Source organism: Salvelinus fontinalis, chromosome 36 (assembly GCF_029448725.1).
Source record: "Salvelinus fontinalis isolate EN_2023a chromosome 36, ASM2944872v1, whole genome shotgun sequence".
Classification (NCBI taxonomy): domain Eukaryota; kingdom Metazoa; phylum Chordata; class Actinopteri; order Salmoniformes; family Salmonidae; genus Salvelinus; species Salvelinus fontinalis.
The window spans coordinates 3,654,882-3,726,970 of record NC_074700.1 but is presented as its reverse complement, the minus strand read 5'-3'; positions in this window follow the sequence as shown (position 1 = coordinate 3,726,970).

Sequence of the window (72,089 nt, the reverse complement as noted above, 5' to 3'; positions counted from 1 at the left end):
TTCGAAAAATTTGCATATTTCAGGTATAAATCATAGTTTACATTTCAGCTACAATCAGAAATTGCACCGAAAGCAGCCATAATATTTACAGACACCAACGTCAAATACCTAATTACTCATCATAAAACATTTCTGAAAAATACATTGTGTATTGCAATTGAAAGACAGGCATTTTGTGATTCCAGACAATATTTACGATTTATTAAATGTTTTACCCCGAAAACAAAATGTAGCGTTATATTAGCGTAGCCACAATAGCCAGAAACACTTGGGCGCCGACGACCAGTTCACATGCGCGACAGATATTAGAAATAGCATCATAAAATGTTTCTTACTTTTGGTGATCTTCCGTCAGAATGTTGGACAAGGTGTCCTTTGTCCAGAACAGTCGTTGTTTGGATCTGGAACAGCAAATTTCCATCTTCATTTAGCATGGGCACTTGCCAAGTGGCACGGATCTCTCCAACGTCAACAAAGTCAGAGAACGGAACACGGCAAAACTCCCGAAAAAAAATTAATAATCTGATTAAACTATATTGAAAAACATACTTTACGATGATATGGTCACATGTATCAAATAAAATCCGAACCGTAGATAGTAGTCGTCCATAACGGCAGCTAAACAGAAGGCAATCCCACTGTCCAACTGGCGCTGCCAAGAGTACCGGAAATGAGGGACACGTCATACAAAGAGCTTGTATTCCAATTCAGAACAAGATGAACACAACATTTATTCTCTCACAGCCTCTTGACAACCAGGGGAAGGTCTATGAAGTGTACGCAGACTCTTACGTTTTATGCCCATGTATAGGCAGGAAGTTGAACAGAGCATCGATTTCAGACATTCCACTTCCTGGTCAGGAGATGTGCTGCAGAATGAGTTCTGTTTCACTCAGAGAAATAATTCAAACGGTTTTAGAAACTAGAGAGTGTTTTCTATCCAATAGTAATAATAATATGCATATTGTACGAGCAAGAATTGAGTACGAGGCCGTTCTGAAATGGGCATATTTTATCTGGCTACTCAATACTGCCCCTTGCAGCCATTAGAAGTTAAGAGTTTATTCGGAAGATAACAGCTCTATAAATATTATTTTGTGGTGCCCAGACTTTCTAGTTAATTACATTTACATGATTATGTCAATCAGGTAATATTAATTACAGAGAAGGGATTTTATAGAATAGCATGTCATATCACTTAATCCGGCATAGCCAAAGACACAACACAAGTAACCATTTCAGGTGCGTTTGTAAATTCATTCTGGCCATCTACTTCGATTTCAGAGCACTCTCGTCTGAATGTGCTGGAGCGCAGAATAACTGATGAATTTACGAACGCTCAACACCCGTTGAATATTGCCTTTGTCAGTAAACTTTGGCAAAAATGCGCAATTAAATTGTTGATATCAGCAGAAATATAGTCACCAACGCTCTGGATAACATGAAAACAGTCTAACCAGCTCTGCTAGCATGAGTAAAATGGTCAGAGTGGAGTGTTCTCTCATTTGTGTCTGGAAGTAGCTAGCAAGCTAGCCAGTTTGCTTGGGTGCTTGACTGCCATTGTGAGGTCAGAACGCTCGGATCAACCTTACTCAGCGGCCAGAGCGTCCAGTGTGCGCTCTGAACGCTCTGAGAACGAAACACACTGAACGCTCTGTGATCAACCATTAACCTCTCTTGGGCACGTGAGACGTTAACGTCCCACCTCTTCAACAGTCAGTGAAACTGCTGGGTGCCAAATTCAAATACAGAAATACTCATTATAAAAATTCAGAAAACAAAAAACATATTTTACATAGGTTTAAAGACTAACTGCTTGTGAATCCAACCACAGTGTCAGATTTTAAAAATGCTTTACGGCGAAAGCATACCTTACGATTATTTGAGAACATAGCCCACTAGACAAATCATTACAAACAGTAACCAGCCAAGTAGAAGAGTTACACAATTTAGAAATAGAGATAATGATTGATGATCTTCATATGGTTGCAAACAGCAGACATTCATTTACTCAATAAATGTTTTTTTTGTTCGATAAAGTCTCTTTATACCCCAAAACCTCAGTTTTGTTTGCGTGTTTTCTTCAGTAATCCACAGGCTCAAACGCACCCAAAACAGGAAGCCAAAAAAAATCCAAATTGTATCCCTAAAGTTTATAGAAACATGTCAAACGATGTTTATATTCAAACCTCAGGTTGTTTTTACCCTAAATAATCGATAATATTTCAACCGGACAATAACGTTGTCAATTTAAAAGGTAAACAAGAAACGCACTCTCTCGGTCTTGCGCAGGAAAAAGCTCTGTGACACGGTAGAGTCCACTCATTCAGACTGCTCTTACTTCTTAATTTTTCAGAATATAAGCCTGAAACAATTTCTGAAGACTGTTGACATCTAGTGGAAGGCATAGAAACTGCATTTTGAGTCCTAAGTCAATGGATACTTTATTGGCATTGAAAGGAAAACTACAAAACCAAAAATAAAAATATTTCCTGAATTGATTTTTCTCAGGTTTTGGCCTGCCAAATCAGTTCTGTTATACTCACAAACACTATTTTAACAGTTTTGGAAACTTTAGAGTGTTCTCCATCCAAATCTACAAGTTATATGCATATCATATATTCTGGGCCCGAGATGCAGGCAGTTTAATTTGGGCATGCATTTCATCCAAAATTCCGAATGCTGCCCCCTACCCCTAGAGAAGTTAAAGAGATGAGTGGGGCTAAAGCTTAAGAGCATGTGAACAATGCCGAATGGGTGTAGACAAAGAGGGTTCTCCAGTAGTAGTACTAAAACATCCAAAGGCAATTTTCACAATAGTTAGTTTACAAGTTGATCAACTTTCAAAGCAGAATTACTTTCCCATTGTTCATCAAATGTAATATATGATATACCATTATGTAGGTCTGAGTCTATACTTTTATCCAAGGTAAAAAACACAATTTTGCTACATACAGTAAGACCGATTTGAGTCAGTCGGTCACAAATATGGTAGATACTCTATTGCACGCAGACATGATCATCAGTGGAGGAGAGAGTGTAGTGTGACACACACAGTGTTTGATTCGATTTCTTCTGCCGGTGATGGGCAGTACTTGCAGGAGGAATGTTAGTAGCTTATTGATTCCTTCTTGATTAATAAATGAAACAAAAATGTTTTGTTTTTCTCTTTAATACTAGCCACCTAGCATATTTATGAAGTTGGCTTTAGCTAGCCAGCTACAGTAGATAGGTTCCCAAACTCACAACAAGCTGTACCAAGCCATTTTAGGCTATCAATCAAGTTAGAGTAGCTCGTAGAATTATCTTAGCTGGAATGCCTGCTGGCAAGTTTGCTAGACTTTAGAAAAGCAAGTAATTCCTAAATGTACTGAATAAGACTCACATTTCTTTCAATCTTTTACACATATTTTATCAGAGGGGCAGAGAAGCACACTTAGTTTCTTAATTAACAAGAAAGAAACATCAGTCAGACAGATACAGACAGCTCAAGTTAAATGCTTAGACATACAGGAAAATACTTATGATAATATCTTGGTATTTGTGTAATATTTATGATGGCATGATATGTGCCTGTATTGATGATGGATGTAATATCCTAGGCATGTTAGTGCAGTATATTGAGATGATTTACAACAGAATGACCATGTCATTAAAATGACAATTGAACAGGTGAAGAGGTAATCTTAGATAACCTAACCATAATATATCTTAGATAACCTAACCATGGCTCTAGATTACAGGAGAAAGGCTGTTTCAGGTATTTGTAAAAGGCATCATTTTCCAACTTCTGGAGGTCCCCTCCAGACCACTTCCCTTCATCCTCATGTACTCCATACCCGCTCTAAAATAATGGGTGCATGACGCCCCTGTCTGTGTGTGTGCTCTGTGCACAGAGGCTAAATTATGTTTGTAACGGCGGGGGAAGTGTGTGTGTGCGAGTGTGTGTGTGTGCTGGTGACAGATTTTTCTGCTGACTGTGAGCACGGTGAGCACCACTGGTTTTCGCGCCAAGCTATTACTTAATTCATTGACATTTTGTGTAATTGCCCTGGGGCAGTTTGCAGAGGATGTATGGGGCTCTAACAGGATTGGATTAGAAAAATACAATTACCATTTCAGAGTTAAGGGTAATCATTTTGGAGAAGCCTCAACAGAGAGAAAACAGAACGGAGGAGAGGGGACGGGGAGAGGTGGTTCGAGGTGGTTCGTATCGGTAGAAGGTTGAATTTCACAGGAAATTCAAATGTGCTAAGGTTTACCAGGAGAGAGTGTGACGAAGGTGTGTGTGGTGGGGAAAGGGAGGAGGGGGTTTATATTTTCTTGCTGGGGGTTTATCATGGTGGCTGGCCACGGCTGCCTCAGAAATGGCCCGTCAGGCTTTTTGGATAGGGAGATCATGACATGTTGAAATACTCTGAACCACCGCCTTGTCACCCAATTGGTAATTGCCTCTTCTTCCAGTTTATTGTCTCCAGCTGCTCTTCTCATCACTGATATTCTCTACTTTTATAATCTGGAGGTGTGTGGGGGGTAGTGTGTGTTTGTGAGTGAGAGAGTGAGAGTGCGAGAGAGAGAGAGTGAGAGAAATAACTGTTACCCAATATTATAATTAGCAAGACATTAGAAAAATCCTTACAGCCAAGTCAGTTAGACATTTTTAAGTAATAACAGTATGACAGACCATATTGGTCCAGTTCATTTGCAATCTAAGGTGTGATATTACTGAGTGTGTCATTAGTTTCCCATCCTGATGAGATTTAGGCCAGTAGTGCAACTCACAGAGTTGAGAACTAGCGACCACTGCTGTATGGATCCATCTTCAAACCTCCTAATGAGTTGTGGCTGAACACAGTCACTGTTCAGTCCGATGTCTAGCCTATGTTCAGTATAGACAACATTAAGGGTGTCCATTACTATACCAGTCTTAACGGAAGGTCAATATGATTGTCTGCCCTTGGTTCATGAAGGAGTGTTTACAGTATATTGATTGCTATGAATGAAACATTTGACAAACACACCCTTTCATAGACAGTCCATTATCGATGAGCGATTAGTGCTTACCAACTTTTTGTAGCTAACTCGATGTGGGAGAGCACTTTTCTTTCTTTCCTCAAGGTTTGCACACATGAAAGGATGTTTTATTGATTGTGAAAGATGTGTGTGGGGAATATTTTTGCTGAAAGTTCGAAGACAATACAGATGTGCTATTCAGCCCGGCAACAGGTGTTGGTAAAGATTAAATATCATAATTGAGTGAGACACACACACACATACACACACACACCATCAGCATCTTCTTTTCTCAGTGCTTAAGTTTCTATCATTCAGAGTGACCTTGTAGTCAACATTTGTCTTTATTTGAGGACAAGTCCTTGTTGGCACTTCCATGGTTTTGTCAGAGGATAGTCTCACAGATGATTTATCAGGCATAATATTAATAATATTCATGAATAATGCTGGACTTTGGCCACCCCTCTCTGACCTTTGGCTAACCTTTGCATACATTTTGAATGGATAATTTGCTCGCACAGGAAAGCTAGGCTTTGTCCACAAGCTTGGTCATGCCTCTCTATTTTTGGACGTCCTTGCCGTTTTGAGGATAACATTCTAAGGAACAAAATTCATTTTAAATTAACTGAATGAATATAGGATAACAAATATGAATTCATAAAAAAGCCCAGGCATGGTGAACTACGTTTTGTCGAAAACCAATGTAATGTTGAACCCAGTGAACTCTTCATAACACTCTTCCTAACATTTTGTCCCGTTCCTTGGCAGTAAATATTTCCCAATGACGCTGATGATTGGATTCTCAACCAGCTCTTGACCTTTCAGTGGTTCTGTACGGTTCTTGTTTAACAAGCGTCATAATGTCCATTGCTTGCATAAAAAAAGAAAAAAAGAAAAAGGAGGGCGAAGACCTTCTCAAAATGTCAGTTTCCCGAAGACTAACTAACGATGGAATGCATAAAGGTTATGACGGGGGTAGCCGGTCGTATTTCACAACATTTCAGTATTTAATCCATCCTGTAAGGATGCGAATGTGGCAATGGCTGCTGCTGGCAGAATCGGACTTTTAACTGGCTTCCATTACAGTTTCCTGATTTATCTCTTCATTTTCACCATTGGAACAAAAATGACTTATTTCCCTCTCTTGAGGGGTCCTGGAGTCGTGAAGTTCCTGTGGTGACCAAGGTGTTACAAAACACGTGCTGTTCTTCAGTAATCACATTCTGTACACACATCCCTGTACTTTAAATCTCCTACCTACATCATAAAATTCTATGGATTTGGGCTCTAAAGTGTAGGCTCTCTGTACCAGTTGCGGTTTCTTATTACCAGCCCATATCATCCGGATGTGATAAGTTCTGTAACCTTTAAAGCACGAGAGGTTGGTGGCACCTTAATTGTGGAAGATAAGCCTGTGGTAATGGCTGGAGAAGAATGAGTGGAATGGTATCAAATACAGCAAACACATGGTTTCCATGCAGCCTCCACTGCTTTAAAGAGCTTTCTCCAAAATGTATATTCATGTATTTACATACCAAGTCCTTTGGAAAGGTTGCTTCTTTACATCTTACCCCTTTTATCTGCCTTTCCTGAGGCTTTTGTGTTATTAGCTGTGGACTTCCAAAGGAAAAAGCAGGCTCATTATTTTGCTCTTATTCTCCCCTTCCTGTTTGGTATAATCTCTCTCCCATCCCACTGGGCACAGATGTCTATTGAATGTCTATTCCACGTTAGTTCGATGTAATTTCATTGAAATAACTTGGAAACAAGGTTGGTTCAAACAGTGTGTGCCCAGTGGACGGTAACCACATCATGTCTGGTAGATTTTCAATTACTCAAGCGCTCCTGTCCTCCACTTCACTGTCTCAGCAAAACTTCATCCCCCATGTCCCACTTTACCACTCATGGAGACCATCTGAGTTCCCTCTTTTTCCCTTTCTCTGGTTCTCCCTTTCACCATTAGCAAAACTGTCAGGAGACAAAACTCCGCTGCTCTGCTCCTCAAAAGTCGCATCATTTCAAATCATTTCAAAAGATTTGTTGTTGACTCTTTTTTTTGACGAGTCGGGATAATGTACCAGATGACTTCATATCAAGGTTAGGCCTATTCATATGAATAATGTGAGTTCTGCTGGGTCATGATGGGGATAAAACATACTTTTTACATAACACACACGCATATAAACTTCACATTCAGTCAACAATATTTCCCATCCCCTCCAACCTTGGTTATTTCCTCCCTCCTTTTAGGCCTCGCTATTTTGCTTCGAATTCATTGACTCTGCGGCAGTAGCAGATGCATTATCTGCCCAACAGTGAAATTCCTTGTACATTTAACAAAATGTACTGTATGTATTTGTGAATGTGCGAGCGGCGGGGTGCACTGATATCTGCCACTCTCAGCAGAACCGGCTGGCTTTGTTTGGCCTCTCCAAAAGGTGTCGTCTCCGAGCCTCGACACCTCTGCAAGCGAGACGTTCACAGTCAGTCTCCCTCCTGATAAGCTCATGTGAAATCCCCTTAGAGAGGGGATTCGATTAAAATAATGAACAGGGAGTGAAATATATCCATATTGCTGTGTATACTGTAGCTAGCTACCCGTGTCGCCGAGACGTACTATACGGTACTGACACATAGACACTCATTCAGTTTTGTTATCATGTGAGGTTGTGAAGAGAATCACTGCCATCTCTTTTCTGTGTACTAACATCTTCATCAGTGTTGGGGGTTAAAGCGTTACAGTAATACTAGTAATACGAGTAATATAACAGAGTTACTGTTCTTTTCATATTTGAGTAAAAGTAAAGATACCTCAATAGAAAATGACTAAAGTAAAAGGTCACCCAGTAAAATACTACTTGAGTATCAAAAGGAAATGTAATTGCTAAAATAACCTTCAGTATAAAAAGTACAAGTATAAATAATTTCAAATTCCTTATACACTGCTCAAAAAAATAAAGGGAACACTTAAACAACACAATGTAACTCCAAGTCAATCACACTTCTGTGAAATCAAACTGTCCACTTAGGAAGCAACACTGATTGACAATAAATATCACATGCTGTTGTGCAAATGGAATAGACAAAAGGTGGAAATTATAGGCAATTAGCAAGACACCCCCCAAAACAGGATTGATTCTGCAGGTGGTGACCACAGACCACTTCTCAGTTCCTATGCTTCCTGGCTGATGTTTTGGTCACTTTTGAATGCTGGCGGTGCTCTCACTCTAGTGGTAGCATGAGACGGAGTCTACAACCCACACAAGTGGCTCAGGTAGTGCAGTTCATCCAGGATGGCAAATCAATGCGAACTGTGGCAAAAAGGTTTGCTGTGTCTGTCAGCGTAGTGTCCAGAGCATGCAGGCGCTACCAGGAGACAGGCCAGTACATCAGGAGACGTGGAGGAGGCCGTAGGAGGGCAACAACCCAGCAGCAGGACCGCTACCTCTGCCTTTGTGCAAGGAGGAGCACTGCCAGAGCCCTGTAAAATGACCTCCAGCAGGCCACAAATGTGCATGTGTCTGCTGTAAAACACTTAAAAAAATCGGAAATATTGGCTGGATTCACAAGATGTTTATCTTTCATTTGCTGTACACCATGTATTTTTCATAAATGTTTTATGATGAGTATTTAGGTATTTCAGGTTGCTCTCTGTAATTATTCTGGCTGCTTTGGTGATACTTTTGATGGTGGCTGCAATGTAAAAATATAATTTATACCTCAAATAAGCACATTTTCGAAGAAAACAAAGATTTATTGTATAACATGTTATAAGACTGTCATCTGATGAAGCTGTTTCTTGGTTAGTGACTAATTATATCTCTATTTGGTCGGTTTTGTGATAGCTACCTATGCGGTAGAAAAATGGTGAATATATGCGTTTGAGTTTTTTGCTATTGTGGTTACCTAACCTAATAGAGTGTTTTCGCTGTAAAACATTTAAAAAATCGGAAATGATGGCTGGATTCACAAGATGTTTATCTTTCATTTGCTGTATTGGACTTGTGATTTTCATGAAACTTATGTTATATGATATCCCTGGGCGCTAGGCTATGCTAGTCAGCTTTTTTGATGGGGGGGATCCCGGATCCGGGTTTGTGACTCGTTGGAGGTTAATCCTAGTAAAAATTCCCTGTCTTAGGTCAGTTAGGATCACCACTTTATTTTAAGAATGTGAAATGTCAGAATAATAGTAATAATAATAATAGTAGAGAATGTTTTATTTCTTTCATCACATTCCCAGTGGGTCAGAAGTTTACATACGCTCAATTAGTATTTGGTAGCATTGCCTTTAAATCTGTAACTTGGATCAAACATTTCGGGTAGCCTCCCACAAGCTTCCCACAATAAGTTGGGTGAATTTTGGACCATTCCTCCTGACAGAGCTGGTGTAACTGATTGAGGTTTGTAGGCCTCTTTGCTCGCACACGCTATAGGATTGAGGTCAAGGCTTTGTGATGGCCACTCCAATAACTTGACTTTGTTGTCCAAAAGCCATTTTGCCACAACTTTGGAAGTATGCTTGCAGTCATTGTCCATTTGGAAGACCCATTTGCGAAAAAGCTTTAACTTCCTGACTGATGTCTTGAGATGTTGCTTCAATATGTCCACATAATTTCCTCCCTCATGATGCCATCTATTTTGTGAGGTGCACCAGTCCCTTCTGCTTCACGGTTGAGATGGTGTTCTTTGGCTTGCAAGCCTCCCCCTTTTTCCTCCAAACATAACAATGGTCATTATGGCCAAACCGTTCTATTTATGTTCCATCAGACCAGAGGATATTTCTCCAGAAAGTATGATCTTTGTCCCCATATGCAGTTGCAAACCATAGTCTGGCTTTTTTTATGGTGGTTTTGGAGCAGTGGCTTCTTCCTTGCTGAGCGGCCTTTCAGGTTATTTCTATATAGGGCTCGTTTTACTGTGGATGTAGATACTTTTGTACCTGTTTCCTCCAGCATCTTCACAAGGTCCTTTGCTGTTGTTCTGGGATTGATTTGCACTTGTCGCACCAAAGTACGTTCATCTCAAGGAGACAGAACGCCTCTCCTTCCTGAGCGGTATGACGGTCCCATGGTGTTTATACTTGCGCACTATTGTTTGCAGAGATGAAAGTGGTACCTTCAGGCGTTTGTAAATTGCCCCCAATGATGAACCTGACTTGTGGAGGTCTACAAATTGTTTTCTGAGGTCTTAGCTGATTTCTTTTGATTTTCCCATGATGTCAAGCAAAGATGCACTGATTCTGAAGATAGGCCTTGAAATACATCCACAGATACATCTCCAATTAACTCAAATGATGTCAATTAGCCTATCAGAAGCTTCTAAAGCCATGACATCATCTTCTGGAATTTTCCAAGATGTTTAAAGGCACAGTCAATTTAGTGTATGTAATCTTCTGACCCACTTGAATTGTGATACAGTGAAATAAAATGTCTGCAAACAATTGTTGGAAAAATGACTTGTGTCATGCACAAAGTAGATGTCCTAACTGACTTGCCAAAACTATAGTTTGTTAACAAGACATTTGTGGAGTGGTTGAAAAACAAGTTTTAATGATTCCAACCTAAGTGTGTGTAAACGTCCGATAACTGTAAATGTAAACTGTGCCCAGGCGGGAACACCTCTCCACACGACTTCCCGATCTCTTGAAGCACTTGCAAAGGCAACACAAAATTCATAGCAAAAGACCCCCGAGACCTGACCACTGCTGCTGAAGATGAGTGTAGGCCTACCTCATCTATCCAACCAAAGCTAGATTGTAATTGTTCAGGAGGACAGGCTATAACCCAGGGAGGGCTGAATAAGCTTTTATTTCGGTATGTAGTAAAGGAAAGACATTGAGTGAGGATGTGCAACATTTTGGGGTGTAACGCAAAAGTAATATAATGAGTAGTGTAGCAAATTACTTTTCGCAGGGAGTAAGAAGTAACTGTATTTCTTATTGTTGAAAGAAAGATTAACGAGTAATAGGTAATATATTACTTTTTTTGGACCCTAACACTGGAGTTACCACCACCCGTCGTCCAAACACCCCACAAAGTGACAAAAAGTGGCTGATCTCTTCTTGCACAAGTCACAAAGAAAAGGCATACACTGGCAAAACCGTCCATCTTATCACATTTAGCGTCAGTTTTATTAACAGCTCTAATTCCCCTAGATGTATTCCCTCCAAAGGCTGCCACATAAAGGGTAAACAGATCCAAACTCAGCTAAAGTTACACTGTAAGCACACTCGTCATACAGCCTTCTCTCTTTATAAAAGGCTCTGGCACAAGATATATGGGCTAACATACAGTTGCGGCCAAATATGTTGGCACTTTGTTAAATAATTCCCTATTTCTTCAAAAATAAGTTGAAATGTAAAAAATATTTTCATCTCCACACCTTGTTAATGTTATTTTTTTGTAAACTTAAAATAAAAAAATAAAGACAAAAGGCATGGACAAACTTATTGGAACCCCAGGGCTAATACTTCGTTGCACATCCTTTGGCCAAGATAACTGCTGACAAATACTTATTGTAGCGATCAATGGGCTTGCTGCACCTTTCTACTAGCAAATTTCTGCAAACCCACCGTTTCATCAGCTGCCCAGGTGGCTGGCCTCAGACGATCCTGCAGGTGAAGAAGCCGGATGTGTAGGACCTGGGCTGGCATGGTTTCACATGGTCTGCGGTTTTGAGGCCGAGTGGATGTACTGCCAAATTCTCTCTGCTTATGGTAGAGAAATTAACATTCAAATCTCTGGCAACAGCGTTGCTGGACATTCCTGCAATCAGCATGCCAATTGCACGCTCCCTCAAAACTTTACATTTTAGTGGTCTTCTATTGTCCCCAGCACAAGGTCAACCTGTGTAAAGATCATGCTGTTTAACCTGTTTGGGCTGCAGGGGCAGTATTGAGTAGCCAGATAAAATGTGCCCATTTCAAACGGCCTCGTACTCAATTCTTGCTCGTACAATATGCATATTATTATTACTATTGGATAGAAATTACTCTCTAGTTTCTAAAACCGTTTGAATTATATCTGTGAGTAAAACAGAACTCATTTGGCACAAACTTCCTGACCAGGAAGTGGAAAGTCTGAAAACTATGCTCTCTTCTAGGTCCTGCATATAAATGGGCATGATACGTATAAGTATACATGCACGTCATACACCTTCCCCTGGATGTCAAGAGGCGGTGAGAGAAGAAATGGGGTGTTTATCTTGGTCTGAAGTGGAATAACAGCTCTTGTTATTTCCTGTTTTCAGGAAGGCGCGAGGAGGGACCTGGATTTGCCTTATGAAAAGCTTTCGTTATAACCGACTACTATCTCCGGCTTTGATTTTATTTGATACATGTGACCATATCATCGTAAAGTATGTTTTTTCAATATAGTTTAATCAGATTATTAAATTTTTTGGGGGAGTTTTGCCGTGTTCTGTTCTCTTCCGTTTGTTGACATGGAGAGTGTCGTGCCACCCGGCTAGCGCGCTTGCTAAATGAAGAGAGAAAGTGTCCGTTCTGAATCCAAACAAGGACTGTTCTGGACAAAGTTGTTACATCCTATGCTTGTTTGCCTGAGACTTATGTCACGCAAGTGTTCGCAAGCACACACACACACGCACTCTCATTCAACTGCACACATACGCAAACACACACATGTGTGAATAGTGCAACACCTGCATGCAAACACACAACGTTGACCTTGCTGTTTAAATGTGATTGTGTTTGATGTCTTTTTTATTTTACATTGTTATTTTCCTTTATTTTTGTCTTTTTTTCTCTGTCATTTTTTTATGATATTGGTCATTGGCACATTGGGTTGGTACAGTGCCTTGCGAAAGTATTTATCCCCTTGGCGTTTTCATATTTTGTTACTTAACAACCTGTAATTGAAATTGATTTTTATATGGATTTCATGCAATAGACATACACAAAATAGTCCAAATTGGTGAAGTGAAATGAAAAAATAACTTGTTTCAAAAACTTAGCTCAGGTACCTTAGCTTTTCCCCATAACTTGAAATACTCTGACTTAGACATTAGTGTTATACTACAGGCAGTATCAATCTCAAAGTATTAACTTCACCTCCGTTTATTGTTACGACTTGTCTGAGGAGTGGCACCTTAGTAATGGTAATGCTGTATGAAAACCTCATCATCAAACCTTTTCCTCCTCCTGTAAGAAATGCGCAACTCTTTCCCTCCATGAGAGCTCCTTTTGCCATTGGTTTTACTCTGTAGGCATTTTATATGTGTCCCATTTTTCTGCAGTTGTGGCAACTGCACTCATTTAAAAAATGGCTGCTCTGAAACATTTCCCGGGCTGCTGCTGCTGTATTGTACGGCTGTCCTCCATCTTGCTATCCAACCCCACAGCAGGCATACCCCATTTTTACCATTAACGTTGCCCATGTACAAGTCCTTATGTCTTTATTTGCGGCTTTCAGTCTCTTTTTAGCGCTGTTTCAAAAGTTAACTCATCCTCTGACAGTAACCTGTGCTGTATCCTATCATAATTGATTCCACACACCAATCTGTCTCTTAGCCCGAAATTGCAGTCCTATGCAAACCTCCTTAAATATTTAAAAAAAATAGATTTTGAATTTCGCGCCCTGCACTTTGAGTTGGATGTTGTCATAAGTGTACCGGTGTCGGGCTGCCCCCGTAAAATGTTAAAGCAAATCCAGATGTGGACATCGAAAGATCCAGTGCTGTCGAGGATGCGTGAGTATGCCATGAGGGGATGGCCAGAACACAGTGAATTAACACTGTTGGCTCCTTACCGACAGGAACAGCACAAGCTAAGAATCCACGACGGAATTGTGCTGCGGGGAGCTCACGTCATTATTCCAGAGAGAGGGCGCACATCAATGATGGAACAACAGCACCAGTCACACCCCAGAATGATTCAGGTGAATGGACTGGCCTGGAGCTACTTATTGTGGCCTAACATGGACCCAGACATCAAAAGGAAGGTAAAGTCATGCACCACATGCCAAGAGCACAGGAAAGAATCTGCAAGTGCACCCCCCTGGGAGAGGCCAGACAAGCCATGGAGAAGGCTACACATGGACTATGCAGGGACTTTGAAGGACACCATGTTTCTGGTTGTAGTAGACACACACTCAAAGTGGATGGACATTTATCCAGTAAACACTGATAAACAGCTGCAGTCACCGTTGAGTGCCTGAGGAAGAGCTTCAGTACACTAGGTCTTCCGGAAATGTGTGTGTCTGACAACGCAACATGTCTCGCAAGTGACAGTTTCAGATATGTCATGTCTAGGAATGGAATCACTCATGTGACATCTGCCCAATTCCATCCGTTGTCGAATGGATTAGCCAAAAGGGGGGTGAACACGTTCATAGCACTGATAAGAAAAAATAGTCTGTTGTCCAGTGGGTCTCCTGAACTAAGTCGAGCCTTGTTCAGTTAAAGGGTCACTCCATAGGCCAACTACAGGACTGTCACCAGCAGATGCTGCAGGGTAGGATATTGAGGTCAACTTTAGATTTGATTCACCCAGATTTAAAAAGCAAACTAAAAGCAGGGAGCTCACAAGATACTACAAATGGCTTTATACATATAATATGACATTTAGCAGACGCTTTTCTCTAAAGCGATTTACAGTCATGCGTGCATACATTTTACAGTACAGTAGAGTACAGAAAATACAATTGAGTATAGTTCAGTACAGTCCTGTACAGTAGAGTAGAATAGAGAGCAATACAGTTCAGTACACAGTAGAGCACACTAGAGTTGAGTACACAATAATGTACTGTACTATACTACACTGTACTGTACTCTACCGTACTGTGCTCTAATGTGCTGTACTTCGATGTCCAAACTTGTGAAACATACTGTAGTTGTGTTTGATTGGTTCAGATTTGGTCTGGTCCGGACCAACCAAATTTGGTATTGTTTGATGGCGTAGCTCCTAAAAAAAAAATGCCAGTGCGTAGAATAATACCCAAATATGCAAAGGAGAATATTCCATATTTCTACCTTTTTGTGTACCTATTTAGGATACATCACCATGAAGAGAATGGCATTCATATGCATATTTATGCATTTCTGTAAAGTGCAGATCAAGGACCCATGATGAAATACCACACTTCTGTTAAGAGCTCTAAATCCACTTCCCTTACTTTAGTTCAATAACAAATATTTAAAAAAAATCAAACTCAAGGTGTCGTGTCATAGCTGACACCCCATTCTTTCTACAGACATCTTTGAGTCTTCATTTGGATCAGATATTGAACATTGTTTTGAAAAAAAAACCGTGGTCACAAACTGAGTGAGATTTGACAAAAAAAGATGTTACCAAAGTTTGCATCTGCACAGTTCTTCCAGTAAATGTGTGTTTTGTTAAATGTTTAGTGTAAAATGGTTAAATGTAGTCATATTGTTGTATGGTTTGTTAAACTTTGAAGTTATTTTTTTTTTTTTCCATTAATGTGGAATTGCCCATGGGTAAAGCTGAAAACAGCAGTTGGTGGAAGGCCCCTCAAACATTGAAGAATTTGAGGAGTTTGTTGCTGTAGCGTGGGCCAAATTGCCAACTAGAAAGGTGCAGCAAGCTCATTGATATCTACAAGGACTGTTAGTATGCAATTATTTTGGCCAAACATTGTGCAACGAAGTACTAGCTCCAGGGTGCCAATAATTTAGTGCATGCCATTTGTCTTTATTTTCTAAATTAAAACTGTAAACTTAATTAAGTAAAAATACAATTCATTCTGCAATGTTGAAAATCGAATAACAAGCTTATTTAGTAGAAATAGGGACTTTTTCAAGAAAACTGCAAAGTGTCAATTTATTTGGGCGCAACTGTACATCTGTTCCCCGAAAAATATTATTCTCTCCTCTGCAAACACTATAAATCAGAGGGTTTCGGCAAGCATTTAAACAGCCATAAATTCACTGCAGTACATTTTACAGCTTGAAATGAGAACAGTAAAATCGCAGGAAGGTGACAGACCTTGTACATCATTTAGCAGACACTCTTACCCAGAGGGACTTAAAGGAAGTAGTGAAGGAATAGATTTTCATCCTGGTCCCCCATGGGAATCAAACCCACAACCTTGGCATTGCAAGCACCATGCTCTACCAATTTAGCCACACAGGCCAAACAGAAACTCTCAATATAGCTTCAGAAAGAATTCACACCCCTTTATTCTTTTCCACATTTTGCTATGTTACAGACTGAATTTAAAATAGATTAAATTGAGATGTTGTGTCACTGGCCTACAAACAACACCGCATAATGTCAAACTATTATCCTAACTGGCAGAGTGAAAACCAGGAAGCCTGTACAGAATACATATATTCCAAAACATGCATCCTGTTTGCAACAAGGCACTGAAGTAAAACTGCAAAACAAGTGGCAAAGAAATTAACTGTATGTCCTGAATACAAAGCGATACGTTTGGGGAAAATCCAAAACAACACATCACTGAGTACCACTTCTCATATTTTCAAGCATAGTGGTGGCTGCATCATGTTATGGGTGTGCTTGTCATTGGCAAGAACTAGGGAGTTTATTTAGGATAAAAATGAATGGAAAGAGCTAAGTACAGGCATAATCCTAGAGGAAAACCTGGTTCAGTCTGCTTTCCAACAGACACTGGGACACAAATTCACCTTTCAGCAGGACAATAACTTAAAAGATAAGGCCAAATATACACTAGAATTGCTTACTAACATGACATTGAATGTTCCTGAGTGGCATAGTTACAGTTTTGACTTAAATCATCTTGAAAATGTATGGCAAGACTTGAAATGGCTATGTACCAATGATCAACAACCAATTTGATAGCGCTTGAAGTATTAAAAAAATTATAATTTGCAAATATTGTGCATTCCAGGAGTGCAAAGCTCCTACAGACTCACACAGAAAGACTCACCGCTGTAATCGCTTCCAACTGTGATCCTAATGTATTGACTCATTCAAGGTCGTCTTGGTTATGTACATGAGATATTTCTGTATTTCATTTTCAATAAATGTGCAAAAAATTCTAAAAACATGTTTTCACTTTGAAGTGATGTGGTACTGTGTGTAGATGGGTGAGCATGTTTTATTTATTTCACCCATGTCAAATTCAGGCTTTAGCACAACAACATGTGGAATAAGTCAAGGTGTATGAATACTTTATGAAGGCACTGTACACTCCAGCGTGAGGCATTTGTTGAAAAGATCAGGATGAAGGTAACAGTATCATGCTGTATAAAACTTCACAGTGGAAATGCTGTTGACATGAGAGAAGATACAAAGGTGTAAATGCAGGCTGCTGTAGTGTTATATAAAAAACTGCAGCTGAAGCTTCCTCCTATCTGTATCAAGGTGTAAATTACTGTGAAACATCCTTGCACTAAATATTGCACAACTGTGTGACATACCTGTAGAGAGAGCGATACGGAGATGTGTGTGGTGTGTTTGTGTGCATGTGGCTGTGTCTGTGTGTGCGTGTGTGTGCATGTGCCTGTCTCTTGTCTGTGTGTGTGTGTGTGTGTGTGTGGGGGGGGGGGGGGGGGGGGTGAATTGGGTGTGTCTGAGCCACTTCATGCAGAAAACACATCACCTGCAATTGTGTGTGTGTGTGTGTTGCTCTGGCCCCAGAGCCAGAAGTCGTGGGAGGGAGTCTGCAGGGAAGAATGGGATTTTGAAGGGCAATTCTTTAGAACAAACAGCTTCATATTAGCTTCATAACCAAGTCAACTCTCACAGCCAAATCAACACACAGTTAGCTTTCCAGTTTCCACTGTGCCCAGGCTTCTAACGTTGAAAATATTTGTAAGGACTGTTTGTCGCGTGAGACTAGCAATCCAGTTAGGAGTATTTGGAATGACAAATTCTGCATAGGGACAATTAATCAGTGAATCAATCAAAAAGGATTGTATAAAAGCCCTTCTTACATTACCAGTTGTGGGTAATTTGAAGTGGAAATCTATTTGCTCTCTGTGATGCCTTGTCTAAGAACTCAGAGTTTGTTCTGTGTATGTCTGCAATACTGTGTGTCCACTGGGGGGCTTAGTCCAGTCTGGATCAGGGCCACACTGTCCTTGGCATCAGGAGAGAGACAATAGAAAGGAGACACAAAGAGAACCACGCCACCTTGTGTTTGGCTGATTTGACCCCCCCTATTGTGTTTTTTTTTGTTATTGTCAGACGTTCTACTCGGCATCCCTTTGGTTTGATTTATGTGCTTACACTTCAGCAATTCCACAATAACAGAGTGATGCTGAGATTCACTTTAAAATGCATGACATGAAAAAAACTATTATTGTAAAGTTAAACACGCCATAAAACTCTGTGCACAAAGACTACTTTTAACAACTTCCACTAAACATTTTACAAAAACACGTTTACTTGAAGAACAGTGCAGATGCAGAGTTTGGTAAAAGACCGATGGCACAAACAGCACAGACCGTAATTTTGTTACCACACTTTAAATCTACACTATTCTTCAAGCATCATTATTTGCCTCCCATACTATAGTGGAAAGCTTTAACTTCAGTTTTCAATCATATGATTAGTGATGAGAGCATATTGAATGCTATTCATATATGTACACCATCATTGTGTGCATTTATGCTTTATGATGCTTCTGAAACAACCATCTGTTACATTTTTGTACATTCCAGCATTTAAAGCCATTCAGCACTGATACTCTCACACCATCTAAGGGAATCACCAGCCTCTGTACGGGTGTCATTCACATTACAACAGTTTCTATCAGCCAAGATCAGGTATTAGATCCAGCTGTCTCTAACCCCTGTTCTATGCTATTTAGAGGAGGCATACAGCCTGCTAAGAGACCCACCACCATATCCCAATTTCAGCTTGACTGAAAGGAGGGGAGCTGCATGGAGAGTTTGGGACGGGAGTGTGCGAGCATGTTCCCAAGGGGAATAGGACAAACAGTGACCTGAGTGAACTCATTCTAAATCTGTCCCTTACCCAAATAGGAAAACAAACAAGCTAGCAGGAACCGGAGACAAGCCCTGCTCGACTTGACAAAGAAAGAGGAGACAGTGTGAGAGAGAGAGAGAGGGGTAGGGAGGAAGAGATAGGCAAAAGAGGGAGAGAGCAGCGATGAGAGAGATGGGAACTAGCGGAACCCCCCCCACATTCCACTGAAAAGGCAGCGCGAGAAATTCAAAAAATATTTTTTTGAAATATTTAACTTTCACACATTAACAAGTCCAATACAGCAAATGGAAGATACACATCTTGTGAATCCAGCCAACGTGTCCGATTTTTTAAAATGTTTTACAGCGAAAACACCACGTATATTTATGTTTGCTCACCACCAAATACAGAAAAAGCACAGACATTTCTTTCACAGCACAGGTAGCTTGCACAAAACCTCCAAATAGAGATAGAATTAGTCACTAACCAAGAAACAACTTCATCAGATGACAGTCTTATAATATGTTATACAATAAATCAATGTTTTGTTCGAAAAATGTGCATATTTCAGGTATAAATAATAGTTTTACATTGCAGCTACAATCACAAATATCACCAAAGCAGCTAGAACAATTACAGAGAGCAACGTGAAATACCTAAATACTCATCATAAAACATTTATGAAAAATACATGGTGTACAGCAAATGAAAGACAAACATCTTGTGAATCCAGCCAATATTTCCGATTTTTTAAGTGTTTTACAGCGAAAACACAATATAGCATTATATTAGCTTACTACAATAGCCAACCACACAACCGCATTCATTCACCGCAAAGGTAGCGATAGCGAAAAAACAAGCAAAATATATAAATTTATTCACTAACCTTGACAAACTTCATCAGGTGACAGTCCTATAACATCATATTACACAATACATATATGTTTTGTTCGAAAATGTGCATATTTAGCGGTACAAATCGTAGTTTTACAATGTGAACACGTAGCCAAACTGCACAAAATTATCCGGATATATTTCTGACACTCCCCTAATCTAATCAAAGAACTCATCATAAACTTTACAAAAAAATACATGTTGTACAGCAAATGAAAGGTACACTAGTTCTTAATGCAATCGCCGTGTTAGAATTCTAAAAATAACTTTAGTACGACATACAGCTTACGTTATAGCGAGACAGCGCCTGCAATGAGGGCGGAAAATAGTACTAAACATTTTCCACAGAAATACGAAATAACATCATAAATGGTTCCTACTTTTGCTGAGCTTCCATCAGAATCTTGTACAAGGGGTCCTTTGAACGGAACGGAAAACGCCAAAACTCCCAATAGACTTTCAATAATCTGATAAAACTATATTGAAAAAACAAACTTTACGATGATTTTATCACATGTATCAAATAAAATCAAAGCCGGAGATATTAGCCATCTATAACGAAAGCTTTTCAGAAGGCAATCTGGGGTTCCTTCCCGCGCCTTGCTGAACAAAGGAAATAGTGGTCACGTCATTCCAAGAGCTCTTATTCGACCTCAGATCTAGCTAGACACCCCATTCCACCTCTCACTGCCTCTTGACATCTAGTGGAAGGCGTATGAAGTGCATGTATATCTATAGATTTCAAGCAAATGAATAGGAAGGCCCTGGAACAGAGCCTCGATTTCAGATTTTCCACTTCCTGACAGGAAGTTTGCTGCAAAATGTGTTCTGTTTTACTCACAGATATAATTCAAACGGTTTTAGAAACTTGAGAGTGTTTTCTATCCAATAGTAATAATAATATGCATATTGTACGAGCAAGAATTGAGTATGAGGCAGTTTAATTTGGGAACGATTTTTTACAAAGTGAAAATAGCGCCCCCCTATCCCAAAGAGGTTTTAAACATGGCCTTGCTCATTAACCTGTTGGGGATGGGGGCGCTGTTTAGACTACTTATGCTAATGTGGCTAATTTTTTAAACGGCTTCCCACAAAATCCTTGATCGTACAATATGCATATTATTATTATTATTGGATAGAAAACAGTCTATAGTTTCTATAGGAGTTGAAATTTTGTCTCTAAGTGGAACAGAGCCCATTCTACAGCAATTTCCCTGACATGGAGTCAGATTTGAGAAATGTTGGCCTCTCTTCTGAAGTCATTTAAAAGGGCACTGTCGTTGCTATGACTATACGGACACTTCTTACGTCTTCCCCTGGATGCCTTTACGTGATGACGATTCCAACGGGGTCGATTGCACGTTCACAGGCCCTACAAATGAAAAAACCCTGAAGCTAGTCATTCTTTGGGAGCTGCGTCATGAGCAAAGTGGACACCGGCGCGCTCCTGTTCCAAGCGTTAGTTTAGCCTGTTATATTTCTCCGGTCATCTTTTCACTCGTTATAGGAGTTAAGAACATCATAAGGTAGTTAATTTAAAGCGTTTTATAGCAATTTATATCCGTTTAGTGCGATTTTGGGACATTTATTTTTGCAACGATGTGAAAAGTTGGGCACGCTTTTCAGTTCATCCCGAACGCAGTTGACTTTTCCACATGGCAAGAGGACAGCTTTCCACCAAAAGACGATTTCTCCCAAGAAAGGATCCTTTGCCCAAGATACTGATGGAAGAACAGCTCAAGGTAGGACATTTTTATTATGATAAATCGTGTTTCTGTCGAAACATTTTAGTGGCTTAGGACGCCATGTTTTTTGACGTAGCTTCGCTTGGCGCAAACTGTATTGAAAAGTAAGGATAAATTAAAAAATGTAATAACGCAATTGTATTAAGAATTAAATTGTCTATCAATCCCTGTCCACCCTATATTTTTTAGTCACGTTTATGAGTATTTATGTATAAGAGTAGATCACTGTCTAAGTGGCGCAAGGACAAATTCTGACCAGCTGAGTTACATTTCACATTGTCTAACCATGATTTTGGTGGCTAAATATAAACATTTTCGATCAAACTGTATATGCATGTTGTAATGTGATGTTACAGGAGTGTCATCGGAAGAATTCTGAGAAGGTTAGTGAAAAAATTAATATATTTTTGGCGATGTTGACGTTATCGCCCACTTTGGCTAGAATCAATGCTGGGCTGCTATGTGCTATGTGCTATGCTAATATAACGATTTATTGTGTTTTCGCTGTAAGACACTTAGAAAATCTGAAATATTGTCTGTATTCACAGGATCTGTGTCTTTCGATTCGTGTATGCTGTGTATTTTTACGAAATGTTTGATGATTAGTAGTTAGGTAAACACGTTGCTCATTGTAATTATTCTAGTCCATTTGTGATGGTGGGTGCAATTGTAAACTATGCCATATACCTGAAATATGCACTTTTTTCTAACAAAACCTATCCCATACCATAAATATGTTATCAGACTGTCATCTAATGAGTTTTTTTGTTGGTTAGGGGCTATAAATATCTTAGTTTAGCCGAATTGGTGATGGCTACTGGTGTTGGTGGACAAATAAAAGATGGTGGATTATGCTAATGTGTTTTTAGGTAATAGATGTACATCTTTACATATTGTGTCTTCCCTGTAAAACATTTTAAAAATCGGAAATGTTGACTGGATTCATAAGATCTGTGTCTTTCATTAGCTGTATTGGACTTTAATGTGTGAAAGTTAAATATTTAAAAAAAATATTTTTTTTGAATTTCGCGGCACTGGTTTTTCAGTGGGGGGGGGGGGGGGTGTGCCGCTAGCGCCACGCTGATCCTAGACAGGTTAAGCACATAACTTTTCACAGCCGGCTGGGCTTATATGAGGACAAATAATTAAATAAAAACTCTCAAGGTAAGTTTCAGTGGTCACCCCAGACACAAACAGGTCGTCCAGCCCCTCATGTAAGAACACACCGGAGGTTTGATAACCTGTCTTCTCCACATTGTCGTTGTCCTGCTTGTCTTTGTAAGTGCATACAGGACAAAGATTGATAAAGATTTACTTTGACTACATATCAATTTATGTTTAATTTATTACACAACTGTAAGTATTTCACGACCATGTTACAACAGGTCCCAAACTCATTATTAAACCTGTTGGGGATGGGGGCGCTGTTTAGACTATTTATGCTAATTTGGCTAATTTTTTAAACGGCTTCCCACAAAATCCTTGATCGTACAATATGCATATTATTATTATTATTGGATAGAAAACAGTCTATAGTTTCTATAGGAGTTGAAATTTTGTCTCTAAGTGGAACAGAGCCCATTCTACAGCAATTTCCCAGACATGGAGTCAGATTTGAGAAATGTTGGCCTCTCTTCTGAAGTCATTTAAAAGGGCACTGTCGTTGCTATGACTATACGGACACTTCTTACGTCTTCCCCTGGATGCCTTTACGTGATGACGATTCCAACGGGGTCGATTGCACGTTCACAGGCCCTACAAATGAAAAAAACCTTTAGCTAGCAAGTCTTTTCTTGCTGCGTAACGCGCGTGGAAGACACCGACCCTCTCCTGTTCCAAGCGTTAGTTTAGCCTGTTATATTTCTCCGGTCATCTTTTCACTCGTTATAGGAGTTACAAACATCATAAAGTAGTTAATTTAAAGCGTTTTATAGCAATTTATATCCGTTTAGTGCGATTTTGGGACATTTATTTTTGCAACGATGTGAAAAGTTGGGCACGCTTTTCAGTTCATCCCGAACGCAGTTGACATTTCCACATGGCAAGAGGACAGCTTTCCACCAAAAGACGATTTCTCCCAAGAAAGGATCCTTTGCCCAAGATACTGATGGAAGAACAGCTCAAGGTAGGACATTTTTATTATGATAAATCGTGTTTCTGTCGAAACATTTTAGTGGCTTAGGACGCCATGTTTTTTGACGTAGCTTCGCTTGGCGCAAACTGTATTGAAAAGTAAGGATAAATTAAAAAATGTAATAACGCAATTGTATTAAGAATTAAATTGTCTATCAATCCCTGTCCACCCTATATTTTTTAGTCACGTTTATGAGTATTTATGTATAAGAGTAGATCACTGTCTAAGTGGCGCAAGGACATTTTCTGACCAGCTGAGCTACATTTCACATTGTCTAACCATGATTTTGGTGGCTAAATATAAACATTTTCGATCAAACTGTATATGCATGTTGTAATGTGATGTTACAGGAGTGTCATCGGAAGAATTCTGAGAAGGTTAGTGAAAAAATTAATATCTTTTGGCGATGTTGACTTTTATCGCTCACTTTGGCTAGAATCAATGCTGGGCTGCTAATTGCTATGTGCTAAGCTAATATAACGATTTATTGTGTTTTCGCTGTAAGACACTTAGAAAATCTGAAATATTGTCTGTATTCACAGGATCTGTGTCTTTCGATTCGTGTATGCTGTGTATTTTTACGAAATGTTTGATGATTAGTAGTTAGGTAAACACGTTGCTCATTGTAATTATTCTAGTCCATTTGTGATGGTGGGTGCAATTGTAAACTATGCCATCTACCTGAAATATGCACTTTTTTCTAACAAAACCTATCCCATACCATAAATATGTTATCAGACTGTCATCTAATGAGTTTTTTTGTTGGTTAGGGGCTATAAATATCTTAGTTTAGCCGAATTGGTGATGGCTACTGGTGTTGGTGGACAAATAAAAGATGGTGGATTATGCTAATGTGTTTTTAGGTAATAGATGTACATCTTTACATATTGTGTCTTCCCTGTAAAACATTTTAAAAATCGGAAATGTTGACTGGATTCACAAGATCTGTGTCTTTCATTAGCTGTATTGGACTTTAATGTGTGAAAGTTAAATATTTAAAAAAAATATTTTTTTTGAATTTCGCGGCACTGGTTTTTCAGTGGGGGGGGGGGGGTGTGCAGCTAGCGCCACGCTGATCCTAGACAGGTTAAAGGTCATTGAAATATATCCATAGCATATCTATAGTGCATTCATGGACAGACGGGCGGCTCTGGACCGGAGGGCGACGCTGGAGGCTCTGGACCGGAGGGCGACGCTGGAGGCTCCGGACCAGAGGGCGACGCTGGAGGCTCCGGACCAGAGGGCGACGCTGGAGGCTCCGGACCAGAGGGCGACGCTGGAGGCTCCGGACTAGAGGGCGACGCTGGAGGCTCCGGACTAGAGGGCGACGCTGGAGGCTCCGGACTAGAGGGCGACGCTGGAGGCTCCGGACTAGAGGGCGACGCTGGAGGCTCCGGACTAGAGGTCGTCGCTGGAGGCTCCGGACTAGAGGGCGACGCTGGAGGCTCCGGCCTAGCTTCCTTCGTTGGAGGTCTCGTGCCATAACTCCTCACTGGAGGCTTCGTGCCCTGGATCATCACAGGAGGCTTCGTGCTATAGATCATCACTTGAGGCTTCTTGCCATGGATTATCACTGGAGGCTTCGTGCCATGGATTATCACTGGAGGCTTCTTGCCATGGATTATCACTGGAGGCTTCGTGCCATGGATCATCACAGGAGGCTTCGTGCTATGGATCATCACTTGAGGCTTCTTGCCATGGATCATCACAGGAGGCTTCGTACCATGGAGCATCACTGGTATGGAGTGACACACAGGAAGCCTGGCTCTGGGAGAAGGCACAGGACTCACCAGGCTGGGGAGACATGCAGGACGGTTAGTGCTTAGCACAGGCACAGAACTCACCAGGCTGGGGAGACATGCAGGAGGCCTTGTCCTTGGCCGAGGCACTGGATGCACTGGACCGTGGAGGTGCAGTGGCGGTCTCGAACGCAGCGCTAGCACCACTCGTCCTGGCTGGATCCCCCCTGTAGCCTGGCAAGTGCGGGGAGTTGGAATAGGCCGCACTGGGTTGTGCTGTCGAACTGGAGACACCGTGCGTAGGGCTGGTGCAGTATACCCCGGGCCGAGGAGACGCACAGGAGACCAGATGCGCTGAGCCGGCATCATCCTTCCTGGCTCGATGCCCACTCTAGCCCGGCCGATTCGAGGAGCTGCGATGTAACGCACCGGGCTATGCGTGCGCACTGGGGACACCGTGCGCTTCACCGCATAACACGGTGCCTGCCCAGTCACTCTCTCGCCACGGTAAGCACGGGGAGTTGGCTCAGGTCTCCTACCTGAGTCCGCCAATCTACCCGTGTGTTCTGGGGCTGCCTCTCGTGCCCGTTACCTCGCGCCAATTCCTCGTAGTGGCGCCGCTCCGCTCTAGCTGCCTCCAGCTCCTCTTTCATACGGTGATACTCCCCCGGCTGTGCCCAGGGTCCTTTGCCGTCCAATATTTCCTCCCATGTCCAGGAGTCCATTTTCCCACGCTGCTTGGTCCTTTGTTGGTGGATGATTCTGTAACGACTTTCGTCTGGTGAAGGAGAAGAGGACCAAAATGCAGCGTGGTAAGTGTTTGTCATATTTGAATAAACTGAACATTAAACAAAATAACAACGAGGACAAAACGAAAACGAAACAGTTCTGCAAGGTGAACATACACTAAGACAGAAAATAAACACCCACCACCAAAATGGGGAAAACAGGCTACCTAAGTATGATTCTCAATCAGAGACAATGATCGACAGCTGCCTCTGATTGAGAAGCATACCAGGCCACACACTGAGATACAACAACATAGAAAAAGGAATATAGACTACCCACCCCAACTCACGCCCTGACCAACCTAACACAAAGACATAAAAAAGGAACTAAGGTCAGAACGCGACACTACGGGAAAAGGAAGACAGAGCACGCCCCCATTCTCATCGACGGGGCTGTAGTGGAGCAGGTTGAGAGCTTCAAGTTCCTTGGTGTCCACATCACCAACAAACTAGAATGGTCCAAACACACCGAGACAGTCGTGAAGAGGGCACGACAAAGCCTATTCCCCCTCAGGAAACTGAAATGATTTGGCATGGGTCCTCAGATCCTCAAAAGATTCTACAGCTACAACATTGAGAGCATCCTGACGGGTTGCATCACTGCCTGGTACGGCAATTGCTCGGCCTCCGACCGCAAAGCACTACAGAGGGTAGTGCGTACGGCCCAGTACATCACTGGGGCTAAGCTGCCTGCCATCCAGGACCTCTACACCAGGCGGTGTCAGAGGAAGGTCCTAAAAATTGTCAAAGACCCCAGCCACCCCAGTCATAGAATGTTCTCTCTACTACTGCATGGCAAGCGGTACCGGAGTGCCAAGTCTAGGACAAAAACGCTTCTCAACAGTTTTTACCCCCAAGCCATAAGACACCTGTACAGGTAATCAAATGGCTACCCAGACTATTTGCATTGTGTGCCTCTCCCCAACCCCTATTTACGCTGCTGCTGCTCTCTGTTTATCATATATGCACATTCACTTTAACTATGCATTCATGTTCATACTACCTCAATTGGCCCGATCAACCAGTGCTCCCACACATTGGCTAACTGGACTATCTGCATTGTGTCCCACAACCCGCTAACCCCTCTTTACGCTACTGCTACTCTCTGTTCATCATATATGCATAGTCACTTTAACCATATCTACATGTACATACTACCTCAATCAGCCTGACTGACCGGTGTCTGTATGTAGCCTCGCGACATGTATAGCTTCGCTTCTGTTTTTCACTGTCTTTTTACTATTGTTTTTATTTCTTTACTTACCTATTGTTCACCTAATACCTTTTTTGCACTATTGGTTAGAGCCTGTAAGTAAGCATTTCACTGTAAGGTCTACACCTATTGTATTCGGCACACGTGACAATAAACTTTGATTTGAACTGACCCAGATTGCGATTTATAATGGGCTGGATTACATAAACATCAAAGCTAATTATGTGAAGTCGGAATCCAGGGCTGTGTTCCAAACAAAACAACTACTAGTGTGCTTGCTCTAGTTTCTCAACGGAAAAGGTAGGATAGCTCAAAAAACACCTTACTGTATAGTTGAAGACTCTTCTTTTAGTGGTGTGTGGCCACCTTGAAACACCAGTTAGACCTCTCACTCACCTTAGTCTAATAATTTGACCATAATCTCTAAACTGTTCCCTTTTAATTGCTACCATGGTTATGCATGTACTTTGCATATTTCTTCAAACATTTCAACATTTCAGAAACATTATCAATTTAGACCTATCCATATAGGCTAAATCCCACAAGTGTAAGGGGTTGATTTATTTATTCAGTGCCTTCAATTGCATGATACCAATTGTGCCTTAAATTAAATAGAATGTCAGTGCATCTCTCAGAGGACTAAAGGAAGCAATTGGACACTTACGCAGGATTATTTGCTGGGGTTGTGGTCTTGAGAAGGGAGGAAATCGGAAATATTGGCTGGAATCACAAGATGCCTGTCTTTCATTTGCTGTACACCATGTATTTTTCAGAGATGTTTTATGATGAGTATTTAGGTATTTGACGTTGGTGTCTGTAATTACTCTGGCTGCTTCGGTGCAATTTCTGACGGTAGCTGTGATGGTAGCTGCAATGTAAAACTGATTTATAGCTCAAATATGCACATTTTTCGAACAAAACATAGATTTATTGAATAACATGTTATAAGACTGTCATCTGATGAAGTTGTTTCTTGGTTAGTTTGGTTGGTTTTGTCCATGCTACCTGTGCTGTGAAAAATGTCTGTCCTTTTTTCGTATTTGGTGGTGAGCTAACATAAATATACGTGGTGTTTTCGCTGTAAAACATTTGTAAAAATCGGACATGTTGGCTGGATTCACAAGATGTTTATCTTTCAAATGCTGTATTGGACTTGTTAATGTGTGAAAGTTAAATATTTCTAAAAATATATTTTGAATTTCGCGCCCTGCACTTGAAGTGGCTGTTGTCATATTGTGCCCGGCTTCGGGCTTGCAGCCAGAAGAAGTTAAGTAAACCTTGCACACCCCACTCCCAACAGCCTACTCCCTGAACCAAGGTCTTCCAAAGCATCAATCCAGACTCTCACAGATCCAACAGACTGACTTCAAATTGGAGAATGTTTTTGCAGTGAAATCCAAGAAAGCCTTGCTCAATGAAAAGCTTTTGTGCAATCTACCACTCTCTCTCACAATAGCACTCCTTTTTTTGTTCTCTCTCCCCATTACTTCTATCTTAACACAATGTTGGATCACACTGCTACTTTAGCAATATGAAGCCCAGAGGCTTGTACATCTCCAAGGTCAAGGATAGGTACATCTGGAGGAGGTGATTAAAACAGTGCTATCAGAGAAAGATGAGCTTTCTGGGATCAGTGCTAGGTGCTAATGAGCAGGTGCTGGAATCACGTCTATTTTATACATCTATGCAACTATGAATGTATGGCCCTCACCCACACATATCAACTCAGTACTTTGTGTCCCTCACAATGTTGTTTGATTGAGTGGCTCTGGCAACAATATAAGTGGGAGTAGAGATTGGACAGGATAAAGTGGTGTGTGATGTGTGTGACGCTCCTTGAGGTATCTTCAAAGAAGGGAGTGGGTCGACCTTCTTAAGTGTGTGTGTGTGCGCGTGTTACACTATAGGCCTACAGGATATTTACAACCTACAACTAACTAACTGCAATTGTTTTCCATTATAATGGACACAAATATATTTGTGATTGGTGGGGAGGGGAAAAGGGAAAACTAGCTGTTATTGACAGAGAAGTTTGGAACTCTTTGTTATTGGTCTATACACTAATTTACAAGCTGGTGATGTCACTAGGCAAGCCAAAACTCCACCCATGCAAAATCTGCTGATTAGAAGGTCCTGTGTAGATTGTATTTTCATCCAGTAACTATCAGGAAATAACAGGTGCTATGGTCAGATGACATGAAATAAGAGCTATTTGGACAAGCATAACAGTGGTGATTAGGCATTGAGAAACAAAAGCATATGCAGAAAAGTACCTCGTACAATATATATATACAAAACTATGTGGACACCCATTCAAATTAGTGGATTCGGCTATTTCAGCCACACCCGTTGCTGACAGGTGATTAAAATCGAGCACACAGCCATGCAATCGAACAGACAGCCATACAACAAGTCAGTTCGTTAAATTTCTGCCCTGCTAGAGATGCCCCGGTCAACTGCAATTGCTGTTATTGTGAAGTGGAAACGTCTAGGAGCAACAACGGCTCAGCCGCAAAGTGGTAGGCCACACAAGCTCACAGAACAGGACTGCCGAGTGCTGAAGCACGTAGCGCGTAAAACTCCTCTGTGCTCGGGTGCAACACTCACTATCGAGTTCCAAACTGTCTCTGAAAGCAATATCAGCACAATAACTGGAGCTTTGTGAAATTGGTTTTCTTGTCCGAACATCCAAACAAGCCTAAGATCACCTTGCACAATGCCAAGTATTTGTTGGAGTGGTGTAATGCTCGCCGCCATTGGACTCTGGAGTAGTGGAAACGCGTTTACTGTAGTGATGAATCACGGTTCACCATCTGCCAGTCCGACGGACAAATCTGGGTTTGGCGGATACCAGAAGAGCTCTACCTGCCCGACTGCACAGTGTCAACTGTAGTTCCAGTGAAGTACCAGTTAAGGGAAATCTTATTGCTACAGCATACAGTAGTTCCTCCTTTAAAAGTTGTGTCATACTGCGGCACACCTTGCGGGCTGCTGTAGCATTCTGTGGCACGTCATCTATTTGTCAGCCTTTTCTTCTGTTAATGCAAGTTATTGCTAAGTGGACCAGCAGAGGGCATCTTTGAGAAGCATTTGATACTTCCATAGTGCAGGCACGTGGGAGACCGGGGTTCAATCCCTAAATGGGGAGGATGGAGTAGGCTGTCCTTGCAAATAAGAATTAGTTCTTAATATTATGGTGTTTCTATTCCATGAAAAACTAAAAACCATCTGGTTTTCCATTAGGATGGAATAGAACATATGGCGCTGTACGATGTGACGCTCATAAATTCAGAGTGTTGTCAGATTGTCCGTTTGTAAATTCAGACCGTTTCGCTCTCGGAGCGCACACTGGAAGTTCGGGCCGAGGAGTAGGGTTGATTTGAGCATTCTGGCCTTACAACGGCATTCAAGCACCCAAGCTAACGTTGGCTAGCTTGCTAGCTACTTCCAGGCACTAATGAGATGCCTGTGACCATTTTACTCACCCTAGCAGAGCTGGTTAGGCAGTTTCCGTGTTAACCAGAGCGTTGGTGACTGTAACTGTGCTGCTGGAAATCATTTAATTACGTTTTTTTTGCCAACGTTTACTGACACCAGCCATATTCAACGGGTGTTGAGCGCTCAGAAATTCATTATTCTGCGCTCTCGTACACTCAGACGGTGCTCTAAAATCGAGTGCTCTAAAATCGGTGTAGATAGCCAGAGCAAATTTACGAAAGCACCTGAATGTCCATTGAGAATGCACAAGGACTATAGCATTTAGCTAAGCTAAGAATGACAGAAATAATCAAGTCAATAAATATTGGGTAGCTAGATAGCCTGCAGTTAATATACTGGCAAGTTTGATGTATAACTACTAACGTTAGGTAGCTAGCTAGCATACTGGTACATACTGTTGTAATGATATGCTATGTGGTCCGTAAGGACAGAGTAGGTAACAAATTGTCAGCCAACATAACGTGTAAGGTAACTTATTTGAAAAGTCATTACTTTATTATATTGAGTAGCAAGCTACCCCTTGGACGTTAGGGCAAATCTGGTCTGTGATAGGAGGGGGGGGGGGGGGGGGTCACACCTACTGTAGCTCAGCTATTAGCCCCTCTCCCAAACTTGCAACAAATTGTTGCTACTCCCATCTTGTTCCTCGCCATCTTCCACGGGTCATCATTCTGCACCTGAGTGGCTCGCTTGTGGGCGAGCTGGCAGGATATGGCAGCAACTTGGGAGTGGGGTGTGCAAGGTTTACTTAATGTAACTTAGCTAGCAAATGCAGCTGGCTAGCTTAGTTACTCAAACACCCGGCTCAAACAGGGTGATGCGTTGTTAGCTAGCTGGCTATGACTATCCAACACAACACTTGAACTCTTCCAAGTCAAGGTAAACTTTTGGTTTTATAAAATTATTGCCACTGGGGCCCGCCTGTGTACCTGTTTACTGACTATACACTGTAACTTTAATGATTGTAGCGGGTTTACTAACGCATTAGTTCTATTAGCTACATTATGTTGACTAGGACGTTACTTTAGCTAATATGGGGACAACGATGTAGGCTGTGTGTAGCAGTTATGACATGGTTTGGCTTGGATTTTTTGTTTTTGCCTCGTCACATACAGCTAATGTGTTGTTCATTGAAGTCCACAAACGAAAGGAAAAGGTGAGAGGAGGAGAGTGCATAGAGGCTATAATTAATACAACATGGATGCTATGATCAGGGTTGTTTTCATTCAATCAATCAATCAATCAAGTTTATTTTATATAGCCCTTCGTACATCAGCTAATATCTCGAAGTGCTGTACAGAAACCCAGCCAAAAACCCCAAACAGCAAGCAATGCAGGTGTAGAAGCACGGTGGCTAGGAAAAACTCCCCAGAAAGGCCAAAACCTAGGAAGAAACCTAGAGAGGAACCAGGCTATGAGGGGTGGCCAGTCCTCTTCTGGCTGTGCCGGATGGAGATTATAACAGAACATGGCCAAGATGTTCAAAATGTTCATAAATGACAAGCATCGTCAAATAGTAATCAGGAATAAATGTCAGTTGGCTTTTCATAGCCGATAATTAAGAGTTGAAAACAGCAGGTCTGGGACAGGTAGGGGTTCCATAACCGCAGGCAGAACAGTTGAAACTGGGACAGCAGCAAGGCCAGGTGGACTGGGGACAGCAAGGAATCATCATGCCCGGTAGTCCTGACGTATGGTCCTAGAGCTCAGTTCCTCCGAGAGAGAGAAAGAAAGAGAGAAGGAGAGAATTAGAGAGAGCATACTTAAATTCACACAGGGCACTGGATAAGACAGGAGAAGTGCTCCAGATATAACCAACTGGCCCTAGCCCCCCGACACAAACTACTGCAGCATAAATACTGGAGGCTGAGACAGGAGGGGTCAGGAGACACTGTGGCCCCATCCGATGATACCCCCGGACAAGGCCAAACAGGAAGGATATAACCCCACCCACTTTGCCAAAGCACAGACCCCGCACAACTAGAGGGATATCTTCAGCCACCAACTTACAATCCTGAGACAAGGCCGAGTATAGCCCACAAAGATCTCCACCACAGCACACACCAAGGGGGGGCGCCAACCCAGACAGGAAGATCACATCAGTAACTCAACCCACTCAAGTGACTTACCCCTCCTAGGGACGGCATGACAGAGCACCAGTAAGCCAGTGACTCAGCCCCTGTAATAGGGTTAGAGGTAGAGAATCCCAGTGGAGGGGGACCGGCCAGGCAGAGACAGCAAGGGCGGTTCGTTGCTCCAGAGCCTTTCCGTTCACCTTCACACTCCTGGGCCAGACTACACTCAATCATATGACCTACTGAAAAGATAAGTCTTCAGTAAAGACTTAAAGGTTGAGACCGAGTCTGCGTCTCTCACATGGGTAATAGGTCTCTACTGACTTCACTCCTTCACTCTGTGGCTCCTACGTGCCCTCTGGGACCAGCTAGTGAGTCTATTCAGCGTCCAGCGTTTTCATTCCGTCGATTCTGTTGAAAAAAAAATCTTAAATGGAAGAAAACTAAATGGGGATAAAAATACCCGAATTTGTCCAAAAGAAACTCTCGTTTGCAACTGTTGGACTAATGATTACACCCTCGATAAGCTAGATGCAGGCAAGGCGGTATTGAATGTGTCACTGTCTGTCCATGTCTGTCATTCTCTCAACCTGTGTGCACCTACGTCAAACTGTAATTCATAGGCTAGGTTGTAGCAACCTCGTGAAGGATATAGGGAAAATATGAGTTCATACAGTAGCCTAAACCTATCGATGTTACATTAAGCTGGGTGAATAGAATATGAATGACAGTCATCCAACATGCTGAAATAGAAATAAGGCCATGCTCATAAAAAATGTAAAAAATCCTCCATCATAAATGGCACTGACCGCCACTGCATAAAACAAGGGCAGGGTGGTAGAGTACCTTGTATTACTTGTTAAACAAAATCTCTTTCTCTGAACAACTGCATTAGTATAAAATAATATCATTTCCCCCCCCAAAAAATTGCTTACAATATAGCTCAGTATTTGTGTTATATATTTTTTGCTCATCTTTTTTAAGGTTGCCAATAATTATGGACCTGACTGTATCTAAGTTTTGGGTGTGTGTTCTACCGACGCTTTTCGTTAATGAACACAGGTATGTAGTTAGTATATATGGTTGCTAGCCTATGTCCCCAGCCATTCAGCTAACTCACAATCTCATCTGGTGCCGACATAAAGGTAATTTCCGATTGAGCCGACATAAGCTGTGTTTACCAGAAATACAGTCTTCGCTAAAGCGGGAAAATTGCGTTTAGATGTAAATCACGCCATAAAGCTGAAATTCTGCAATGAAGATTGGAGCCCTTTACCAGCAGTGATTTAGGTGATTTAACAGCTCACACCCCACCCCATCCGAGGCGCCATACCTCCCTCTCTCAATGCCCTTTCAACAACATGGTCTCCTCGGATATCTCCGCTAATGGGGAATTCTCTAAAAAGGTCACATTAGGAAAGCAACCCAAACAGGGAGAAAGGATGATAATCCCTCTCCAGGCATTTAATCTGAAACTCTCTTTCTTACACACACTGGAACACACACGTGAACGTGCATCACACACACACACACACACACACACACACACACACACACACACACACACACACACACACACACACACACACACACACACACACACACACACACTGATCCTTCAAGAGTTGAGAGCTATCCACCTTGCATTCAGACACAGCTACCTTCCCCTGCTTGTAAGTAGACACCCAATTTGAGTCATGTTCAGTCATTTCTCCATCCAAAATGAAATACAACCTAGTAAGTGAGTGAGACTCATTTAAACAAAGACTTCTTGCTCGAGATAAATACAATAGTTGAACCTGTGAGATGGATATGGACTTGGACGCTGCATAGACTCACTAGCTGGTCCCAGAGGGCACGTAGGAGCCACAGAGTGAAGGAGTGAAGTCAGTAGAGACCTATTAATTTACGATAATGGCTGCCACTGTACATCAGAACGGTATCCAAATGCATGCTGTAGTGATAATGAGACAGCTGGGGAGATCGGCACCTCTGCATTACGCTCTGATCTCCAAGTGACACATCATCATATTATTCACAATAAAGTTTCCTGGAAACGCTGAACGCCGATACAGTGAGTTATTTAGGTGAGAACTCGGTGACAGAGCGATTTAATGAGACTACCTTAAGGGGGTGAAACGGGGTAAAGGTGTCAGAGTGCGCTAACGTTGTCTTCGGATCACACCTGAATTGACTGACAGATTAGACACAATCAATATCCCATTTTTTGTCAAGAAGACAAGAGAAATCGACTCTGTTCTTTTTCGAGATAAGACTACCGGTGGATATAATATTACATTATCCCAATCTCAGTGTATCTCATTGTTTTGTATTACATTAATTTAGTTGAGTAGTCTGTAACACTAAATGCATATCCCTCAGAAGTCTACAGTTCACAGACGTGACCCTTGTAAGTGTGGTTTGGTCGGCAAGTGCAGCCAAGTGATTTCTGTCACAACAAACCGTTAGATTCACAGTTTGGGCCTTGAGCCAGCCCAGCCTTATTCATGGGTCTTAAGAGCCACCGGTTAGGACAGACAAACTTCCATAGTGCCACTGACTGGATTAATATCCTGTCAAGGACGGATGGACATCCCGGTTGGAGGTGAGGAGGGAGGGGTTGCTAACACATTTTACCTCTCCACCCCATTCATGACTACACCACCCGCCGGAGTTCGGCTAAATGCTGTCTGCCCGCCAACATCACAGTATGCAGCTGTGTTGCCCACGCTTTTGGCCCCGTTCCCATCACTGAATTGTCAGAGCCACGCTCCGCCTACATAGGATCCTGATGACCGCTCACCTGTGTCATCACCACTCCGTGTACCCACAGACCATGGCTACCGGATGGGTTGACCAGTTGAATTAACCCCAGGCCTAAATGGTGGCCATACACAGACCCTGGCATCTGGGTGGCATGGACTGTTGAGGTAAATAGCAACACTCACAGCCATGCACCTGGCCAGCTTTTACTTTAACATCATCAGTGAAGAGAGAGAAAGGGGGTGGCAAGTATGCCACTCTGAACACCCATTGGAGATCTACCTGTGGAAGGGAATTTGGGAATGTGTGCCCATTTTCTAAAGAGAAGGTTCCTGTTTTAGTTTCTCTGAGGCTATGATTTGGAGGTGAGAAATATACGATGAGTGGCAGGCATTTTGCCATGTTTGCATCACACACACACACACACACACACACACACACACACACACACACACACACACACACACACACACACACACACACACACACACACACACACACACACACACACACACACACACACACACATTCCCTCAGTGTTTATTCGAAAAAATTATATATACAGTACCAATCAAACGTTTGGACACACCTACTCTTTATTTTTACCAATTTATACATTGCTGTTAAGACATCACACCTGTTAACTTCTCTAGGATAGGGGGCAGCATTTTGACTTTTGGATAAATAGCGTGCCCAATTTCAACTTCCTTCTACTCATCCCCAGAATATAAGATATGCATATTATTAGTAGATTTGGATATAAAACACTCTGAAGTTTCTAAAACGGTTTGAATCATGTATGTGAGTATAACAGAACTTACTGTATGTAGCAGGCAAAACTCAGAGGACTAACCATTCAGATTCTTTTTTTTTTTTTGGCCACTGTCTGTTCAATGAGTTTCATTGGGATACTAGATTTCTAATCAACCTGTTAGCAGTTCCTACCGCTTCCACTGGATGTCACCAGTCGTTGGAAATTGGTTGAGGTTATTCCTTTGTGCAATGAAGAAGTACGGCCATCTTGAATCAGTGTAACGTTATGTGTACTGTTTGAGAGTTGCGCAAGACAAAAAAAGTATTGTTAGTTTGTTGTCCTCCTGTATTGAAAACAGATAGACCCGTCTTCAATTTGATCGATTATTAACGTTTAAAAATACCTACAGTTATACTACAAAAGTAGTTTGAAATGTTTTGGCAAAGTTTAGAGGTCATTTTTAAGATATTTTGTAGTGACGTTGAGCAAATTGGAAGCTCTTTTTTTATGGATCAAACGCGCCAAATAAATGGACAATTTGGATATATATGGACGGAATTAGTCGAACAAAAGGACCAATTGTGATGTTTATGGGACATATTGGAGTGCCAACAAAAGAAGCTCGTCAAACGTAAGGCACGATTTATATTTTATTTCTGCGTTTTGTGTCGCGCCTGCAGGGTTGAAATATGCTACACTCTCTTTGTTTACTGTTGTGCTATCATCAGATAATAGCATCTTATGCTTTCGCCGAAAAGCCTTTTTGAAATCTGACATGTTGGCTGGATTCACAACGAGTGTAGCTTTAATTTGGTATCTTACATGTGTGATTTATTTTTTTGAATTTGGCATTCTACATTTTCCCTGGTTATTGGCCAAGTGGGCGTCCCACATATGGGTTAGAGAGGTTAATTGAAATGCATTGCAGGTGACTACCTCATGAAGCTTGTTGAGAGAATGCCAAGAGTTTGCGAAGCTTTCCTCAAGCCAAAGGGTGGCTAATTTGACGAATCTCAAAAATAAAGTATACAGTTGAAGTGGGAAGTTTACATACACCTTAGCCAAATACATTTCAACTCAGCTTTACCAAATTCCTGACATTTAATCCTAGTAAAAATCCCTGTTTTAGGTCAGTTAGGATAACAACTTCATTTTAAGAATGTGAAATGACAGAATAATAGTAGAGAGAATGACTTATTTCAGCTTTTATTTCATTCATCACATTCCCAGTGGGTCAGAAGTTTACATACACTCAATTAGTATTTGGTAGCATTGCTTTTAAATTGTTTAACCTTTCTAGGACACACGTTCCGCTAGCGGAACCTCTCGACAACATTCTGACTGAAAAGGCAGCGCGGGAAATTCAAAAATATTTTTTTTAAATATGTAAACATCAAGTTAATCTACCCATCGTGTCTGATTTAAAAAATGCTTTACAGCGAAAACACAACATATGATTATGTTAGATCACCGCCAAGTCCAAAAAACACAACCATTTTCCCAGCCAAAGATAGTCACAAAATGCAGAAATAGAGATAAAATTAATTCACTAACATTTGATTATCTTCATAAGATGACACTCATAGGACTTCATGTTACACAATACATGCATGTTTTGTTTGATAAAGTTCATATTTCTAACAAAATATCTGAGTTTACATTGGCGCGTTACATTCACTAGTTCCAAAAACATCAAGTGGTTTTGCATAGCCACATCGTTTCGACAGAAATACTCATCATAAATGTAGATGATAATACAAGTTATGCACATGGAATTATAGATATACCTCTCCTTAATGCAACCGCTGTGTCAGATTTTAAAAAAACTTTACGGAAAAAGCAAATCATGCAATAATCTGAGACGGAGCTCAGAACAATAGCCAAATTAGCCGCCATGTTGGGGTCAACAGAAACCAGAAATTACATGATAAATGTTTCCTTACCTTTGATGACAGTAGTTGAGCATCACAACTTATTTATACGTATCTGTACAAAATAGAATTGGTTATTTGGTTTGATTGGATTATTGCGCAATGGACATTCAGGAAAAATGACATTTGCAAAATCTTCACGTAGAAATGTATTGTGTAGATTAATTACGACTGTCAGAAGGATTTGAATAGCATAGAAGATTGCGTGTGCTTTATTCGTTGTATTTATATTTTCAACATGCATTTCCATATACAGCTTTGTCATTAGTTAGTCTGTGACCTCACCGTTCTACTCATTATTCCTTAATAATAAACAAATGTATGTTTTCATTGATTGAAATAAAATTATAGTTTAGTCCAATAGTTTCAGAAAAGTTTTCACTTCCTTCATCTGTATATATATATATATATATAAAAAGAGTTGCTTTCTCAGATCTGTATTCAAAGTCTTAAAAAGTAGTTACATTCTGAGATCTGTATTCAATAGTAGTAGTTTTGGGGGGGAAATGTATTCAAATAGTAGTCATCTCCAAAGTAACTGATACTTACTTTCCACAAAGCATAGTTACCCCAGGTCTGCAGTGTTTCACATGGCCATTATGTCAGGATGTCAATGACCATCATTTAGTTTTTTCTTGTACATTTCATATTAGCTACACTAATGTGACATTTTTTTTAACAGAAATCTACCATGGATTTTCTTGAGTTGTATCATCTATGCATATCTAACTATGTGGCTAGTTTGGAACGATTGTTCCACAGACTTCCCCTTTCTTTCATTTCGAACTTTCAAGAACTTCTTCGATAGTGGATTACCGGTGTGGATCTTTCATGGCAGGTGGAGGCTCAATTACGAAAGTCTGTAAAGTGAAAAAAGGAAATGGAGAAATGTAAGCACTATGTCAACTTCACACATAGATGCCAGAGTGCTACCTTAGATATCTTGTCACCACTGTCATGCATCAATATCTAATGAAATTGGAAACGTTGAAAAACACATCTTCACACTGTGTACGTGAAGATTTCTCAGATCTGTATTCAAAGTCTTAAAAAGTAGTTACATTCTGAGATCTGTATTCAATAGTAGTAGTTTTGGACAGTATGACACTCTGTCTGTCAAACTATGTGTACGCATCTGTCTCTCTCTCTGTGTATGTGTGTGTGCGTACACACGCAGGCATGAGCATGTGTGTGTTTCAGTCAGAGTTTACAACCGTTAGCAAACACGTTTTTTGCATTATGACCCCATCTGTTACTAGCACTACTCCAAATATGCATTTTACTTCACCTCTCTGAGTGTCGTTAGACGGCCATGCATTAACGATACATCCCCTGCCAGGTTTCAGCTGGGGGCCATAGGATGCCATAGGAGAGGGGGAATTATTCATAACATTACCGTGGCGATGGGACACTGTGGGTAAGGGGACCTGTAGGTGAGGGCGTGGGGCGGTCGGCCCCGGGAACACCTCTGACCGGCGGTGAACCGGCACTTAGGAGGCCTTTCGTTCGCTCCCTCTTTTCCTCCTTCCTTCTTTTCCCTCCCTCTCTTCCCCCCCCCCCCCCATCTCTGCTGGATGTCAAGGGTGAGAGGAGAAGAGTAAGCTACATCTCTATCTCTCTCTCAGTGGGAAGTCCTCTTAGACTCAGTGCCCTGTCTATTATTATTCCATCGAAATTCACTTCAGTCTCTTTAGTGTCCAGAGTCTCTCTCGCTAGCTCTCTCTCTCTCTCCGTCTCCCTCTCATAATCTCGTTCGTATGGCTGTGAAGAGGCTCCTCTGCAGGGGAGTGAGGGGGTCGAGGGAGCGGGAAAGATGTAGGAGGGGGAGTCTTCTTAAATGCTTCGGAAGTCTTCCGCAGCGCGGTGCAGGTGTCTGTCTTAACGATCTCCATAAGCGTGTGGTTCTCTGAGGTTAATTTTCTCCCGCCAGACCTCTCCAAAGCACTTAGCCTTCACCCCAACTGACACCAGCAAAAGACACACTTTAGAGGGAAAAGTGAATTGGAGAGGTTTTTCATAGAGCGCCGCCATTTTGGGGTCTGTGTGAGAGTCTGACTGACATAAAGAACAGGATTTAGAATGGGGCCTTATGGGACAACTGGGCCATGCTAGGCTCAGGGCTCAATTCATGGTTATTGCATAGTAAAATGGCACCCTGCGGTATTGTCCCTTCACTCTCCACTGCCTATAGTATAAATGATAGCAGATGAGATGTATAAGAAGAAAATAATCCCTATGATATTGTTTAACGATTATTGTCTTTTCAGGTAATTGAACAAAACACATTAATTCGTTGTTCTGTTGAAAAATGTCAAACTACTATTCCGCCATTAATTTCGGTGCGGTCTCGCTTTAACGCACACTGTATGTCGTAGTAACGTTAATTTAAAAAATATAACACAGCGGTTGCATTAAGAACTAATGTATCTTTCATTTGCTGTCCAACCTGTATTTTTTTGCCAAGTTTATGATTAGTTACTGATTAGATTAGGTGCCTCTCCAAAGATTTCTCCCGACATTTTGTTGGCAGCTTGGCTACTATTCTCATTGTATAACCACGATTTGTGCCGCTAAATATGCACATTTTCGAACAAACTATATATGTGTTGTGTAATATGATGTTATAGGACTGCCATCTGAAGAAGTGTGAGAAGGTTAGTGAAAAAAATGTATATATTTTGCTGGTTTATTCGTTATCGCTATTGTTGGCTTGAATCAATGCTGTTGTGTTGTTGGCTATTGTAGTAAGCTAATATAATGCTATATTGTGTTTTCGCTGTAAAACACTTAAAAAATCTGAAATATTGGCTGGATTCACAAGATCTTTGTCTTTCATTTGCTGTACACTGTATTTTTCATAAATGTTTTATGATGAGTATTTGGGTAATTCACGCTGGTCTCTGTAGTTATTCTAGTTGCTTTGGTGAGAGTTGTGATGGTGGCTGCAATGTAAAACTATGATTTATAACTGAAATATGCACATTTTTCTAACAAAACATATGCTATACAATAAATATGTTATCAGACTGTCATCTGATGAAGTTGTTTCTTGGTTAGTGACTATTTATATCTTTATTTGGTCGAAATTGTGATAGCTACCTATGCAGGAAAAAAATGGTGGGAAAAAAAGTTGTGTCTTTTGCTATCGTGGTTGGCTAATAGAAATACATATTGTGTCTTCCCTGTAAAACATTTTAAAAATCAGAAATGATGGCTGGATTCACAAGATGTGTATCTTTCATCTGGTGTCTTGGACTTGTGATTTAATGATATTTAGATGCTAGTATTTACTTGTGGCGCTATGCTAGGCTATGCTAGTCAGCTTTTTTACTGATGGGGGTGCTCCCGGATCCGGGATTGTGTGCAAGTAGAAGTTTTTAAGCATGCGAATGAAATATATAGAAATTAGACTATAAAAGAACATTCATTGTATTTTGTTTATCAACATTATTATATAGATGTGTTCGTAAACAACACTTCTGGTTATTACCATGAATTAATCAAATCCATCACCATTTCCATTCAGTGTCCTTCCACCTCAAAAAGTACAAGAAAGAGGATTTCGACACCCATTCTCAGATTTTTCTGAAATTGTTTCTGTTGTTAGAAACAGACAAGATTAGCATTCCTGCAACATTATGTTGACAATTTCTTTGGATTACTCATTGTTGGAAAAATATTTGGTCCACATCTGAAGTTAAGTAGTATATTTATTGAATATTAAATGAATCCTATAAATAAATTAAATAATCTTGCACTAATAGTAGTATTATCTGTTTCTAATTACAGAAACAATTTCAGAGCAGTCTGAGATGGTGAGTGTCATGGCTTGCTGAAATGACATAGAATTACCCTACATGCGTTTGTGAGCTCAACCAGCTGATCCGGCCCACAGGCTTGGGAAGCACAGTCATCAGAGTCATTATAAACTCTTCAGCGTTTTCTGGAGCCGCAGCCTAGCTCATTTTCCATGACCATGCTTGGTTTATCCTTCAAATGATGACTTCACTCCATCCTTGTTTTCAATGAAATGAATATGTTTACATTGCTAAAGCAAGTGAAATAAACAATAAAAAATGAATAGTAAATATTACACTAATTTAAAAAGAATAGAGATTTTCAAATGTCATATTATGGCTTTGTACTGTCTTGTGCAAATAGTTAAAGTACAGTGCCTTGCAAAAGTATTCAGCCCCCTTGGAGTTTTTCCTATTTTGCTGCATTACAACCTGTAATTTAAATTGAACATCTCTGCAGGCACCGTCCTGGTTATGGTCACCTCTACATTTAAAGGGCCTAATTTGTGAGTTTCATCTACAAATGAATGGAAATGTAGTGATATTTTATTTGGGTTTGAGCCTCTGAGTTTTAGGGATATTCAAAGGAACATAAGCAACATTTTCAAAATGTTTTGCTTTAAGGGGCTGATTGTGAGTCCGTCCACAAGTTTGGTGATTACATTTTCACAGATTGTTTTTTATCATTGTGTGAATCTATAAGTGATAGAGCTCCAGGTCATGGCAGAACGCATTCTTAAGAGAAATATACAAACATGTATCATGGTTTTGCATTAGCAGCTAAGATGATACTGAAAAGCTGAGAGAGAGGCATTTGCATAAGGCTATCCTTAGTCAAACGCTAGAGGAAAAGCAAGCTTGTCTCTCATTCTTTCAGGGCATTAAATTGGCCTATTCCACGAAATGTAAGGGTCTGGTTTCTGCTTTCTGTCTTTTTGTCCACTTTCTGAAGCAAAGAACTTCTCCAGTGCCTGACTACTCAGTCAAAACCATCAGGTTTTCTAGCAGATTCAGGGGCAACTCAAAGACACAGAAATGCAATGAATTACATGCAAACGGGATACAGAAGATTTGACAATAAAATATCACATTGTGGGAGATGTATATTGGCACTGCAACCTGTCTGTGGGTGGAGCTTTGTCACCCAATTTAAACAGGCCTATTCTAAATGGAACCATTTACATGCATTTGGGATATGAGAGAGAGAAATGGCAACAACATTCAATCAATAGAGATGAGATCATGTCCATTTTCTGATGCACACACTATTTGTCCCTTCACCAGCCACACTAACTACAATACCCAGAGTTGACCTATGACCTCAAATGTACCTATTTTCCTCAAGGTCATCCCTGTCTTCACAAGATTGTATGCACCCTCAGTTAAATACTACAAGAATGCCATTCCAATCAGTTTCACTGTGAAATATTAAAGTAATGGATTTGGACAGGGCTTTAACCGCTGTGAGCAGATGCTCCATAATTTTAAGCACTGAATAATACATTTTGGTTCAATGTCTCTTGCTCAATTAATGTCTCTAAATTCTTCCCATGATTCAGCACAGGCATTATTTCTCAACAATTCTCACACACATACACTCACACATAAACTCAAATGATTATGAACACACACAGGCATACACGAATATGTGCACACATGCATGCACGCACACACCCACACGCACATGGACAGATAGGGCTCTACCTGTGCAGATCATATGACCCTTTGCCCTTACAGTCTCCAAAGTGCCCTTTTGGTTGGTGGAATAATTTACCCCAAAATATATATTTTTTTGAATACATCGTTTGTCCTTGTTGTTCGGGAACCCACTGCCTGCAAGTCGTCATGACCATGTCAAGTTCGCCACCCCCACCATTTCTGATGTTTGCAACTGTCGTCTATGGGGCCAGATTGCACTTCCCAAGGCTTCCAGCAGATGTCAACAGTCTTTAGAAAGCTGTTTGAGGCTTCTTTTGTGGAAGGGGGTCGAATAAGAGCTGTTTCAACAAGTGGACTAGGCTGAGGCCAATGAGTTGTTTACTGCGCGGTCACGCGGGCGCACCGTTCCTTCTTTTTCCTCTGTAATGAAAACGCTATTGTCCGGTTGGAAAGATTTATTATAAAAAGACCCTACGGGTTGATTGTAAACATGTAAACAACTGTATGGCTTGCTTTGGTGGCTGAACGATGTACTCAGATTATTGAATATTGTGCTTTTTAACCTGTCTAGGATGAGTGTGCCGCTAGCGGCACTCCCCCCCCACCCCCACTGAAAAACCAGTGCCGCGAAATTCAAAAAAAATATTTTTTTTAAATATTTAACTTTCACACATTAAAACCTGTTATGGCTGCACGCTGAATATTGAAAAAACTGGAAAATGTGTGCACATTTTCAAACGGCCTCCTAAGAAACTTTTTATTTTCCAATATGCATATATTTACTACTGTTGGATAGATAACAGTCTGTAGTTTCTAAAAAGGTTTGAATTGTTTCTCTAAGTCGAACAGAAATATTTTTACAGCCATTTTCCCAGCCGAATTGAGTTTTCCAAAATGCGATGTGTCTCTTTAAGACCTTCTCTATAAAAGGCCATTTGACTTGGGACGATAGAGACACGTCACAGGCGTTCGTCAGACTGTAATGCGGAAGTGAGAATTGAAAGGAGTCGAATATCTCGTCCCTGGACTGAATAACACAACTTCTTGTGAGACCTGCGCAGTTAAAAAAAAAAATCCGGGCGCGAAGGATAATTTGGTCTCGGCTTTTGGAACAAGGTAGATAACGTTGAATATGATGCCTGACTACGATATTATTTGATACATGTCACAAAATCATCCTAAAGTATGTTTTTTCAATATACTTTAATTATATTATTGCAATTTATTCTGGACTTTAGATGTGAAACGACGGAAGAATTTTTTGAAGAAAAGCTTTCTAGCGCAGCAATGCTATCGTGCCTGCTAACCAAAGAGGGAAATAATTCGTTCTGGAACCCAACTAAAGACTCTACTGGACATTGGACCCCGTTACAACATTCTGATGGAGTACCAAGAAAGATAAGACCCAATTTGGGATGCTTTTTCATATATATGTCGAACTGTTGAATGCTAACTCTGCTAACTGTGCTAGGCTAGCGCTTGACTAGAATCAATGCTGCCTTATGCTAGCTTATGATGTTAGCTAATATAACGATATATTGTGTTTTCGCTGTAAAACACTTCAAAAATCGGAAATGTTGGCTTTATTCACACGATATCTGTCTTTCATTAGTTATCCACCATATGTTTTTCTGAAATGTTTTATGAGGTGTAATTAGTAGCCGACGTTGGTGTATGTATTTTCTCTGGCTACTCCCGGCTGGATTCAGACTCAAGCTATGTATTAGCATTTTTGGGTAGCATCAATGTAAAACTGATTTATAGCTAAAATATGCACTTTTTATGAACAAAACATAGATTTATTGTGTAACATGTTATATGACTGTCATCTGAGGTCGTTTTTTCTGGGCTCTTTAGGTTGGTTTTAGTTTATTTCGGTTGGTTGTGCATGCTACTTCAATCATAATTCATACTTCATAATCATAATTCATACGTGTCTGTCCACTTTTGTATTTGGTGGTGAGCTAACATAAATATATGTGGTGTTTTCTCTGTAAAACATTTAAAAAATCGGACATGTTGGCTGGATTGACAAGATGTTTATCTTTCAAATGCTGTATTGGACTTGTTATAACCTGTTGGGGATGGGGGCGCTGTTTAGACTACTTATGCTAATTTGGCTAATTTTTTAAACGGCTTCCCACAAAATCCTTGATCGTACAATATGCATATTATTATTATTATTGGATAGAAAACAGTCTATAGTTTCTATAGGAGTTGAAATTTTGTCTCTAAGTGGAACAGAGCCCATTCTACAGCAATTTCCCTGACATGGAGTCAGATTTGAGAAATGTTGGCCACTCTTCTGAAGTCATTTAAAAGGGCACTGTCGTTGCTATGACTATACGGACACTTCTTACGTCTTCCCCTGGATGCCTTTACGTGATGACGATTCCAACGGGGTCGATTGCTCGTTCACAGGCCCTACAAATGAAAAAACCCTGAAGCTAGTCATTCTTTTGGAGCTGCGTAACGCGCGTGCTGGACACCGACCCGCTCCTGTTCCAAGCGTTAGTTTAGCCTGTTATATTTCTCCGGTCATCTTTTCACTCGTTATAGGAGTTAAAAACATCATAAGGTAGTTAATTTAAAGCGTTTTATAGCAATTTATATCCGTTTAGTGCGATTTTGGGACATTTATTTTTGCAACGATGTGAAAAGTTGGGCACGCTTTTCAGTTCATCCCGAACGCAGTTGACATTTCCACATGGCAAGAGGACAGCTTTCCACCAAAAGACGATTTCTCCCAAGAAAGGATCCTTTGCCCAAGATACTGATGGAAGAACAGCTCAAGGTAGGACATTTTTATTATGATAAATCGTGTTTCTGTCGAAACATTTTAGTGGCTTAGGACGCCATGTTTTTTGACGTAGCTTCGCTTGGCGCAAACTATATTGAAAAGTAAGGATAAATTAAAAAATGTAATTCCGCAATTGTATTAAGAATTAAATTGTCTATCAATCCCTGTCCACCCTATATTTTTTAGTCACGTTTATGAGTATTTATGTATAAGAGTAGATCACTGTCTAAGTGGCGCAAGGACATTTTCTGACCAGCTGAGCTACATTTCACATTGTCTAACCATGATTTTGGTGGCTAAATATAAACATTTTCGATCAAACTCTATATGGATTGTGTAATATGATGTTACAGGAGTGTCATCTGAAGAATTCTGAGAAGGTTAGTGAAAAAATTAATATATTTTTGGCGATGTTGACGTTATCGCCCACTTTGGCTAGAATCAATGCTGGGCTGCTATGTGCTATGTGCTATGCTAATATAACGATTTATTGTGTTTTCGCTTCGGAAGTTGTGACAGTAACCCCCCCCCCCCCCCCCCCCCCTTGACGCGCGGCTCCCGCAGCGCGCCGACACCGGCGATGGCCAGAGGGGACGGAGGAACCTCCCGCACCTCAGACTCCTGGAGCGGGCCAGCCACCACCGGCCTGAGGAGAGACACATGGAACAAGGGGTTAATACGGTAATCGGGAGGAAGCTGTAACCTGTAACTCACCTCGTTCAGTCTCCTCAGGACTTTAAATGGCCCCACAAACTGCGGACCCAATTTCCGGCAGGGCAGGCGGAGGGGCAGGTTTTGGGTCGAGAGCCAGACCAGGCCTCACTACGGTGACGGTCTGCGTTGGTTGGTTTTCTGGCACAGCACGGCGCGCTGAAGGTGAAAATGAGCGGAGTTCCATGTCTCCTCCGCGCCCCGGAACCAGTCGTCCACCGCAGGAGCCTCGGTCTGACTCTGATGCCAAGGACCCAGAACCAGCTGATACCCCAGTATGCACTGGAAGGGGGAGAGGGTAGTGGAGGAATGGCAGAGCGAGTTCTGGCCCATCTCTGCCCAGGGCACGAACTCCTCCCACTCCCCCGGCCGGTCCAGGCAATAAGACCTCGAAAACCCGAGGTAAGGCTGATCGAGACCCCCAGATGTTCCATGAATGCCCTCCAGACCCTCGAAGTGAACTGGGGACCCCGATCAGACACTATGTCCTCAGGCACCCCGTAGTGCCGGAAGACGTGTGTAAACAAGACCTCCGCAGTCTGTAGGGCCGTAGGCAGAACGGGCAGAGTGAGGAGACGGCAGGACCTAGAAAAACGGTCCACAACAACCAGGATCGTGGTGGTACCCTGTGTGGGAGGAAAATCAGTAAGGAAATCCATCGACAGGTGCGACCACGGCTGTTGTGGAACAGGTAAGTGGTGTGGCTTACCTCTGGGCAGGTGCCTAGGAGCCTTACACTGGGCGTACACCGAGCAGGAAGAAACATAAACCCTCACGTCCTTAGCCAAAGTGGGCCACCAGTACTTCCCACTCAGACAGCGCACCGTCCGACCGATGCCTGGATGACCAGAGGAGGGTGATGTGTGGGCCCAATAGATCAGCCGGTCATGGACAACAGACGGAATATACAGACGCCCAACGGTACACTGGAGGGGAGTGGGCTCTGCACATGGCGCTTGCTCAATGTCCGAGTCCAGCTCCCACACTACCGGCGCCACCAGGCAGGAGGCCGGGAGTATGGGGTGGGATCCATGGGCCGCTCCTCTGTCATACAGCCGGGAGAGTGCATCTGCCTTAGTGTTCTGGGAACCTGGTCTGTAAGAAAGAGTTAAAACAAACGGGTGAAAATCATGGCCCACCTTGCCTGGCGAGGGTTCAGTCTCCTCGCCGCCCGGATGTACTCCAGGTGGTCTGTCCAGATGAGAAAAGGGTGTTTAGCCCCCTCAAGCCAATGTTTCCACGCCTTCAAAGCCTTGATGACAGACAACAGCTCCTGGTTCCCCACGTCATAGTTTTGCTCTGCCCTGCGCACCAGGGACACATGCTCAGCGTGTGTAGCGGAGTATATCAGAATGTCATCAATATACACCACTACACCCTGCCCGTGCAGGTCCCTGAAAATCTTGTCTACAAAGGCTTGGAAGACTGATGGAGCATTCATCAACCCGTACGGCATGATGAGGTACTCACAATGCCCCGAGGTAGTACTAAAAGCCGTCTTCCACTCGTCTCTCTTCCGGATACGCACCAGGTTGTAAGCGCTCCTGAGATCTAGTTTGGTAAAGAAGCGTGCCCCGTGCATTGACTCAATCGCTGTGGCTGTGAGAGGTAGCTGGTAACTGTACCTCACAGTGATCTGGTTTAGACCTCGATAGTCAATACACGGGCGCATACCTCCCTCCTTCTTCTTCACAAAAAAGAAATTCGAGGAGGCAGGTGAAGTGGAGGACCAAATGTACCCCTGACGCAGGGATTCGGAGACATATGTTTCCATAGCCGCCGTCTCCGCCTGTGACAGGGGATACACGTGACTCCTGGGAAGTGCGGCGTCAACCAGGAGATTTATCGCACAATCCCCCCGTCTACGGGGTGGTAATTGAGTCGCCTTCTTTTGGAGAAGGCGAGAGCCAAATCGGCATATTCAAGGGGGATACGCACAGTGGAAACCTGTCTGGTCTTTCCACCGTAGTAGCACCAACGGAAACCCTTAAACTCTCGTGACCACCCCGTGAGAGCCTTATGTTGCCACGAAACAGTGGGGTCATGACAGGCTAACCAGGGTAGGCCTAGCACCACGGGAAACGCAGGAGAGTCAATAAGAAAGAGACTGATTCTCTCCTTGTGATACCCCTGCACTACCATGCCCAGGGGAACGGTGGCCTCCCTAATCAACCTTGACCCTAATGGTCAACTGTCTAAGGCGTGAACGGAGAAGGGCACAGCCACGGGAACAATGGGGATCCCTAAACTATGGGCGAACAATCTGTCTATAAAATTCCCAGCCAGCAGGTTATCCAACCGAATGAACAGGTCCACCAGCTGGTTGAAGGTGAGGGTGGTGTCCCTACAGGCCAACTCCCGACAGACGTCCTCGCGCAAACTGCAGCGATAGGGGTCGATCAGGGCCCTGTCGCTCCATCCCGCACCGGCGGCCAGGGTCCGAAAGTCCATGGCGAACTCCTGGACGCTCCTCGTCCCCTGCCTCAGATGGCGGAGACGTTTACCCGCCGCTTTTTTCCATCATAATTTGCAAATAAATTCATTAAAAATCCTACAATGTGATTTTCTGGATTTTTTTTCTCATTTTGTCTGTCATAGTTGAAGTGTACCTATGATGAAAATTACAGGCCTCTCTCATCTTTTTAAGTGGGAGAACTTGCACAATTGGTGGCTGACTAAATAATTTTTTGCCCCACTGTATATCACTTTACATTATCAGGTCCAATTTTATTTTCTTCAAAATCTTAAGCTAACAAGGGGTAGGCATGTGCTTTTTGTCATTCTCTTTAACCTGTTGGGGATGGGGGCGCTGTTTAGACTATTTATGCTAATGTGGCTAATTTTTTAAACGGCTTCCCACAAAATCCTTGATCGTACAATATGCATATTATTATTATTATTGGATAGAAAACAGTCTATAGTTTCTATAGGAGTTGAAATTTTGTCTCTAAGTGGAACAGAGCCCATTCTACAGCAATTTCCCTGACATGGAGTCAGATTTGAGAAACGTTGGCCACTTTTCTGAAGTCATTTAAACGGGCAATGTCGTTGCTATGACTATACGGACACTTCTTACGTCTTCCCCTGGATGCCTTTACGTGATGACGATTCCAACGGGCTCGATTGCTCGTTCACAGGCCCTACAAATGAAAAAAACCTTTAGCGAGCAAGTCTTTTCTTGCTGCGTAACGCGCGTGGAAGACACCGACCCTCTCCTGTTCCAAGCGTTAGTTTAGCCTGTTATATTTCTCCGGTCATCTTTTCACTCGTTATAGGAGTTACAAACATCACAAAGTAGTTAATTTAAAGCGTTTTATAGCAATTTATATCCGTTTAGTGCGATTTTGGGACATTTATTTTTGCAACGATGTGAAAAGTTGGGCACGCTTTTCAGTTCATCCCGAACGTAGTTGACATTTCCACATGGCAAGAGGACAGCTTTCCACCAAAAGACGATTTCTCCCAAGAAAGGATCCTTTGCCCAAGATACTGATGGAAGAACAGCTCAAGGTAGGACATTTTTATTATGATAAATCGTGTTTCTGTCGAAACATTTTAGTGGCTTAGGACGCCATGTTTTTTGACGTAGCTTCGCTTGGCGCAAACTGTATTGAAAAGTAAGGATAAATTAAAAAATGTAATAACGCAATTGTATTAAGAATTAAATTGTCTATCAATCCCTGTCCACCCTATATTTTTTAGTCACGTTTATGAGTATTTATGTATAAGAGTAGATCACTGTCTAAGTGGCGCAAGGACGTTTTCTTTACCAGCTTGTCTACATTTCACATTGTCTAACCATGATTTTGGTGGCTAAATATAAACATTTTCGATCAAACTGTATATGCATGTTGTAATGTGATGTTACAGGAGTGTCATCGGAAGAATTCTGAGAAGGTTAGTGAAAAAATTAATATCTTTTGGCGATGTTGACTTTTATCGCTCACTTTGGCTAGAATCAATGCTGGGCTGCTAATTGCTATGTGCTAAGCTAATATAACGATTTATTGTGTTTTCGCTGTAAGACACTTAGAAAATCTGAAATATTGTCTGTATTCACAGGATCTGTGTCTTTCGATTCGTGTATGCTGTGTATTTTTACGAAATGTTTGATGATTAGTAGTTAGGTAAACACGTTGCTCATTGTAATTATTCTAGTCCATTTGTGATGGTGGGTGCAATTGTAAACTATGCCATATACCTGAAATATGCACTTTTTTCTAACAAAACCTATCCCATACCATAAATATGTTATCAGACTGTCATCTAATGAGTTTTTTTGTTGGTTAGGGGCTATAAATATCTTAGTTTAGCCGAATTAGTGATGGCTACTGGTGTTGGTGGACAAATAAAAGATGGTGGATTATGCTAATGTGTTTTTAGGTAATAGATGTACATCTTTACATATTGTGTCTTCCCTGTAAAACATTTTAAAAATCGGAAATGTTGACTGGATTCATAAGATCTGTGTCTTTCATTAGCTGTATTGGACTTTAATGTGTGAAAGTTAAATATTTAAAAAAAATATTTTTTTTGAATTTCGCGGCACTGGTTTTTCAGTGGGGGGGGGGGGGGGTGTGCCGCTAGCGCCACGCTGATCCTAGACAGGTTAATAAAAGGTAGGCCTAAGGCATACCCTCTCATTCCCCCTCAATTAGAGCATTGGTTTTAAATAAACAGCCCTCCACTGACACAGAGATAGGCTATTTAACATCGACCCTTCTCAGAATTCTCACTTCCTGTTTGGATTTTTTCTCAGGTTTTTGCCTGCCATATGAGTTCTGTTATACTCACAGACATCACTCAAACAGTTTTAGAAACGTCAGAGTGTTTTCTATCCAATAGTAATACTAATATGCATATATTAGCATCTGGGACAGAGTAGGAGGCAGTTCACTATGGGCACGCAATTCATCCAAATGTTAAAATTCTGCCCCCTATATCAAAGAAGTTAAAGAGTGCATGGTGGGTGGAGAAATTGGCTGACAAATCTATGGATATAGCAGCCTATTGCCTAATTTCATCTGTCAAACAGGTAGGCCTACCTCTTATTTCATAAATAGGAAGAAATAGGCTCCAACGCCAAAAAAGCCCTCTTCTTTGGATTAGGCACAATCAAATAATTTTCAGAAGAATCCTTTGACTCTCCTCCTGAACTACCACTTTGGGGCTACACAGCACAGCATTGGTTAAGCAGTACACAAAAAAAGGTTTTTATCAGCAATAGCAGGGTAGCAGGCTCAGGGTTGGAATATCCATTGTGTTGTGTAATACAGACTCACTTTATTTACACCTTCCCAGCAGCTATCTTAGAAATATAACACTTTGTACATTTTGATCCCTTACAAGATTATGAATATTATATTATGAATACGATAAATCGCAATCAGTAAAATGAAGCAAGCTAGATAACTAGCGGGAAATACATCATTCAACATCAATGATCAGCTGATGATCAGCCCACCCTCCTTTACTATGTGAGTCGTGTGTTTAGAAGGCACTGTTATTAGCTTATTTCTAGGACCTGCCCTCTGAAAGGTCTGCGCATGGCCCTGCACAGACACTCTTACAATCATGCAGGCACACACAAACATTGACACACACACACACACCTCAGACTGAAATACCCGCTGCTCAAAAGAACATTAAACTTAATTTTAAGAGTAATGGATCTCATCAGTCAGTGAACCTAAAGCATTATACTCCTACACGCGTGGCTGCACTGTCATTAATCCATTAATTGTGATACCTTCTCCGAAGCACTAACTAGCCGCTAATAATTAAGGGCCTAATGTGGAATTCAGTACATTTATACACAGTTTTTTAGCTGAATTCAAACTCCATTCAACCTTTATGATTGGTTTAAAGAATAGAAGTAATATTATGACTTGCGGCCATATGAAGCAACTTGGCCAAAATGCCATTAGACCTGATGCTCTAGAGTATTCGTTCCATACGATTTTGTTCAGTTTCATTTGACTTTGGAAGTTGATATTACAAGTTGACACATTGCTTGCTCAATGTTTTCTGCTTACATAGACACCACTGAAGTGTAAACATTCCTGTAGCCTAGCATTGCTTTGACTATATCAAGCTCCAATATTCCAACCTAATCATTTGTATAAAGGCGTGTCATGTTCTATTAGGCCATACTGACAAGCCCCTCTGCCTCAAACCCCTCAGTAAAATTCATTGCATGTATCAACATAAGTGTATAGACTTGTTTGAGCAACACATCTCTACAGTAAATATACACTCTCCATGACTGCGCCATAATAGATTGATTCAATTCACAACACAGAGCTTCTGAGAGTTTCCAGGAGACTACATGTTTCACGGCCAAGATTCCGTGGAAGCTGAGAGAAATGATCGCCGGTTCTGTCGAGGTTTCTCTGAGACAAACAGTAGAACAGCAACGCCCTAAAGAGTTTTAATCCTGCCCTAACAATGTCGACCACAGGCTTGTCAAATCAATGGGAATGGGCAGCTTGAAATGATTTCTGTGCAAAAGGAGGGGTAGAAGGGAAGAAACCCCTTATCTGCTAAAGGCCTGGTTGTCACTTGACAACATACCCTCACAATGTGAGCACTGATGTGCTATAGTTGTCTCTGCTGCCTCCAATGGCCTTCAACTATATAATAAAAGATTGTCAGAGTGACCCATGAAGGGTTCATGACAGTCAAACAACTTGGTTTGGTCAATGATGTCGGAAACGTTACTATCGTGAAAATTAAATGATTGATGGATAATTTCATGCTTTTGTTACACATACCTTTCACAAATTAGGTCCTGCATGCTCTTTATTCTAGGGGTAAGTGGGAAAGCAGACCTGTCATGAACAATACAGCTATCCATTGAATGCAGTGATATACATTAATACAGTGGCTTGCAAAAGTATTCACCCCCCTTAGCATTTTTCCTATTTTGTTGCCTTACAATCTAAAATTAAAATACATTTTTGGGGGGTTTGCATTATTTGATTTACACAACATGCCTACCACTTTGAAGATGTAAAATAGTTGTTATTGTGAAACAAACAAGAAATAAGACTGTTTTCTGTTTTCAGCGCCCCCATTTCGTACCTCGTACTCTATTCTAGCTCGTACAATATGCATATTATTATTACTATTGGATAGAAAACACTCTCAAGTTTCTAAAACCGTTTGAATTATATCTGTGAGTAAAACAAAACTTATTTTGCAGCAAACTTCCTGATAGGAAGTGAAAAATCTGAAATCGAGGCTCTGTTCCAGGGCCTTCCTATTAAATTGCCTGAAATCTATGGATAAACATGCACTTCATACGCCTTCCACTAGATGTCAACAGGCAGTGGGAGGTGGAATGGGGTGTCTAGCTTGATCTGAGGTCGAACAAGAGCTTTTGGAATGACGTGTCTGGAAATGTCATTGTCTTCGAAGGCGCGAGAAGGAACCCCAGATTGCCTTCTGAAAAGCTTTCGGTATACACGGTAGATATCTCCGGCTCTGATTTTATTTGATAGATGTGATAAAAACATCATTAAGTGTTTTTTTTCAACCGATTGTATCAGTTTATTGAATGTTTATTGCGGGTTTTGGAATTTTCTTTTCTTTGCGTCAGGTGAAGTTGGGCACGTTTGCGCCACATGGCTAGCTATTGTTGCTAATTCGACAGGAGAAGAGGACATTCTAAAACCAAACAACGATTATTCTGGACCAAGGACTCCTTGTACAAGATTCTGATGGAAGCTCAGCAAAAATAACCATTATCATGTTATTTCGTATTTCTGTGGAAAATGTTTAGTCCTATTTTCCGCCCTTATTGCGGGCGCTGTCTCGCTATAACGTAAGCTGTTTGTTATGGTAAAGTTATTTTTCAAAATCTAACACGGCGATTGCATTGAGAACTAGTGTATCTTTCATTTGCTGTCCAACATGTATTTTTTAGTAAAGTTTATGAGTTATTTGGTCAGATTAGGTGAGTGTCAGAAATATATCCGGTGATTCTGGGAAAAAGTTGCTACATTTTCACAATGTATAACCACAGTTTTCAGCTCTAAATATGCACATTTTCGAACAAAACATAAATGTTTTGTATAACCTCTACTTCCTCACAAACCCGGGTCCGGGAGCACCCCCATCAGTAAAAAAAGCTGACTAGCATAGCGTCACAAGTAAATAGTAGCATCTAAATATCATTAAATCACAAGTCCAAGACACCAGATGAAAGATACACATCTTGTGAATCCAGCCATCATTTCTGATTTTTAAAATGTTTTACAGGGAAGACACAATATGTAAATCTATTAGCTAACCACGTTAGCAAAAGACACCACTTTTTTTACTCCACCATTTTCTTACTGCATCAGTAGCTATCACAAATTCGACCAAATAAAGATATAAATAGCCACTAACCAAGAAACACTTTCATCAGATGACAGTCTGATAACATATGCTATACAATAAATATGTTTTGTTAGAAAAATGTGCATATTTCAGGTATAAATCATAGTTTACCATTGCAGCCACCATCGCAACTCTCACCAAAGCAACTAGAATAACTACAGAGACCATCGTGTATTACCTAATTACTCATCATAAAACATTTCCTAAAAATACACAGCGTACAGCAAATTAAAGACACAGATCTTGTGAATTCAGCCAATATTTCAGATTTTCTAAGTGTTTTACAGCGAAAACACAATATAGCGTTATATTAGCTTACCACAATAGCAAACATCACAACAGCATTGATTCAAGCCAAAAATAGCGATAACGTATAAACCACCAAAAATTATTAATTTTTTCACTAACCTTCTCAGAATTCTTCAGATGACAGTCCTATAACATCATATTACACAATGCATATAGAGTTTGTTCGAAAATGTGCATATTTAGCGGCACAAATCGTGGTTATACAATGAGAAAAGTAGCAAAGCTGCCCAGAAAATGTCGGGAGAAATCTTTGGAGAGGCACCTATTCTAATCAGTAACTAATCCAAAACTTGACCTAAAAATAAGAGAATGCCAAATTTTCCAACCTGCTCTGAGACCTGTGTATAACTCTGCCTGTCTTCTATTGGTTGAGATGCACTGCATACGCCTTCCCCTGGTTGTTAGCGAATAGGGAGACTTGAAATGGAGTCTCTACGTAGATCCCAAAGGTTATAAATGACTTGGCAAAGACCTTGGCCCTATTCTACTAGAAGCATTGTTTATAGATCTAATACATTTGCGGCTGTGTTTTTATTCGATATAGGCTTTAAAGACATCATAATGTTGTTATTTTAAATCGAATAATATCAGTTTATGTCAGTATATTGCGATTTTCAGGTATTTATTTTTGTGGCGTTCTAGGGAGTTGGGTATCTCTCTCAAATGCTAATGTTTACTGCTAATTGCAACGTTGAAGAGGACGTTCTACAACCTAGCAACGATTCTTTTGGACAAAGGACACCTTTCCCAAGATTCTGATGGGAGTTCATCAAAAAGTAAGAACTATTTATACTGATAATTCGTTGTTCTGTTGAAAAATGTCAAATGCATAAGCCGCCATTAATTGCAGTGCAGCCTCGCTTTAACGCACGCTGTATGTTGAAGTAACGTAAATTTAAAAAATAACACAGCGATTGCATTAACATGATGTTATAAGACTGTCATCTGATGAAATTGGTCAAGGTTAGTGATTTATTTTATATTTATTGCTGGTTTTTGCGAATGCTATCTTTGCGGTGAATGAATGCGGTTGTGTGTTTGGCTATTGTGGTAAGCTAATATAATGCTATATTGGGTTTTCACTGTAAACCACTTAAAAAATCTGAAATATTGGCTGGATTCACAAGATGTTTATCTTTCATTTGCTGTACACCATGTATTTTTCATAAATGTTTTATGAGTATTTAGGTATTTCACGTTGCTCTCTGTAATCATTCTTGCTGCTTCGGTGCTATTTGTGATTGTAGCTGCAATGTAAAACTATGATTTATACCTCAAATATGCACATTTTCAAACAAAACATAGATGTATTGTATAACATGTTATAAGACTGTCATCTGATGAAGTTGTTTCCTGGTTAGTGACTAATTATATCTCTATTTGGTCGGTTTTGTGATAGCTACCTATGCGGTAAAAAAATTGTGAAAATATGCGGTTGAGTCTTTTGCTATTGTGGTTAGCTAATAGAAATACATATTGTGTTTTCGCTGTAAAACATTTAAAAAATCGGAAATGATGGCTGGATTCACAAGATGTGTATCTTTCATTTGCTGTATTGGACTTGTGATTTCATGATATTTATATGCTAGTATTTACTTGTGGCGCTATGCTAGGCTATGCTAGTCAGCTTTTTACTGATGAGGATGCTCCCGGATCCGGGATGGTGATGAAGTAGAAGTTAAATTAGCTTGGTCACGAAAGTCAGAAAAGCAATACAATTAATCGCTTACCTTTGATAATCTTCAGATGTTTGCACTCACGAGACTCCCAGTTACACAATAAATGTTATTGTTGGTTGATAAAGATTAGTTTTATAACCAAAAAACACCATTTGGTTTGCGCGTTATGTTCAGAAAACCACAGGCTCGTTCCGGTACTGAAGGGCAGACGAAAATTCCAAAAAGTATCCGTACAGTTCGTAGAAACATGTTAAAGGTTTTTTATAATCAATCCTCAGGTTGTTTTTAACCTGTCTAGGATGAGGGTGCCGCTAGCGGCACCCCCCCCCCACTGAAAAGGCAGAGCCGCGAAATTCAAAAAAAATATTTTTTTTAAATATTTAACTTTCACACATTAAAGTCCAATACAGCTAATGAGACACAGATCTTGTGAATCCAGCCAACATGTCCGATTTTTAAAATGTTTTACAGGGAAGACACAATATGTAAAGATGTAAATCTATTAGCTAAAAACACATTAGCATAATCCACCATCTTTTCTTTGTCCACCAACAACAGTAGCTATCACTAATTCGGCTAAACTAAGATATTTATAGCCCCTAACCAAGAAAAAAACTCATCAGATGACAGTCTGATAACATATTTATGGTATGGGATAGGTTTTGTTAGAAAAATGTGCATATTTCAGGTAGATGGCATAGGTTACAATTGCACCCACCGTCACAAATGGACTAGAATAACTACATAGAGCAACGTGTTTACCTACTTACTAATCATCAAACATTTCGTAAAAATACACAGCATACACTAATCGAAAGACACAGATCCTGTGAATACAGACAATTTCAGATTTTCTAAGTGTCTTACAGCGAAAACACAATAAATCGTTATATTAGCATAGCACATGTGCAAACATTACCCCAGCATTAATTCTAGCCAAAGTGAGCGATAACGTAAACATCGCCAAAATATATTATTTTTTTCACTAACCTTCTCAGAATTCTTCAGATGACACCCCTGTAACATCACATTACAACATGCATATACAGTTTGTTCGAAAATGTGCATATTTAGCCACCAAAATCATGGTTAGACAATGGGGAAAGTAGCCCAGCTGGTGAGAAAATGTCCGTGCGCCATATTAGACAGTGATCTACTCATATACATAAATACTCATAAACGTGACTAAAAAATATAGGGTGGACAGCGATTGATAGACAATTTAACCTCTTGGAACTATAGGGGGTGCTGTTCCGCATTAGCATATTTGTGTCTCCAAATTAAACTGCCTCGTGCTAAATTCTTGATCGTACAATATGCATATTATTGTTATTATTGGATAGAAAACACCTTCTAGTTTCTATAGAAGTTGAAATTTTGTCTCTGAGTTGTACAGAACAATTTCTACAGCACTTTTCATGACAGGGTTCAGATTTCAATTTTTTTTACCTCTGATCTGGGGTCTGTTTTTAAGGCGACAGTGAATGCTATGAAGAAACCGACACTGCCTACGTCTTCCTCTGGGTGTCTGTACGTCATCACGCTTTCAATGGAATCGATGGGATATTCACAGCCAGTATAAAAGACCAAAATGTATAGAGACCGCCCTTTCTCGTCGTGCGCCTGAAGCGTGAAGGGCATCGGACCTGCCTCGTTCCAAATCGTTTTCTAACCAGCAATATTTCTCCGGTCATGTTTTTACTCGTTTTAGGTGTTAAAAACATCATAATGTAGTTAATTTGAACAGTTTTATAGCAATTTATATCCGTTTAGTGCGATTTTAGAGGAATTTATTTGTTGTGCACTCTGAAACTTTGGACACGTTTTGGGGTGTCGGTCGTTGGTGGTGGACATTTCGAAGGACAGAGGACATCTATCGACCAAAAGACGTTTATAACATAGAAAGGATACATTGCCCAAGAATCTGATGGAAGAACACCTCAAAGTAAGCAATATTTAATATGATAAATCGTGTTTCTGTCGAAATATTTTAAACGCATATTTCGCCATTTTGTTTGGTATAGCTTCACTTGGCGAACCCTGTATTGAAAAGTAAGGATAATTTTAAAAATGTAAATCAGCGGTTGCATTAAGAACTAATTTGTCTTTCGATTCCTGTAAACCCTGTATTTTTTAGTCAAGTATATGATTAGCTATTAATTAAACCAGATCACTCTGAAAGATGGCGACCGACATTTTCAGGCTTGTTTTGCTACTATTTTCATTGTGTAACCACGGTTTTGTATGGCTAAATATGCACCTTTTCGAACAAACTGTATATGTATATTGTAAAATGATGTTACAGGAGTGTCATCGGAAGAATTCTGAGAAGGTTAGTGAAAAAATTAATATCTTTTGGCGATGTTGACTTTTATCGCTCACTTTGGCTAGAATCAATGCTGGGCTGCTATGTGCTATGTGCTACGCTAATATAACGATTTATTGTGTTTTCGCTGTAAGACACTTAGAAAATCTGAAATATTGTCTGTATTCACAGGATCTGTGTCTTTCGATTAGTGTATGCTGTGTATTTTTACGAAATGTTTGATGATTAGTAGTTAGGTAAACACGTTGCTCATTGTAATTATTCTAGTCCATTTGTGACGGTGGGTGCAATTGTAACCTATGGCAGCTACCTGAAATATGCACATTTTTCTAACAAAACCTATCCCATACCATAAATATGTTATCAGACTGTCATCTAATGAGTTTTTTTGTTGGTTAGGGGCTATAAATATCTTAGTTTAGCCGAATTGGTGATGGCTACTGGTGTTGGTGGACAAATAAAAGATGGTGGATTATGCTAATGTGTTTTTAGGTAATAGATGTACATCTTTACATATTGTGTCTTCCCTGTAAAACATTTTAAAAATCGGAAATGGTGGCTTTATTCACAAGATCTGTATCTTTCATCTGGTGTCTTGGACTTGTGATTTAATGATATTTAGATGCTACTATCTACTTGTGAAGCTATGCTAGCTATGCTAAACAGTGTGTGGGGGGTGGGGGGTGCTCCCGGATCCGGGTTTCTGAGGCAGTAGAAGTTAATTCTTAATACAATCGCGGAATTACATTTTTTAAATTATCCTTACTTTTCAATACAGTTTGCGCCAAGCGAAGCTACGTCAAAAAACATGGCGTCCTAAGCCACTAACATTTTTCGACAGAAACACGATTTATCATAATAAAAGTGTCCTACTTTGAGCTGTTCTTCCATCAGTATCTTGGGCAAAGGATCCTTTCTTGGGTCTAATCGTCTTTTGGTGGAAAGCTGTCCTCTTGCCATGTGGAAATGCCAACTGCGTTCAGCATGAACTGGAAGCGTGCCCAGCGATTCACAGCGTTTCAGAAATAAATGTCCCAAAATCGCACTAAACGGATATAAATTGCTATAAAACGCTTTAAATTAACTACCTTATGATGTTTTTATCTCCTATAACTAGTCTTAACATGACCGGAGAAAGATTACTCCCAACACTAATGCTTGGAACAGGTGCGGGTCGGTGTCCTCCACGCGCATGACGCAGCTGCAAAAGACTTACTAGCTACAGGGTTTTTTAATTTATAGTGCCTGTGAACGCGCAATTGACCCCATTCAAATCGTCATCACGTAAAGGCATCCAGGGGAAGACGTAAGCAGTGTCCGTATACTCATAGGAATAACATTGGCTTTAACTGACTCCAGAACAGTGGCCAAAATTTCTGAAATCTGACTCCATGTCAGGGAAATTGCTGTAGAATGGGCTCTGTTCCACTTAGAGACAAAATTTCAACTCCTATAGAAACTATAGACTGTTTTCTATCCAATAATAATAATAATATGCATATTGTACGATCAAGAATTTTGTAGGAAGCCGTTTCAAAAATTACACGATTACCATAAATAGTGACAACAGCGCCCCCAGCCTCAACAGGTTAACATACATCATCGATCATATTTCAACCGGAGAGTAAACTGTTCAATAATACAGAGAAAGAAAATGTCGAGGCACATCTCTCCTGCGCAGGAACTAATCAAAGGACACCTGACGCGTTTTGATAAATCACGCTCATTTTTCAAAATAAAAGCTTGAAACTATGTCTAAACCCTGGTCACAGCCTGATGAAGCCATTGGAATCTGGTTGATACCCCTTTAAGAGGAGGGGCAAGCAATGGAACAAGGATTTTTCCAAATAAAAGGCACTTCCGGGTTGGAGTTCCTCAGTTTTTCGCCTGCAAAATAAGTTCTGTTATACTCACAGACAATATTTTGACAGTTTTGGAAACTTTAGAGTGTTTTCTATCCTACTCTGTCAATGATATGCACATTCTATTATTTTGGCTTGAGAAATAGTCCGTTTACCTTGGGAATGTTATTTTTCTAAACATAAAAATTCTGCCCCCTAGCTGAAAGCCTTCAATGCCTTCATTGCCTGGTTTGTGAGGTTTGGTGGACAGCCCTCTCTTGGCAGGTTTGTTGTGGTGCCATTTTTTAATAATGGATTTAATGGTGCTCTGTGGGATGTTCAAAGTTTCTGACATTTTTTTATAACCCATCTCTGATCTCTACTTCTCCACAACTTTGTCCCTGACCTGTTTGGAGAGCTCATTGGTCTTCATGGTGCTGCTTGCTTGGTGGTGCGCCTTGCTTAGTGGTGTTGCAGACCCTGGGGCCTTTCAGAACAAGTGTATAGATACTGAGATCATGTGGCACTTAGATTGCACACAGGTGGACTTTATTTAACCTGTTGGGGATGGGGGCGCTGTTTAGACTATTTATGCTAATTTGGCTAATTTTTTAAACGGCTTCCCACAAAATCCTTGATCGTACAATATGCATATTATTATTATTATTGGATAGAAAACAGTCTATAGTTTCTATAGGAGTTGAAATTTTGTCTCTAAGTGGAACAGAGCCCATTCTACAGCAATTTCCCTGACATGGAGTCAGATTTGAGAAATGTTGGCCACTTTTCTGAAGTCAGTTAAAAGGGCACTGTCGTTGCTATGACTATACGGACACTTCTTACGTCTTCCCCTGGATGCCTTTACGTGATGACGATTCCAATGGGGTCGATTGCGCGTTCACAGGCACTACAAATGAAAAAAACCTTTAGCTAGCAAGTCTTTTCTTGCTGCGTAACGCGCGTGGAAGACACCGACCCTCTCCTGTTCCAAGCGTTAGTTTAGCCTGTTATATTTCTCCGGTCATCTTTTCACTCGTTATAGGAGTTACAAACATCATAAAGTAGTTAATTTAAAGCGTTTTATAGCAATTTATATCCGTTTAGTGCGATTTTGGGACATTTATTTTTGCAACGATGTGAAAAGTTGGGCACGCTTTTCAGTTCATCCCGAACGCAGTTGACATTTCCACATGGCAAGAGGACAGCTTTCCACCAAAAGACGATTTCTCCCAAGAAAGGATCCTTTGCCCAAGATACTGATGGAAGAACAGCTCAAGGTAGGACATTTTTATTATGATAAATCGTGTTTCTGTCGAAACATTTTAGTGGCTTAGGACGCCATGTTTTTTGACGTAGCTTCGCTTGGCGCAAACTGTATTGAAAAGTAAGGATAAATTAAAAAATGTAATAACGCAATTGTATTAAGAATTAAATTGTCTATCAATCCCTGTCCACCCTATATTTTTTAGTCACGTTTATGAGTATTTATGTATAAGAGTAGATCACTGTCTAAGTGGCGCAAGGACTTTTTCTTTACCAGCTTGTCTACATTTCACATTGTCTAACCATGATTTTGGTGGCTAAATATAAACATTTTCGATCAAACTGTATATGCATGTTGTAATGTGATGTTACAGGAGTGTCATCGGAAGAATTCTGAGAAGGTTAGTGAAAAAATTAATATCTTTTGGCGATGTTGACTTTTATCGCTCACTTTGGCTAGAATCAATGCTGGGCTGCTAATTGCTATGTGCTAAGCTAATATAACGATTTATTGTGTTTTCGCTGTAAGACACTTAGAAAATCTGAAATATTGTCTGTATTCACAGGATCTGTGTCTTTCGATTCGTGTATGCTGTGTATTTTTACGAAATGTTTGATGATTAGTAGTTAGGTAAACACGTTGCTCATTGTAATTATTCTAGTCCATTTGTGATGGTGGGTGCAATTGTAAACTATGCCATCTACCTGAAATATGCACTTTTTTCTAACAAAACCTATCCCATACCATAAATATGTTATCAGACTGTCATCTAATGAGTTTTTTTGTTGGTTAGGGGCTATAAATATCTTAGTTTAGCCGAATTGGTGATGGCTACTGGTGTTGGTGGACAAATAAAAGATGGTGGATTATGCTAATGTGTTTTTAGGTAATAGATGTACATCTTTACATATTGTGTCTTCCCTGTAAAACATTTTAAAAATCGGAAATGTTGACTGGATTCACAAGATCTGTGTCTTTCATTAGCTGTATTGGACTTTAATGTGTGAAAGTTAAATATTTAAAAAAAATATTTTTTTTGAATTTCGCGGCACTGGTTTTTCAGTGGGGGGGGGGGGGTGTGCCGCTAGCGCCACGCTGATCCTAGACAGGTTAACTAATGATGTGATTTCTGCCTGCAGTTATGGAACCCCTACCTGTCCCAGACCTGCTGTTTTCAACTCTTAATGATCGGCTATGAAAAGCCAACTGACATTTATTCCTGATTATTATTTGACCATGCTTGTCGTTTATGAACATTTTGAACATCTTGGCTCTCTCTAATTCTCTCCTTCTCTTTTTCTTTCTCTCTCTCGGAGGAACTGTGCCCTAGGACCATACGTCAGGACTACCGGGCATGATGACTCCTTGCTGTCCCCAGTCCACCTGGCCTTGCTGCTGTCCCAGTTTCAACTGTTCTGCCCCCGGTTATGGAACCCCTACCTGTCCCAGACCTGCTGTTTTCAACTCTTAATTATCGGCTATGAAAAGCCAACTGACATTTATTCCTGATTATTATTTGACCATGCTTGTCATTTATGAACATTTTGAACATCTTGGCCATGTTCTGTTATAATCTCCACCCGGCACAGCCAGAAGAGGACTGGCCACCCTTCATAGCCTGGTTCCTCTCTAGGTTTCTTCCTAGGTTTTGGCCTTTCTAGGGAGTTTTTCCTAGCCACCGTGCTTCTACACCTGCATTGCTTGCTGTTTGGGGTTTTAGGCTGGGTTTCTGTACAGCACTTCGAGATATTAGCTGATGTACGAAGGGCTATATAAAATAAACTTGATTGATTGATTGATTTCTGAAGGTAATTGTTGCACCAGATCTTATTTAAGGGCTCCATAGCAAAGGGGGTGAATACATATGCACACACTACTTTTCATTTTTTATTGTATAGAATCATTTGAAACAAGTTATTTTTTTCACGTCACCAATTTGTAATATTTTGTGTATGTCCGTTACATGAAATCCAAATAAAAATAAATTTAAATTACAGATTGTAATGCAACAAAATAGGAAAAACACCAAGGGGGATGAATAATTTTGCAAAGCACTCTACTGTCTGAGTGTGTTGGGTTCTGTCTACAGGTGATAGATAAAATATTATTATTTTTCACCATCTGTTACTTATTTTCTTCCGACTCTTTTTTCAAATGTAAATATTAAACACGGTTTAAAATCAAATTGCATTGTAAGTGGTTGAAATAATAAGAATAGGTTTGCAATTATCCTTGCAATAATGTTTTAATCTAAGCTTGGGAAGCCTGTCTACAAGGACATTTAATTTGCCTTCTGTAATTGCATTATGTTTTGCATGTTTAAATCTTCTGCGGCATAACTTGTTGATTAGAAAGTGAAAATCCTGGCTGTGAATTTTAGCATTATCATAAATTATTTTATATTTCTTCAGATATTGTCCCCCATCTCCCTCCCACCAATACAAATGGCATACTACAGTGAATAAAAACATTTCCTCTCACACAACAGTAGGAGTCTCACTTATCTGTTAGTTCCACTGTTCAGAAAATACTTCCTCTGACTTCTAAACAGCCCTAATTTGTTGTCAATTTAGAGAATAACTTAATGTCCTCTGGTGTCAGGGTTTTGTTTTTCACAGAGGGTAAAGAGAGAATAAAGAGTTGAAGTCTGGACAAAACCTAATATATCTTATTTGGTTGAAGCTGGTAACCATCAGTAAACCATGGTGAATGGCACAGAGCGTACAGACACATCACCGGAAACACCAGCATGTGCGTCTTCAAACTCTTCATCTATTGATCTTTGTCAACACCAGCCAACCACCCATCATAGCATCTATCCAGTAGTACTTCAGCTGCTGGCATCATCTCTCCTCACTCTTTCCACTGGAGCTAGCTAGATCCTAGATTCATTGCTTGGTATTCGGGAGGGTTTCCAGGCCCTCTTAAAGAATAGCTCTGGCCTGACTTGTCTGCCTGGCTACCTTCCTTTTCTGCTCCCACAGTACCCATGTCCATTAGAGCTGATCGAGGCACACGGCCCAGCCCCACGGCCTTCCCCTCCACCCCGCTGTTCAGTTCGCTCACTCAAATCCCTGGGGATTCTGGGTAGGGCTCTGTGTCTTCACAGAGTTTGATGGATGGAATCGATGTCAGTATGAAACACTGGATAATACATATCCGGGTCCAGTTTCAAGACTGGTAAAGAAATACAGCACCCCAAATGAGCCATGATGTTTTTTTAGTTTGAAGAAACACAAATGCTCTGTCTCAAACTTTGCAGCAGGTAATTGAGTATTCGTTGTGCATCTTAGTCAGCTCACCTTATGCGCTCTGTAAACTGGATGAATTAACTGAAATTAATACTTTACAAATCTCTTAGGGGTATACATTTTAAACTCCTGGTAGGTAAGGAGGAGAGGTCACTCAAAATGTAACCGGCAGCCTTCGCCCATCTTTATGACGGCTCAAAGTGAGGGCTACTCGTTCCCCCTACTAATTATTGTTGATTGGGTTCATTATGTCATGTCACTGTGTCTCCAACCCGCTGTTGGTGGTGTGGGTAAATGGCAACGATGGGGGAGCTCTTTCTCAAAGCTAATTGGGCGCCACTTTTGAGAGGCACTCATAATCAGCAGACTGTCCCTCTTCAAATGCATTTTTTATGAGACTCCCAAATCCCCTATGGCGGAGGGAGAGTAAACCGTTTTTTTGTTGGTGTTCCACGAGATGTTAAATGTGTCTTTGCCAAACCCCCACAGTATGTTGTAAGCAAATTACAGGGCTTTTTGTAAAGTGTATCTTTCTTTTTAAAGACACAGCTCGTAGCTACAACATGCCACTGAACTCTGCCTCAGATATGGACTAGATTTGTTTAAATACATGTATGCAGGAGGTCAGTAATCTCAGAACTAATGGACATTTAAACAAAATTATCCGGCATCTCAGTCATTTTATTATCTGGCATCATATACTTTTTGGCTCAGCATTTTTACATGTATTACTATTAAACTATATTAAAAATATATGATTTATACACTCCATAAATTAATTTGAGGGCAGTAATTTGATTTGAGAGATATTTTGTCCATGGGAGTGAGTCCCCTGTAAAGGGAAGAAGTGTCACATTCGTTGATGGAAGAATCAGACCAAGGTGCAGCGTGGTAAGCGTACATCATTTATTAAGATGAACACGAAAAAAACTATAAACTACAACCGAACGTTAAGCTACATGCAGTGCAGAAAGCAACTACACACAAACAAGATCCCACAAACTAAAGGTGGAAAAAAGGCTGCCTAAGTATGATCCCTAATCAGAGACAACGATAGACAGCTGCCTCTGATTGGGAACCATACCCGGCCAACAAAGAAATAGAAAACTAGAATGCCCACCCAAATCACACCCTGACCAAATCAAATAGAGAAATAAAAAGGCTCTCTACGGTCAGGGCGTGACAAGAAGTATAGATTGCAGAAGCACTCTGGGAGCAATTCTACATTTAAAAAAATCACCAGCGCAAGGGACAGTCAAGCTGACTACAGAGATATGGAGACACAATGGTGAATCACACCCACCTGACCAGCTACGCAACACAAGAGCACATGCATCAACACACATAGACACACTGCTACAGACAGAACTGAACTGAGCCAGAGGCAACAGATATTGGATTGGATGCTCAGTATCCATTAAGGCAAAATATTTGTTATAATATTGTAAACTGATTAAGCACACCGGACATTGTGAAAATCCACATAAAAATCTGCACATGAAAGAGCTAAGGGTTTTCACTGCTTTACTTTTTTGATTGCAGAGAAGAAGCCATCCAGAGCAGTCGTGAGCCCACTCCATCACACAAACACAAACACACAATGACACAGCAGAGATGCAGTGTACAGACATATTTGCAGACATTTGGAAACTACATGCAAACCACATTGCATGAATGTAAAAAATGATGTATCATGCATACAGGTGCACACGTGAATGCTCGCACACGCACACACACACACTCTCTCTCTCTCTACTGGGACCACAGATGTGACGATTATACTCATTACTAGTAAACAAATGAACGCCCCTAGAGAGAGAAACCATGTTTGCCTTGTGTCTAAAGACCAACACTACAATACAAACACAGCACAGTGTTAATTAAGAGCGCATCTTCGTTTTGAGAGATACCAACCCATAATATTTGAATTCTTAACTCAGCATAGAGTGCCAATTTGAGCCAAATGAGTACAGACGACGCCACACATAGCCACATGGCACCTGCCAGTGCCCATTTCACATTTCGGACGGGCCCTTCCTTCGACTGTTAATGGGGAGAGATATGTATTGCAGGTAGCCTTTAAAGTCGGGCGCTTGACACATCATTAACACCTAGTTGAAGGCCCTTCAATGGCCCATTTCCAGATAGTCTTCCAGATGAGAAGATCACAACTGTTCTCTTCTCAGCAGTACCCAGCACTCCTGTCTCCCTTCTCTGCCCGCCTGCCTCTCTCCCTTCCCTGCCTGACTACCTCCCACCACTTTGTCTCCCGCTATGTTTGGAGCACCATGCGAATCAGCACAAGTCGTCAAACACTTGCACACTGGCCCCTTTCAAGCCGGAGAAAACAACTTCAACATGTGGAGAAAGGTAGGTGGCAGGAGAACTGGTAGCTATAACGCTGTCTTTCTCAGTCCCTAAGGGTGGTGTGGGGGTCTCTGCTTGCCTCACTGTGTGTGGGATGAAGAGTTTAGGATGTTTGAGTGTCTGAATATGCTGTGTGTGGAGTTCATTAATAGCACAGGCATGTGGTTTGTATACATTTCTCTTTAGGTATTTGACAAGGCCTCTATTCCCCAAGCAATACGACTGTAATATCAATCCAGCAGTGAGGTATTTGAAGGTTCACATTGGATAAAAAGCATAGTCATATACTGTAGCTCAAATCTATACAAAAACTATAATAACCATAGTCCCCTGAAATGACCGAACAATGGCATGGGATTTCTTACATTTGATCGTCGCGTTCTAGGCCAACTGCATTACAGACGTTGCAATGCATCAATCAATAGTTGCATGCCACGTCATCAACTGCGCCGCCGGGCATCATATTGCTGTATCCTATGATGTGGTTTTAAACACCTATTTATATATTGTGAGATCTGGCATGCTTCTGCAATGTTTTCAGTCTGGAACGCGGACCTTGAGTCAATCCAGGGGGTTGCTTCTGTTTCCCATCACCAGTTCCTATTGAATTAAAAATACACTATATGTACAATAAACAGTGATATGAGTAGAGGTTGCATTAATGTCAACGCCTTATATTTGCAATATCTAATAAACTAACATATGAAACTGTTTTAAAATGGTCATAAATGTATAATTTAGCAATTTGAATTTCAGGACCCCTGTAGATATACAACTGAAGTCGGAAGTTAACATACACCTTAGCCAAATACATTTGAACTCAGTTTTTCACAATTCCTGACATTTAATCATAGTAAAAATTCCTTGTCTTAGGTCAGTTATGATCACCACTTTATTTTAAGAATGTGAAATGTCAGAATAGTGGTAGAGAGAATTATTTATTTCAGCTTTTATGTCTTTCATCACATTCCCAGTGGGTCAGAAGTTTACATACACTCAATTAGTATTTGGTAGCATTGCCTTTAAATTGTTTAACTTGGGTTCAAACGTTTCGGGTAGCCTTCCACAAGCTTCCCACAATAAGTTGGGTGAATTTTGGCACATTCCTCAAGACGGAGCTTTTGTAACTGAGTCAAAACCCCAGCTTTTTCAGTTCTGGGTTCTGAGGTCAGGGCTTTGTGATGGCCACTCCAATTCCATGACATTGTTGTCCTTAAGCCATTTTGCCACAACTTTGGAAGTATGCTTGGGGTCATTGTCCATTTGGAAGACCCATTTGCGAAAAAGCTTTAACTTCCTGACTGATGTCTTGAGATGTTGCTTCAATATATTCACATAATTTTCATTCATCATGATGCCATCTATTTTGTGAAGTACACCAGTCCCTCCTGCAGCAAAGCACCCCCACAACATGATGCTGCTACCTCCGTGCTTCACAGTTGGGATGGTGTTCTTCGGCTTGCAAGCCTCCCCCTTCCTAAGGTCATTATGGCCAAACAGTTTTATTTTATAAGACCAGAGGATATTTATCCAAAATGTACAAGCTTTGTCCCCATGTGCAGTTGCAAACCATAGTCTGGCTTTTTTGTGGTGGTTTTGGAGCAGTGTAATCTTCCTTGCTGAGTGGCCTTTCAGGTTATGTCGATATAGTACTCGTTTTACTGTGGATATAGATACATTTGTACCTGTTTCCTCCAGCATCTTCAAAAGGTCCTTTACTGTTGTTCTGGGAATGATTTGCACTTTTCGCACAAAAGTACGTTCATCTCTAGGAGACAGAATGTGTCTACTTCCTGAGTGGTATGACGACTACGTGGTCCCATGGTGTTTATAGTTGCGTACTATTGTTTGTACAGATGAACGTGGTACCTTCAGGAATTTCAAAATTGCTCCCAAGGATGAACCAGAATTGTGGAGGTTTACAAAAAAAAATTCTGAGGTCTTGGCTGATATCTTTTGATTTTCCCATGATGTCAAGCAAAGAGGCACTGAGTTTGAAAGTAGGCCTTGAAATACATCCACAGGTACACCTCTAATTGACTCAAATTATTTCAATTAGCCTATCAGAAGCTTTTTAAGCCATGACACAATTTTCTGGAATGTTCAAAGCTATTTAAAGGCACAGTTAACTTAGTGTATCAAATCAAATCAAATGGTATTTGTCACATACACATGGTTAGCAGATGTTAATGCGAGTGTAGCGAAATGCTTGTGCTTCTAGTTCCGACAATGCAGTAATAACCAACGAGCAATCTAACCTAACAATTTCACAACAGCTACCTTATACACACAAGAGTAAAGGAATGAAGAATATGTACATAAAGATATATGAATGAGTGATGGTACAGAACGGCATAGGCAAGATGCAGTAGATGGTATCGAACTTCTGACCCACTGGAATTGTGATACAGTGAATTATAAGTGAAATAATCGGTCTGTAATTAATTGTTGGAAAAATGTGTAGATGTAGAAAATGTTGACGAATGTTTGTTTTTTTGGCTAATTTTACCCCCTATGCACTTTTTACAATTTTTACAGGCCAGTACTGGGTTACATTCAGACAACTCCCCTGAATGTTTGTGCATAACAAAGCTGTGCAGCAGTTACATTTTGTTGACATATTAGTTTGCATCTCCAACGGTTTGGGCTGGACAGTCAGTTTTGTGAGAAGAACTCTGCGAAATGAGGACATCCACGACCTAAAGTTCAGACATTCATAAAGCTTGTCATAAAGCTTGTAGAAGGGGTAGAGTCAATATTGGTGACATATTAGTTTGTAGCTCACACGGTTTGGGTTTCACAGACAATTTCACAAGCCTACACGTTATGGAATAGGTGCAAACATTATATAGGCAGAAAGAGGGGATTGAGCTGCAGCCTACGGTAAGTCTCCAGCATGAACACATGGGGAGCTATTCAATATTCAAAAGGACATCAACGTGTGATGCACGGTTGCGTCAATTGACTCTAGTTAAAGCCCATAGGAGAATGCATGCTAAGCAGTATATCATAATTGAGCAACTAGGCGGGGTCACAACGTGACAAACCTCCAGCAATACCACGAGTGGGCTCAAATCACTTATTATAATTATCATTAGTCAATCACCCCACCAACACCCCTCCTCTCCTGCTCTTCTTCTCCATAAACCCCCTTAATTTTCAAATGATGAGAGTACATGCACCAAAGCGCCGCTTAAATGCCACTGCTCCTGACTACTGTCAATTAGGAGAGAAAGAAATTGAGAGAGGAGAGAGT